Source organism: Antechinus flavipes, chromosome 2 (assembly GCF_016432865.1).
Source record: "Antechinus flavipes isolate AdamAnt ecotype Samford, QLD, Australia chromosome 2, AdamAnt_v2, whole genome shotgun sequence".
NCBI classification, from domain to species: Eukaryota; Metazoa; Chordata; class Mammalia; order Dasyuromorphia; family Dasyuridae; genus Antechinus; species Antechinus flavipes.
This window is the reverse complement of record NC_067399.1, coordinates 249,922,200-249,994,288: the sequence shown is the minus strand read 5'-3', so window position 1 is coordinate 249,994,288 and position 72,089 is coordinate 249,922,200.

The window sequence follows — 72,089 nt, the reverse complement described above, 5'->3', positions numbered from 1 at the left end:
GTGACTGAAGGTAAATCAATACTATGTTCACTTCCTTTTTCTGCTTTTTAAAATCTCTTCCATGGTTTTTCCCTTTTGCTCCAATTTTGCTCTCTCAACATAATTCATAAAGCAATGTGTATTAAAAATAAATAAACTTTTGACAATAAATAAATCTCTAAAAACAAAGGGGCAGGAAATAGGAAAAAAGTGGAATATAGAATGATGTATACTTTTATGGCAGTGGGAAAAAGTGTGTAGATTAATGGAAATGGGATAAAGAGAGATGGAAAGGGTAGGGGGGAGAAGATAAGGAATGAATCAATGAGTGGGGGAAATTAAGTAATAGGAAGGCAAGTTAAAAAGTAGAATTAAAGTAGAAGAGTTAGGGATAGGAAATAAGAGATATACATGCATGGATTAGGAGTAGAATTTTTTAGAAAAAAAGTAGGCATAATAATTATGATTATAAACAAAGTCAAAAAAAGATTCAATCAAGAGAGAAATCTACATTATATTTCAGTTGTATTAATATTATTTTAGAAACATGCCTACATATGTATAAGTGCACATGCGTATATATATGCATGTAGGTATATATGTGTATGTATACAGATATCTGTATGTGTGTGGGTATGTGTGTGACTATAACTATATATATAATATTATACAAATATGTGTGTATCTCTTTCTCTCTCTGTGTATCCTGCTTATCTTCAGGCTGCTTGAGGGAAGTGAAAGGGATGAAAGGGAGAAAAAGAATAAAGTAAAAAGTCCTTAGCCGACAGAAAAAAATAATAGCTTATAAGGAAGCAAAGAAAATATGGACAGTCATGAATATAATGTCTTCTTTATTATTTAGAATAACATATATTATTATTATATGTGTTTTCTTGAAATGGAAATTTATTGTTACTTATTTTGAATCCTCCCTAGTGTTCTGCTGGTCACATGATGATTTTTAAAAAATTCCTTTTCTGTCTGTCTTTATTCTCTATTTTCTTATTTTGTATTTGATTTAACATAAATATTTTAAAAAATGATTCGTCTGTTCTAAATTGTATACTTTCTTGGATCTCTTTTAGGACTTGTGACTTTCATGATATCTCTCATTTCCAGGGTCCTTTTTGGAGTGTACTAACAGCACGATGCAAATAGGATCAATTAGCTATATTGGATAATTAGTAATCTTTGCTGATGTTCAGCTTGGATTGTAGCAAGAAATATGGACTCTCCTATGCTAAGTCTTCAAATCAAAATTCTATTCAAGTGGTTTAGAAAACCATAGTGTATTCTACTAGTTTGAAAAGTTTGCATATTATATTTAAATGTGATTGATTAAAATGTACATGAAGAAACAAACAAACTCTTTTGCTACCAATTTCTTTGGATATCAAATCTATTTGTTCTATTATTTGCCTTCTGCTCTTTGGTTAAATTATGTCACAATCTAGTGATTTTGGCTTCAAAATCACATGATGATGAGAATTAACTTTGTGAACTTTGCCTCTGAAGTCTTTGTGCTGAATAAGGGAATCAGTTCAGAGATTAAGAACATGTTCTTAAAAAGGATATCTTTTCTGCCGTTGCTCAACTCATCAAACTTTTTGTTAATTCCACCTTATTACTCCTAGACAAAAACATTAAGTCCTAGAAAACAAGATAAAAATATATTGTACAGGAAGCATAGAGAAATGGACCTTTTTCTCATCATAGACTTAATATTCTTTTGATCCATATCAAAAGAATTTACATAACATTTCAAAAGTATTCTTGGGACAGCTAGGTGATATATGGATAGAATACCAGCCCTGAAGTCAGGAAGACCTGAGTTCAAATGTGCCCTCAGACACTTAATGCTTCCTAGCTGTGTGACCCTGGACAAGTCACTTAACCCCAATTGCCTCAGGGGGAAAAACTGTTCTTTAAATAACATAATTCCCTAAATTGTTGTTGTTTAGATTTAGCCTTAACTATGCAGTTAAAAGACTGCATTCTACAATTATTTAGTTATTTATTGTTGTTGAAACAATTTTGTGAAGTATTTTTAGTGCATTGTGAGGTCCACTCAGGCCTTATTTTGTCTTTTTTCTGCTCTTGTTTAACCCTTGACAGAGTGCCCTCATACCTCTTCCTCTCCTCTAACTCAAAGAGGAGCAGTACCTTGCACTTCTACCTTCCATTCTCCATCAAAATTGGGCTCCATGCATAACTGAACTCATGAAATATAAAAACTTGAAGGAACCTTACATTTCCAATCATTTTTAAAATGCTGAAATAGGTCCAAAGGTATAAAATGACAAATAATAACATTAAGCAAATATATTTTTTTAAATTATTAATTATTAAACATAATGTAAGACTGTACTCACTGCTGTGCACACTGCAACAAAAATTTAAAAAAATAGTACTGCCTTTAGTCAGTCAGTCATTAAGTATTTATTGAATGATAACTGTGTATAAGACACTCTGTTAAGAGCTGAGCATGTACAAAGACATCAGAAGTCTCCTCTTCAAGAAATTCACTTTCTAAATGGGAGACAAAATGAAAACAGATGAGTGAAAAGAAGATAACATGAAGAAGATGGGATATCAGGAAAGGCTTCCTGTAAGAGGTAGCAAATTTAGTCCTAAAAGAAGATACAGATTTGTGAGGTGGCACTAAGGAGAGATTGAATTCTAAGTCTGAGAATACTCTGTGCAAAGTATAGAATAAAGAGATAAGTATGATTTTGGACAACAGTAAATAGACCAATTTGATAAGAAATGAAAGTGTGAGAAGGGGAATACTGTGAAATTTCTGTGAATGCAAATAGAAGACAGATTATGAAGGGCTTTAAATGTCAAGCTGAGGAATTTATATTTAATCCTAGAGGCAAAAGGGAGCCCTTGAAGCTTCTTTTTTTCTAAAATATATAGTAAATCTAATATGTGTAAACATAATTATACAATTCTCTTGCACAACAAGGAAAGTAAATGAGTAAGAAAATAAGATGCAAGCAAATGACAACAAAAAGAGTAAGAATGTTATGTTGTGATCCACATTCAGTTCCCACAATCCTCTCTCTGGTTGTAGATGGCTCTCTTCATCACAAGATCATTGGAATTGGTGTCAGTCATCTCATTGTTGGAAGGAGTGACATTCATCAGAATTGATCATTATATAATATTTATGTTGTTATGTACAATGATCTTCTGTTTACTCATTTCACTTAGTATCACTTTATATAAGTCTGCAGACATTTCTAAAATCATTCTGCTGAGCGTTTCTTACAGAACAATAATATTCCATAACATTCATATACCATAATGTATTCAGCCGTTCTCCCATTAATGGGCATCCACTCAGTTTCCATTTTCCTGCCATTACAAAAAAGGGCTGCCACAAACATTTTTGCATACATGGGGCCCTTTCTTTCCTTTGATTTCTCTTTGGGATATAAATCCTATAGAAACACTGCTGGATCAAAGGGTATGCACAGTTTGATAACTTTTTGAGCATAGTTCCAAAATTGCTCTCCAAAATGGTTGGATCCGTTCACAGTTCCATAAAACAATGTATTAGTGACCTAGTTTTCCCACACTTCATTCAACATTCATCATTATCTTTTCTTCTCATCTTAGCCAATCTGAGAGGTGTGTAGTGGTATCTCATAGTTGTTTTAATTTGCATTTCTCTGATCAATAGTGATTTAAAGCACTTTTTCATATGATTAGAATTTGTTTTAACTTCTCTATCTGAAAATTGTCTTCATAGCATTTTACCATTTGGAGAATGGATTGAATTTTTATAAATTTGATTTATTATCAAATCAGAATTGAAACTGGAAACTGAGTGGATGCCCATTAATGGGAGAATGGCTGAATACATTATGGTATATGAATGTTATGGAATATTATTGTTCTGTAAGAAACGCTCAGCAGAATGATTTTAGAAATGTCTGCAGACTTATATAAAGTGATACTAAGTGAAATGAGTAAACAGAAGATCATTGTACATAGCAACATAAATACTATATAATGATCAATTCTGATATAAATTTTATAAATTTAATTATCTCTACATTTTTAGAATTGAGGCCTTTATCAGAACCCTCAAATGTAAAAATGTTTTCCCAATTTATTGCTTCCCTTCTGATATTGTCTGTATTTGTTTTATTTGTACAATTTTTTAACATAATATAATCAAAATTATCTTTTTGGTGTTCAATTATGAATTCCAGTTCTTCTTTGGATAAAACTCATTCCTTCTCCACAGATTTGAGATACCCCTAATTTTATTGAGAATGGTTCTAGTTTGTCCCCATTATATATGATGTTTGCTGATGATTTTAGATAAATGCTACTGATCATTTTAAGGAAAACTCCACTTACTCCTTTCCCCATTCCTTCCTTATAAATATTTTGTTTTTGAAGACAACCTCTTTCAAACAGCCCTCCCTCTTTAGAGTCCCTCCCACTTTCTTACACCATTCCTCTACTACTTTTGTTTTCCCCTTCTATTAGCCTTTTCCTTTCTTTTCCCCTTTCCTCCTCCCACTTTTCTATAAGGGGAGACAAGTTTCTCTGTGAAACCATGTATGTCTGATATTTTCTCTTTTAGCCAAATCTGATGAGAGTAAGATACACAAAATTCTAATCCCCCTCCTTTCTTTCCCTCAATTTTAAATGGCTGTCTTTGCCTCTTCTTGAGATGTAATTTCTCTTATTTTATATCCTTTTTCCTCTATTTCCAGGATGATCCTTTTTCCTTCTCTAGTTTCTTTTTCACATTATCTTAATAAAATCAAATTATACCTGCACTTTCTAAGTATACCCCACAACAGAAATATGCTTCTCAAGAATTATTTCATTTTTACTTTTTTATGCTTCTCTTGGGTTCTGTGTTTGGAGATCAAATTTTTTGTTCAATTCTGGTCTTTTCATTAGAAATAGATGAAATTTCCCCATATCACTGAATGTCCATTTTCTCTCAAAGATAATACTCTTTTTAGCTGGATAGCTTATTCTTGGCTGTAATCCAAGTTCTTTTACTTTTTTGGAATATCAGATTCCAGACCTTTAAAGTGAAAGCTGTTAGGTCCTGAGTAATCCTAATTGTGTCTCCTTGGTAATTATTTATTCATTTTTTTTTTCTTTCTGGCTGCTTGGAATATCTTTTCCTTGGTGCAATAGTTCTGAAATTTTGCCATGTTATCCCTTGGAGTTTTAATTTTGGGGTCTCTTTCAGGAGGTGATCAGTGATTTCTTTCAATGGCTAGTTCTGATTCTAAGTCATCTGGGAAGTTTTCCTTTATGATTTCCTGTAAGATAATGTATAGATTCTTTTTATTTTTTAATCATGATTTTCAGGAAGTCCAGTAATTCTTTAATGGTCTCTCCTACATCATTTTCCAGGACAGATGTTTTTCCTAGGAGGTATTTCATATTTTCTTCTTTTTTTTCTTTCATTTTTTGGTTTTGTTTGACTGCTTTTTGAAGTCTTATTGAGACATTCACTTCCATTTGTTCAATTCTAATTTTTAGTGTATTATTTTATTCAGTTTCCTTTTTAGCTCCATTTGTATTTGGCCAATTGAATTGTTTCATTCATTGCATTTTATTCATTTCAAAAAATTTGTTTTTCAAAGAAGTGGTATCTTTTTCATATCTATTTTGTAAGGGGTTAGATGCTTTTTGCATTTCATCAAATCTATTCTTTGGGGAGTTGTATGTTTTTCCTGTTCCTTCTTGTGAAGATCATAATACCTTTCCCCATTTTTCTTCTCTCTTTCAAGATGCTTTTTGCAATCTTCCAAGAACAAACCTTGGTGAAATGGGGACCAGCTCATATCTCCCTTTGGGGATTCATGTGGAGTTGCTTTGCCTTTAGGAATCTCAGGATTTGAGGTCTGTTCTTTCTCAACATAAAAATCCATTTATGGTAAGAGATCTTTTTGGGTTTTTTTTTTTTTTTTGGTCATTTGTTTAAGGTTTGGGGTCTGCTCTTGATGAAAAGGAGCAACAGCTGCTTTAGTTAGCCCTGGGACAGTTCTGCTGATTGACTTGCGTTGCTGGCTAATCCCCACTAGGTCCTGTGTTCTTCCAGGTCTTATGGTTTACAATTTGCCTTTTCTGGTAAATCTGCTAGATCACCCGTTTGCAATCAGGACAGAGTTGCCTAAAAGGCTCATAGAAGATTCCAAGGTGTATGGAAGCTGCAATGCTGTGACTCCCCACCCTAGGTCTTTGCCTCGTCTCCCAATGCTGCACTTTGAGCTCAGCAGACTGTCCCCCCATCCGTTTGAAACATATCTGTTTTGAAGTTCTTCAAAGATATCTTCTTCTGGGAATATGTTATACTCCAAATATTTGTGGATTCTTTGACTTCAAAACAAGTTTAGAGACTTAATCTACTATTACTTTGAGAGAAGGTTAGAGGAGGTCTCAGAAAATTGTGTCTATTCTCAGCCCCTCCCTCCTCTAGATTATTAAAGTTATTTGTCCTTTGAACCTAACCTATTCCATTGATCAACTAGTCTATTTCTTAGCCAATACCAAATGGTTTTTGTAACTGCTGCTTTATAATATAATTTTAGATCTGGTGCAGCTAGGCCACCTTCATTTGATTTTTTTTCATTAATTCCCTTGAAATTCTTTACTTTTTGTTTTTCCATATGAACTTTGTTGTTATTTTTTCAAGGTCATTAAAATAATTTTTGGGAGTCTGATTGGTATAGCGCTAGATAAATAGATTAGTTTAGGTAGCATTGTCATCTTTATTATATTTGCTCGCTCTATCCAAGAGCATTTAATATTTTTCCAAGTGGTTAGATCTGATTTTATTTGTGTGGAAAGTATTTTGTAGTTTTCCTCATATAGTTCCTGATTTTCCCTTGCCAGAGAGATTCCTAAATATTTTATACTATCAGTATATCATTTAAATGGGATTTCTCTTTGTAACTCTAACTGTTGGGTTTTGTTAGTGATATATAAAAAATGCTGATGACTTATGTGGGTTTATTTTGTATCCTGCAACTTTGCTAAAGAAGTGGATTAATTCTAATAGCTTTTTAGTAGAATCTCTGGGGTTCTCTAAGTATACTATCATATCATCAGCAAAAAGTGATAATTTGCTTTCCTCATTACCTACTCTAATTCCTTTAATCTCTTTCTTAACTCTTATTTCCAAAGCTAGCATTTCTAATACAATATTGAATCGTAATGGTGATAGTGGGCAACCTTTTTTCACTCCTGATCTTATTGGGAATGGTTCCAGTTTATCCCCATTACATAGGATGCTTACTGATGGTTTTAAATAGATGCTATTGATTATTTTAAGGAAAAATCCATTTATTCCTATACTGTCAAGTGCTTTTAATAGGAATGAATGTTGGATTTTATCAAATGCCTTTTCTGCATCTATTGAGATGATTATATGTTTTTTGTTAATTTGGTTATTAATATGGCCAATTATACAGATAGTTTTCCTAATATTGAGCCAGCCCTGCATTCCTGGTATAAATCCTACTTGTTCATGATGTATCATCCTAGGATAATTTTCTGTAGTTTTTTTTTTTTTTTCTAATATCTTATTTAAGATTTTAGCATCAATATTCATTAGGGAGAGTGGTATATAATTTTCTTTCTCTGTTTTCAACCTACCTGGTTTAGGTATCAGTACCATGGCTGTGTCATAAAAGGAATTTGGTAGGACTCTTTCATTCCCTATTTTTTCAAATAGTTTATATAGCCTTGTGGCTAATTGTTCTTTAAATGTTTGGTAGAATTCACATGTAAATCCATATGGTCCTGGGGATTTTTTCTTAGGGTGTTGATTACTAGCTTGTTCTATTTCTTTTTCTGAAATGGGACTATTTAAGCAATTTACTTCCTCCTCTGTTAATCTGGGAAGCCTATATTTTTGGAGGTAGTCATCCATTTCACTTAGGTTATCAAATTTATTGGCATAAAGTTGGGCAAAGTAACTCCTTATTATTGCTCTAATTTCCTCTTCATTGGTGGAAAGTTCTCCCTTTTCATTTTTAAGACTAACAATTTGATTTTCCTCTTTCCTTTTTCTAATCAGATTTACCAAAGGTTTATCTATTTTATTGTTTTTTTTTTTTCATAAAACCAATGAGTTGTATTTTAAATGGGGGCAATTTTGTGATATCTACAAGACACCTAGGTACCACAATGACAAAGCAGACCTTCTACATATTTCAGTTCACTGCTTTTCCAATTCTGCCCTACTGCCTTTTGAAATCCAATTTACAGGACTCCACCTTTTCCTAAGTAAATCAATCACCTCTATTTTTATTCTCTTCCAATAAGGACACTTCATATAATGTTGTGAAGGCCACTTCTTGGGAGATCTAGAAATTCTATTTGCATGCAGATTCATGAAGAACAGTTGAAAATGTCTTTAAGTTTGTGTGTAAAAAAAAATCCAGACACTGGGGCAGGAGCAATTAACATTTGGCCAGGATAATTGGACAGGAGGAACATGACATTTGCAGAAGACATATCTTCTCATAGGGGAGGTAGAGGAGGATGAGAAGAAAATTGAAAAGGTTCTTTTTATTTAACAGTACAGATAGTGAGCTATGTGGTATAATCAGATTGTTATGTTAAACATACACATTGAAAATTATTGGATAAATTTCCAGTCTCTAGTATAGGTAAGAAAGGGTAGCTTCCCAGACTTGCTCTTGATATAGCAACAATTACCAATTTCAGTAAAAAAAAATCATTCCTTAACAAAGTAGACCATGCATTCATTAGTCTCTGAGACATCCATCAAGGTGATTATATACTGATCTATGTACCTGATTAGTAGATTATACAAACAATTTTTAAAAAAAAAACATACTTTAGTATTACAGACTAACAGTAAGTTTGAACTGAGATAAGATTGTTACCAGGAAGCCTTAGGCAAGCCTTCCAAATTCTATTTTTTTTTCATTTAAATAAAGTTTCCCATTTCAAAAATATGTTGGCTTTGCACCTATAACTTCCCTAGCTGGTACTTATCTGACAGATAAAAGCTGGCACTCTTTAGGATGCTTCATTAACTTGGCAGAAAGGGGTTGTATTTGAAATCAACATACTGTAAAAAGCATATAAGTTCTACCAGCTGTGATTTTACACAGAGATTAATGGACATGCAAGCATGTGATAGCCATTGAGCTCATGGACCAGTGTGTAGCATGCTGCTGGATGGTTGCTTAATTACTTGGGACCCACTGATTCCCACCTACTCTGCTGTACTTTTGCAAGACCTGAAAATATCTTGATTCATGATGTGTATTCCTTCAGGAAAAGTAAATCATGTCTGAGAGATCAGTAGAGAGGCTCCTTTACATCTTCTGAAGCAGATGGTTACAGATCATTGGTTTGTAGTAATTTGTTATATGCACGAATGGCTCTTGGAAAAACAAAAATTAGAACATGTAAAACTGTAAAGCCAAGTTTTGTACTTCTACTCCCTGGAAATGGTCAGGGTTTCCAGATGCTTTTCCTAGGAAGCCTATCAAACACCTGGGGGGGGGGAGAATAGCAAATTATTGTGTAGCTGGCAGGAATCTATGCAAGAAGGTCTACATGGCAATCCAATACAGAAGCTTTCACTGGACTCTGCCTCGTAGCCCAGTATGAAATATTTCCTATGAAACTTTATAGCATATGAAAACATTAACAGAGAAGAATTAGTAGGCTGTGTAGTACAGTAGAAAGTGTCTTTGATTTTGGGTTTGTGGATGTTTTTTTTTGTTTTCCTTTCCCCAGCAGGCAGTAATCTTATTAATTTTATAATCCCTGATTTACTATCTTTTATAGATGAAAAAATGAGTCTTAGAGAGCTTCAGTGACTTAACATTAGAAGACCATATCATCATATTAGAGCTATTAAAAATTCATGTAGATCATCTCTCTCATTGTACAAATGAGGAATTTGAGGTCTCCATAGGTTAAGTGACTTACTCAAAGTCACATGGGTAGTAAGTGAAAAAAATAGGACTCAGCTAAGAATACAAAAATAATAAATAAGAGTCAGAATCTGTATTCCAGATTTTCTCACTCGAAATTCAGTACTCTTTCTGTCCTATATTCAACGTTCAGTTACTTATATGATATTAGAGATTTTATTTCTACCCTCTGCTTTTTAATTTCCTTATCTGAAAAATTAAGCAGTAGTTGAACTAAATGATATCTAAGGTATTTGCAAACCCTATACCTTAGGATCTTATGATAATAACATTATCCCAACATTAAGACCCCACAATTAAAATGGCAGAATTGGACAAATTTGTTCCACTGTGGATATATTCTAACTGTTATTTAATTGTAAGTCATTTTGGCTTGGAAAACATTGATAGAGACTCATTGTGGGAAACTTCTTTTTAGATTTATATCAACTCATTAATGAGTATGTTTCAAATGTGATAATTGAATCAGTTCTCAAAGCTCTGTAACTATCCTGTCATTGAATCTTCCTCTCTCCATCATGTCTGCAAGGTTAACACAAGAGCACGAGGACACTGTCAAATTCTTTGCTGAAACCTATGTATGCTTTATCTATCTAATGAGGTGTTAAATGATGACGTGTCAGTCTATTTGTCCTGCTAAGCTAGCAACAGCTATGATTATGTATGACTCATTCATGATGTAGCTTTTCTAGATTTTAGAGATTGATGCTTTCTTTTTACTGACCATCCCTTTCATAATTTTCCCTCTAAGAAATAAAAGTGAAATACTTTGAGAGGAAGTGTGAGTTAGTGGTAATCTTAGGCTGGATTTAGAATCAGAGGGCCTGCATTGAATCTCAGTGCTGCTACTTACTACCTACATGGCTTTGGGTAAGACTCAGTTTTTCAGTCTCAATTTCTTCTTCCATAAAATGAGGGAGCTGTACTAGATGACCTCAGAGGTGCCTTACAACTCTAAATCTGTGTACCTACAGTCCAATGATAGGCACTTCCTAATAGCAGTAGATACTGTAACATTGACTGATGTTCCTTGATTTGAGCATAAAACTGGTGCTTTGTCATTTCAACTGAGCACAATACACATTATAATGGGAACATAAGCCAAGATGATAAAAAACCAACTTCTAGCAGCAACTTTCAACTCTTTTCCTAGATATCTATTTTTAGGCATTAAAATCGCTATTGGTTCATAGAGCATTTTTAGGGGAAAGAACCTGACACATTAACAAATCACGGAAAGGTCTCATAGCTTGTCAAGCTCCTTGACTGTCAAAATTAGGTTGTTGGTATTCAAATGGATAGGAAGCTGAATGGTCTATTTACGATGTGAGAGGGAGATTAGAAGTTAAGTATTCAGAACATTCTGGGTGACAATGACAAGAGAAAGGGCTGTGTTGGGAAATATAATATATTCAGATCATGTCATTTGTCATCTTTTCCTGTCCAGGTTTTAAACATTGTTAATCCTCAAGGTAAAGGGATCCAACTACTGGCAGTTAAGTGAGAAAAATGTCAATAGATGATAATTATCTATTGAAGAAGACTCTGTGGTTAACATGACTTTAAAGTGAAGCTCAAAAGAGATGTCTTTTTTCCTGTACACAGCATTTGGCAAAATATGGGAAGAAAAAAGCTATTCAAAATATTATAGACTTCAATTATTAAAAAAAAAAAAAACCAACAGTACTGCTTCCAAAAATGAAGGTATAAAGTGAGGTTTTCATAGCACCTTTCAAAATGTATAAGCCAAATGTTATATTCTCTTGCCACTTTCCAATCAGAAAGCATACAAATAATAGAACATTATCATTCAGAAATATCTCTATGTAAAAAACTAATAAGGACTTTTCATACTTGTGTTTTGGGGAGAAGCTTTAAAAATGTAGTTCTACAGTATTCACTTTGCTCAAGGATGAGATGGAATACACCTGTCATTCCTGCTACCAGGGAAGGTAATGCTGGTAGATCACTTGAACTTGTTCTGAGTTAGAGTAAGGTTAAAGGTAATGCACTGTCTAGTATAAATTTGATGAGTGCCCAAAGAGGAGAGTATTAGGCTTCCAAAAAAGAGGAGAATCCCACAGAGAATGGGAATAATATAGCTAATAATATAGTGTTCTTCAAAATACCTATTGTGATAGATCTAAGAGAAAATTACACATTTTTGAATTATCAATTGTAGTTTGCTTTCTCTTTCAAATGCTGAAATTAAAGGATCTCTTTCCCCTCCTCTTGTCCTATTCATAAGACATTCCTTTTTCTCATCTCCCTGCTCCCTATTGCTGATGATTATTATTTCTCAGTGTTATTCAGTCTTGTTCAACTCTTTTGTGACCTTATTGAGAGTTTTCTTGGCAAAGGTACTGGAATGGTTTACCATGTTCCTCTTTGTATCATTTTACAGACAAATAAATAATAAAAGCATGATTAAATTACATTGTTGTTTCACGAGAACACCATATACATTATAATGGGAACATAAGCAAAGATGTTAAAACAAACAAACAAACAAAACTCCCCAAAATAAAACCAACTTCCAGCAGCAAACCTTACCAGGGTCATATAGTTAATAAGTGTCTGTAGCTAGATTTGAACTCAGAAAGATTCCTGGCCTGGCATTCTATCCATAGTAGCATTGTGCTGCCTTCTTTCTAAGATACAATTTACCATAATTATGTCTCACATATCAGTCCTGTGATATTAAATGACCTTTTCTTTTTCTCCTAACAGATCAATTTCCCCCTTCTCTTAATTCCTATGTCTCTATGTTCTCTATTCCCTAATTATCTATCTCACATTTTTTCTACTTTATTAAACCTTCATGTAACATACTTGTCACTAGAGAGTAAGACAAGGGCCAGTGGAAAGACAGTTTGTAGAGGTAGAGTTAGGTTTGATGAGAACAGTTCAAAAGCATAGTGGAGAAGCTGATCTCATCTCATTATGTCTCATCACATATATTGTTGTAGAGGGAATTCTTATATTATTTAAAGCATTGCCTGTGTCCAGATCTGTAATTAAACTACATAATTTTATAAACCCACATAAGTCATCAGCATTCTTATATATATCACTAACAAAACCCAACAGTTAGAGTTACAAAGAGACATTCCATAGTATAAAATATTTAGGAATCTATCTGCCAAAGAAAAATCAGAAACTTTATGAGCAAAACTACAAAACAGTTTCTACACAAATTAAGTCTGATCTAACCAACTGGAAAAAATATTAAATGCTCTTGGATAGGGTGAGCAAATGTAATAAAGATGACAATACTACCTAAACTAATCTATTTATTTAGTACTGTACCAATCAGACTCCCAAAAAATTATTTTGATGACCTAGAAAAAATAACAACAAAGTTCATATGGAAAAACAAAAGGTCAAGAATTTCAAGGGAATTAATGAAAAAAAAAATCAAATGAAGGTGGCCTAGCTGTACCAGATCTAAAATTATTTTATAAAGCAGCGGTTACTAAAACCATTTGATATTAGCTAAGAAATAGACTAGTTGATCAATGGAATAGGTTACATTCAAAGGACAAAACAGCCAATAACTTTAATAATCTAGTGTTTGACAAACTCAAAACCCCCAGTTTTTTGGGTAAGAATGCATTATTTGACAAAAATTGCTGGGAAAACTGGAAATTAGTATGGCAGAAACTAGGCATTGAACCACACTTAACACCGTACACAAAGATAAAATGGGTTCATGACCTAGGCATAAAGAATGAGATTATAAATAAATTGGAAGAGCATAGGATAGTTTACCTCTCAGACTTGTGGAAGAGGAAGGAATTTATGACCAAAGAAGAACTACAGATCACTATTGACTACAAAATAGAAAATTTTGATTATATCAAATTGAAAAGTTTTTGTACAAACAAAACTAATGCAGACAAGATTGGAAGGGAAACAATGAACTGGGAAAACATTTTTACAATCAAAGGTTCTGATAAAGGCCTCATTTCCAAAATATATAGAGAATTGACTTTAATTTTTAAGAAATCAAGCCATTCTCCAATTGATAAATGGTCAAAGGACATGAACAGACAATTCTCAGATGAAGAAATTAAAATTATTTATAGCCATATGAAAATATGCTCCAAATCATCATTAATCAGAGAAATGCAAATTAAGACAACTCTGAGATACCACTACACACCTGTCAGATTGGCTAGAATGACAGGGAAAGATAATGTGGAATGTTAGAGGGGATGTGAGAAAACAGGGACACTGATACATTGTTGGTGGAATTGTGAATACATCCAGCAATTCTGGAGAGCAATTTGGAACTATGCTCAAAAAGTTATCAAACTGTGCATACCCTTTGATCCAGCAGTGTTTCTATTGAGCTTATACCCCAAAGAGATACTAAAAAAGGGAAAGTGACCTGTATGTGCCAAAATGTTTGTGGAGGCCCTGTTTGTAGTGGCTAGAAGCTGGAAAATGAATGGATGCCCATCAATTGGAGAATGGTTGAATAAATTGTGGTATATGAATGTTATGGAATATTATTTTTCTGTAAGAAATGACCAACAGGATGAATATAGAGAGGCTTGGAGAGACTTACATGAACTGATACTAAGTGAAATGAGCAGAACCAGGAGGTCATTATATATTTCAACAATGATACTGTATGAGGATGTATTCTGATGGAAGTGGATTTCTTCAAAAAAGAGATCTAATTCAGTTTCAATTATCAAGGATGGACAGAAGCAGCTACATCCAAAGAAAGAACACGGGAAAATGAATGTTAACTACTTGCATTTTTGTTTTTCTTCCCAGGTTGTTTATTCCTTCTGAATCCAATTCTCCCTGTGCAACAAGAGAACTGTTCGGTTCTGCACACATATATTGTTAAGAGTTCAAATGTTGGAGTTTGTTCTTCTCAAAGCACAGCCGGTTTAGAGGCTTGGAGCCCTTCGGATGTCTCCAAATCCAAAGGTTCTGTCCTTCAGCCTCTGACTCTGCTTTCTTCTGCCTCCAACCAAGACAGAGATGGAAGGTCTCTCTTATCTCCTTCTGGGGAGCCCAGCCACCAACTTGCCACGGAGAGAGGGCTTCTGGCGTAGCTCCACTGAAATCCGTCAAAGTGTTCTCTGCAGCAGAGTCGTTCCTCTCGAGTCCAGCGTGATCAGCCAGCCAAGAGGAAAAAAGTGTATTCTGGAATGGATGTCTCGCCTTATATGTGAACCTTCTGAAAGAATGGGATTATGGGTTTTCTCCCATAGTGCTCTCTGGCCCAAAGAGCTTTAAGGTGTGGACTCTCTTGAAGTTAGAAAGTGTACTTTGTGAAGCTAGCATACTTATGGACTCCAATGAGTAAAGGTGGGAACACAAGCCTTGTCTTGATTAGTTCTACTTATTACCTTGTTTCAGGTTCTGGCCAAAACAACTTCTTGTAAGATTAGATCAACTCTAATTACTTAGCAGTTAGTAAGGATTCCAACATCTCCCCCTTTCTTTTGTTTTAAAACATAGGGGGTTTCTGAGGGGGTACACATAAATCCATCAATATGGGAGGCATTATACATAATTTACATGAGCACATAGCAATATAACACAGGCTAGTAGTAATGTAACAAATAACAAGAATCAATCTGAAAATTTACACATGTCCATAAGTCCTAGAAACAGTCCAATAGGATTCCATTGTCCATTAGTTCATGTGCCAGTAATCTAATAATTCTTGTGAGCACAATCAGCAACAGAACCACCCGATATTTCTTGGGTGTTCTCCTTTGTTTCAAGGGTCTGCTCCATCTTTCTGCTATGGACAAGGCGAATGCGGCTCGTAGGCACCCATCTGATTCCTTCTCCACCTGTAGAGATGCAAGCAAATCCTCTTCCCCAAGCAGTTAGCCTATCTGGTCCCTTCCATTCACCACTTTCTGGGTCTCTCCACATCACCTGGCGATTATCTAAGGATAGTGGAGCTGCTCGCACTGGACACTGCTCTTCTGGTGGGTTATAAAACCTGTCTGCTGGAGCCAGTGCATCTTTATCAAAGATTAAAAAATTAATGGTATAGAGAACTAAATTTAGAAGTTCTCTAGGGTTACCTGTGGCTCCCCCTTTCTTTTGTTTTTGGAGGAGTGTCTTAATGTCTCTGTTTCTTCTTTCTACTATTGCTTGACCTTGAGGATTGAAGGGTATGCCAGTAGTGTGTAGAATCTTATACTGTGCACAAAAGTGTTCAAAATGTTTGGAGGTATATGCCGGTCCATTATCTGTTTTTATTTCTTGTGGCACACTCATAATTGCGAATGCTTGAATGAGGAATTCAGTGACCACTCGGGCTGTCTCTTTTGCTGCTGGTATGGCAAAAGTGAATCCTGAAAAGGTGTCTACCACAACGTGGATAAAAGACAGACGACCAAAAGATTTATAATGAGTCACATCCATTTGCCAGATTTCATTGGGTCTCAAACCACGAGGGTTCTTCCCTGGAGGCAGTGTAGGAGCGTGGAAGGGAAGGCAAGCTGTACAGCTTTTCACTATGCTCCTAGCTTCTTCTCTTGTAATCCCAAACTGTAAACGCAAAGCTCGAGCAGCCTGATGGTATTTAGAATGGGATTCCTGGGCCTCCTGAAATAAAGGCGTACTGGCCAACATAGTTAAAAGGCTATCTGCCTTTGAATTTCCATCAAAAATAGGACCTGGAAGTCCACTATGTGAATGGACATGCAGGATATAAATCTTTCCTGGATGCTTTTTCACTTGCTCTTGAAGTTCCTTAAAGAGCTGATATATATTAGAAGCTGCAAATTTTATTTGGGCTGTGGCAATTCTTTGTACCACACCTACTGAATAGGCTGAATCAGATATTATATTTATGTCGCCTGGGTAATAATGATCGCATATAATTCGTTCTGCTGAGTGGACTGAAAAGGAGTTCTGACTACTCTTTTTACGGTTAGATCATGAGAGTATACAGCACAAATATTTTATTTGGCTGCGTCTGTAAAAATGGTTGGTCCTTCAAGAGGAACCTTAGAAACCTTCTCCTCAAAAATCCATTGCCAATTATGCAGTAGTCTGGTTATCTTTAATGGAGATCCATGTGCAAAATTTGGAGCCATGGCCAATAAAATCTGCCACTCTGGGATGGTTTCACAGCATACATTAATTTGTGCATTTGTATAGAAGGTATATATCTTGTCAGGTCTTGTCCCAGATAATTGTACTGCTCGCTTAATGGCCTTTAATAGAATTCTAGCCACAAGCACTGGGTAAGGCATAAGGCTTTGTTCTGGTTGTGCTGGGAGGTTCACCCACTCTATCACATTGTCTCCTTGATGAAGGACTGCTGTGGGTGCTTCTTTCGTAGCAAAAACCGATATTTCCAAGGGTTTTTGAGTTACTCTCTCAACTATATTGGATAAAGCCAGTTCAACTTCTCTCAAGGTCTCTTGAGCTTCTTTTGTAAGCCAGCGTGGTGAATTTAAAGCAGTGTCTCCCCTTAAAATGTCATATAGGGGTTGCAATTGATTGGTAGTTAAACCTAATACTGGACGCATCCATTGGATATCTCCTATTAATTTTTGGAAATCATTTAAGGTGTTCAACCTCTCTGTTCTTAAAGACAGTTTTTGTAGTGTAAGTGCCTTAGGATATATTTCATATCCTAAATATTGAAAAGGAGCATGTCTTTGAATTTTTTCTGTAGCAATATGAAGTTTGTAGTATCTTAGTGTTTCTATGGTTTTTTGTAGACATGCTTCTAGAATTTGTTCCTCCGGTGCACATCCCAATATATCATCCATATAATGTAATAGCATAACTTTTGGAAATGCTTTTCTTATTGGAGCAAGAGCAGCAGCAACATACATTTGACACATAGTGGGGCTGTTCTTCATTCCCTGTGGCAAAACCGTCCATTCATATCTTTTATAAGGCTCAGCTAAATTGACACTGGGCACCGAAAAGGCAAATCTCTTCATATCCTCCTTATCCAGAGGAATGGAATAGACACAATCCTTGATGTCTATAACCCAAAGAGGCCATTCTCTAGGAAGCTGAGTAGGAGATGGAAGTCCAGGCTGAAGAGTTTCCATAGTTTCCATCTGTTCGTTCACTTTTCTTAAATCAGTGAGCATCCTCCATTTTCCGGATTTCTTTTTTACAACGAACACTGGGGAATTCCAAGGACTTAGAGAAGGTTGTAAATGCCCTTGTTCAAGCTGCTCCTGTACTATATCTAATAAGGCCTGAATTTTATCGCTACTTAAGGGCCACTGTTCTATCCACACTGGTGTATCAGTTTTCCATTGGATAGGAATAGGTGAAAGTGTTGGCAGGCCTTCAACAGCAGCCCTGCTTAAAAAACGGAAGTACTCATTTTTAACCCCAATTGTTGTAAAACGTCTCTTCCCCACAGATTGATGGGGATTTTTTCAACTATAAAAGGAGTAAAAACTCCTGTTTTGCCTTCAAAAGTCCATCTCATAGGGGCAGCACTAACTTCAGTTGCTATTGATCCTCCTACTCCAGACATATAGGTATCTGCTTTAATCTTTGGCCAGTGACTGGGCCAACTGGCACCTCTAATAACTATACGATCCGCACCTGTGTCTACCAATCCTTCCAATGGTAGGCCATTTATATAGATAGTGAGCATAGGTCGGTCAGCCGTTACTGCTGCTGTCCAATATATTTCTGGTTTTTGTGGTCTGGAGTCAGAACCTGGGTGACTATCACGAGGCTGCTTATTAGGATTCTGTATGAGCAAACCTGATGCTACTACGTCTCCTGGGTGATAAGTCACACATTGACTACCTGTATTAGTGACTGGGATATTATCTACACATTCCCCAGTTTCCCACATCAGTGTGTGGATGGACACTGTTTTGTACATACAAGGAGGTGAAATGGTCAAGCCTACTGTGCCTGGAGGTAAGGGATCCATAGGCTGGAGAGGAACAGATTTCACCTCTCCAGGGGGTATCTCAGTTGTCCCAGCTGCATACACCTCTATTCTCCCCAATTGTAATTCCCTTCTGCCATCAGGTTGCTTCCTGGCTGGTTGACTGTATAATCCCCTTCTCCCATCATATGGCTTTCTGGCTGATTGGTCATGTCTGGGTACTGGACTTCTAGGCACTCTCTGGGTGCACCATTGGCTGCCATCATGCCCCAAGTGGCTGGGCCCCTCATCCCGTTTCCCTGAATCTGTCTGCATTCTGAAGCCCAATGGAAGCCTCTGTTGCATTTTGGACATGGGGTTTGGGGTCTTGTTCTCCCACCTTGTCTTCCCATTCTATTTCTATACCAACATTGAGCTTTCAGATGTCCTACTTTTCCACACTGAAAGCATCTACGAGTCTCTCTGGAAGTCCCTTGCCAAGAGGGACTCTGTCTTCTCATGTTTGGATTTTGGGAAGTCTGCATCATAGCCTGGCTATAAAAGGCACCTGTGCCCACTGTGGCACAGCATCTTATGAGTTCCTCTAAAGGAGCATCCTTGCGCAGTCCTAGTATAATTCTTCTGCAAACCTCATTAGCATTTTCCTTAGCAAGTTGCCTTATCAAGATGTCTGTTACTGCATTTTCTCCATTTGTTCTTATGATAGCTGTCTGCAAGCATCCCACAAAGTCAGCGAAGGGTTCATTTGGCCCTTGTGTTATTTTTGTGAAGGCCCCACCCTTGTCATCTTTATTGTGAAGAGAAGCCCACGCTTTGATAGCATTATCAGCAATTTGCTGATATGCTGCTACAGAATAACTAATTTGTGCTGTGACATCTGCATAAGGACCTGTACCTGTTAGTAGGTCACAGGTGATTGCATTATGAACTCCACTTTGAATATTTTGTTGGGCTTGTATCCTACAGAGCTCACTATATTCAGAAAGCCACAAGTAGTTCTGTCCAGGTTCTAGGCATATTTTTGCTATCGATTTCCAGTCATTAGGGGTCAAGATTTCAAAAGACAAATTTTGTAATAGCATCTTAACATAAGCTGATGTAGCCCCATAAAGAGTGCAAGCTTTTTTCAGGTCTTTGAGGATTTCTATATCAAAAAGTGAGTATCTTCTACTTTCTTGACCTGAAGAATTAAACTGTTGAATTACAGGAAAAATGTGGTGTTGAAATTCTGATACATTTTTCCCTTCTTCTCTGGCCTTAATTAGTCCCTTTTGCAATCTAGTCAAAGGAGCAGCTGGATGCTGGGGGGGAGGTGCTGGATGCCGGGGGGGAGGTGCTGGATGCTGGGGAGGAGGTGCTGGATACTGGGGGGAAGGTGCTAGATGCTGGGGGGGAGGTGCTGGTGCTGTCACTGCCCCCCCCACTACCCCTCCTCCCTCCATCCCGGAGGGTGGAGTTGATGAAGGAGAGTCAATTACCTGCTCCTCAGGTGGGGCTGAGGCTGCCTCAGATTCACCCCACCCTTGAGCCTCACTTAAGTCTCCCTGCCCTGTGGGGATATGCCCATTAATCTATTCTTTGTCTTCCTTCTTTATCTCAGGCTTCCCCCTTTGGCTATCCCGGTATTTTAAGGCCATCTGTATTGTATTAAATAGAACACTGCAATGGAAACTGAACGAGGACCGTTTTCATTGTTATATGCAGAGATCTGTTGACCAACCAATGCCCAGTTTTTTAGAGAGATTTGCTTTTCCTCTAAGAACCAAGGGGAGGTGCGTTTTAATGTAGCCAGAAGTCTAGCTGTCTGTCCCCAAGTTACAAGTAGCCCTTGATCTTCTATCAGCTTAAGCAGGCTTTCTATAGCACCACTCCTGGGTGGGTCTGGGGTTGGGGGGTTTGGGTGGGGGATGGAGAATCTTTACCTAGGATCTGTCCCATTTCAGCCAAAAAAGGTTGTACTCACTCAGTTCCTGGTCACTGGAGACTTCTTCAGTGAAAGTAGGGTCCTTGGTTCCCACGCTTGGGCGCCAAATGTTAAGAGTTCAAATGTTGGAGTTTGTTCTTCTCAAAGCACAGCCGGTTTAGAGGCTTGGAGCCCTTCGGATGTCTCCAAATCCAAAGGTTCTGTCCTTCAGCCTCTGACTCTGCTTTCTTCTGCCTCCAACCAAGACAGAGATGGAAGGTCTCTCTTATCTCCTTCTGGGGAGCCCAGCCACCAACTTGCCGCGGAGAGAGGGCTTCTGGCGTAGCTCCACTGAAATCCGTCAAAGTGTTCTCTGCAGCAGAGTCGTTCCTCTCGAGTCCAGCGCGATCAGCCAGCCAAGAGGAAAAAAGTGTATTCTGGAATAGATGTCTCGCCTTATATGTGAACCTTCTGAAAGAATGGGATTATGGGTTTTCTCCCATAGTGCTCTCTGGCCCAAAGAGCTTTAAGGTGTGGACTCTCTTGAAGTTAGAAAGTGTACTTTGTGAAGCTAGCATACTTATGGACTCCAATGAGTAAAGGTGGGAACACAAGCCTTGTCTTGATTAGTTCTACTTAGTACCTTGTTTCAGGTTCTGGCCAAAACAACTTCTTGTAAGATTAGATCAACTCTAATTACTTAGCAGTTAGTAAGGATTTCAACAATATATTATATCTAGATATAGTGTAATCTATTTAACATGTATAGGACTGGATGGAAGGAGGGAGGGAAAAAATCGGAACAGAAGTGAGTGCAAGAGATAATGCTATAAAAAATTACCCTGGCATGAGTTGTGTCAATAAAAAGTTATTTAAAAAAATAAAATAAACTACATAATTTTAGAGGTCACTTCCAACTCTGAGTTTTATTATATTGAACCATAATTGCCTGACCCACACTTATACCCTATGACTCTATGTAATGATAGATGGCTCCATGATGTTTTATCTTGCAGCAGCCAATGCCTTCTGGATGGCCTCCTGGATATCTCAGGAGTGTGTAACCCTCACTCTCTCCTGAGCAACATTCCTATCTTGTGGAGGGAAAAAAAAAAGAAAAAAGAAAAGATTCATTTCTTCATTTCCTTCCTGCCCTTTTAAAAATATTCATGGCATTTGAAGGAAGAAAAATATTCCAATTTCACATTTATCTTTTCCTACTACTTGTTTCCCTCCTGGAGACCAATCATGTAGCTCTTATGTGCTTCCTCTACCCGATAATTCAAAGTGAAGTCAACAGAGGTTCCTGTTGCTTAAGTAATGGGTTAGAGATGCAAAACTGGGCCCTTGAAGTCATAATCCTGTTTATGACATTGCTACTGGTTGCCATGGTGATGATTATGTTATCAGAGGATTATCATTTCAACTAAAGGATAGGCATCAGGAGCATACCAAACCTGAAGAAACAAAAGACCTTGTTCAGAAACAGTGAAAATAATTAAAATAAAAGAGAAAAAAAAACGTTATCAAAAAAATATGCAGTTACAGACTCCTTTATTGTAAAAAGAATGTTTTTTGTATTTTCCCCTCTAGTTGTTTTAGGAAAAAGAGGCTTTAAAAACAAAAGAAAAAAGGGCGGGGGATATTTAAATGTAAAACATGACAAGAGAAAAAGAGAGCAGAAGAAAGAGGAAAGTTGAAATGTAGCAGATAACAAAGCAGAAAAAAATATTAAATTACTTTTAATAAAAGGATTATATTCAACAAAATACAGCTGGGAGAGCAAAAAATATTTTAATTATTTTATTACAAGAAGAAAGAAGATTAGTTCTTCCCCATAAACAAAATTAAATCACATTATAGCTAATTCTAGGATGAAAGTTATAAAGTAATGAAATAGAAGGTATTTGTAGTACTGGAAACAAACGGGTGGAATTCTTACATTTACAAAGGATGCTTCAAAGAAAGGTACAGAAGACATATTCTTTAGGCCCTACATGTCAGGAGATAGTTGTGTGCATTGTGACCCAAATTATAGATTCAATTTTTTTAATGGTCTGCAGTATTTCTGAGTTTATGATTTCAAATTGATGCAAGTTTAGGTATGTGATATTCATCATAATAAAGTTTAAAATATGAAAAGAAATTAAAATTGAGTATTTGATTTAATTTAATGGTGATAGTGATATTTTATAATGTTAAGTGTTTTACAAACCTTAAATCTATATAAAAATGTCAGCTATTATTATTATCCATCCCATGGGGCAATAATATTACACTCTTTATTGCAGATTGTCTTCCTCATGTCCAAATTAAAAAGTTTCCCTTACACTCTAAATATCTATCCAAAGTTTGGGTTCCCAATAAGAAATTAAACGTTATACTTGCAAATTCCTTTCTACCCTAGACTAAAGATTTAGTTCCTGTTCCTGAGTCCTTTTTTGTATTCATGGCTGTTCATGATTGGTTAAAGCAGATGATACTCAAATTGATAGCTGTGAGTGCATGGTATTCAAGAAACAAATAGTCCAACTATTTCCCCTTTTCTGACCACCTTCCCTTCCTATTCCAATCCCAGCCATTTAACGAGTTTTATTTAAAAAATTCTGTAAAAATCCAACTACCACCTCTAAACTTATACTTTACATTTTTAGGTCTAGAGTTTCCTCATCTTTGAAGCAAAGAGGTATTTGAAATGATCTCAGAGGTCCTTTCTGTTGTCTATACTTTATTATCTATTCTGTTATTTGGCTGTTGCCCATAGTTGCATTGCCAGGGGTAGGGGTAGGGAAAATTTTGGCTAGATGAAAATGATAATGCTTCAGGCTAATTCCCTTTGTGAATAAAAATCATCATTAGTGGAATCCTTTGATGTTCCGACCTGATTGGAATAGATCCCCTTAGGCTTGCAACACCAGAACTCAGATCATGTATTCCTGATTTGTTCATTGCAACTATTATCTGGTATTGCTCTTTTCATCTCTTTTTGGTTTCTTCCTAATCTCTAAGTTAGGAAAACATAGATATGGGACTCCTATTCTCTTTATTTATAGTGGATTCTTGCCAACTTTGCCATGTACAGAGCCACGTGATTTTTTTCCTTTACAAATATGATTCTCTTTCGTATAATTTTTGTCTAAAGACAATCAATAGATTGTCTTATAACAATCAAAAGATACCTTACAGTTCAGTTGATATTTTACCTATGAAGAAACTGAGTCCAAGTGAGATAAAGCATTTTGACCAAGTGAAATGTTAGAGGCAGAATTTGTTTGCTTTTTAATTTAATTTTATTTTAGAGACAAGATATGAATACAGACTCTTTGATTTGAAATTGTTGTTCTTTTCATGCTTTCTCTCAAGTAAACTCCTAAAGAAATTAGGTGAGTCTCTTCCCCTTTTAATGTATCATAAATAATGTTCAATACCTCCTTGGATTATTTGAATTTATTGATAACACATGAAAGTCCTGAGTACTTGTGGATCTGTGTTCTGGCATTAAAGAAGTTAACAAGTACATGAAGCAGCAATGAATTGTCAATGTATTGATATCAGATTGTTGATGAAATGCCTGCACTTGACCTGACCTTTGAACTAAGTCTTCAAAATGAAACAGATGATTCACAAAGGATACAGTCAAATATAGGGCAAAGAAAAAAATAAAAACTATATAATACCATCAGTCCTAGAGAGAGGGCAGCAAATATAGCAGGGCCCTATTAAAAGTTGGGAGCAGAGACTTCTAGGAACCAAGATAATACAGTAAACAGTGAATCTCTAAGTCACCCAGATTCACCTTTGAGCAACCACAAAATAATGCCCCAAGACAAATCCCGAAGAGCAGAATCAGCAAGAAGGTAGGAAGACACAATCTTTTATCATAGGACCCTGGGAAATCAGTAGGAGGAGTCTGTCTCATTCAAATAAAAGGTGAGGGCATAGTCCTGGACAGGAAGCTTTTCAGCAAAGCTGGCAGCAAGCCTCTATTTAGTCAACCAGCAGGAGATCCTGAGCCCAGGGTGATGAAATGGATGAGGACCTATCCTAGGGACCCCTCTAGCCCCTCATATCTTTACATAGGTAGGTGAGCCTGTGGACTCTGACTCCAGGAACCACCACATACTTTGATGGTGCCCCAGGCAAATAGGAGTTATCCATCAGTCAGACCTCCATGAAGCACAGCTCCAGGCAAACAGGCATCCTTCTATAGTCAGACTTCCACATGCTTCAACACAATTCTGGTATATGTCAACCTTACTGATGGCTAAGGAAATAGGCAGCCCCCATCACAAGCATTGTGCATCAGTATAGCCTAGGGAAACACAAAGCCATCCCACCCAGCCTCTGCCTATACTAGACACCAGAACTAGGATTCTGCCACACTCATGCAGCCTTCGGCAGAACCAGACACCCTCATGGCACCTCGATGAAGCACCAGGTATAGCTAGAGTCTGCAGCCATTGGTGCAAGAAGTCTGAGACAGTACTACTTCTACCTGAGGAAATAGCTAAAATTAAAAAAAAAAAAAGTTAACACCAAAAGCCATCCTCTAGAATGAGCAAAAAACAACAATAAGAAAAGAATCTGACTACAGAACGTTATTATGGTGACAGGGAAGACCAAGACACAAACTCAGAATAGGACAATGTCAAAAGAACTCTGGACAAAACAAAATAGAAAAAGGGAAAAGCAGAAATAGTAAATGCTTCCTTTTCAGATCATGGTGCAAAAAAAATTACATTCAATAAAGGGTCAAGGAAAGATAGATGAAAAATCAATGGGAAATTAGATAATCTAATTCTAAAGAATAAGTGGATCAAAAACAAATCATAGAAACAATTAATAATTTTATCCAAAAGAAGGACAATGAAACAACATACTAAAATCTATAGGATATAGTCAGAGCAGTTCTTTTTTTTTTTTTTTTTTAATTTTAATAGCCTTTTATTTACAGGTTATATGTATGGGTAACTTTACAGCATTGACAATTGCCACACCTCTTGTTCCAATTTTTCTCCTCCTCTCCCCTATCCCCTCCCCCAGATGGCAGGATGACCAGTAGATGTTAAATATATTAAAATACAAATTAGATACACAATAAGTATACATGACCAAACCATTATTTTGCTGTACCAAAAGAATAGGACTCTGAAATTTGTACAATTAGCCTGTGAAGGAACTCAAAAATGCAGGTGTGCCAAAATATAGAGATTGGGAATTCAATGTAATGGTTCTTAGTCATCTCCCAGAGTTCTTTCGCTGGGCATAGCTGGTTCAGTTTCATTACTGCTCCATTGGAACTGATTTGGTTCATGTCATTGCTGAGGATGGCCAGGTCCATCAGAATTGCTCATCATATAGTGTTGTTGTTGAAGTATATAATCATCTCCTGGCCCTGCAGAGCAGTTCTTAGGGAAATGTAGATGTCTCTCTTCATCACAAGATCATTAGAAATGGCATCAATCATCTCATTGTTGGAAAGAGTCACATTCATCAGAGTTGATCATTATATAATATAGATGTTGCCATGTATAATAATGGCCTGGTTCTGCTCATTTCATTTAGCATCAGTTCATGTAAGTCTTTCCAGGTCTCTCTAGAATTATCTTCCTGATCATTTCTTACAGAACAATAATATTCCATAACATTCATATACCATAAATTGTTTAGCCATTCTCCAACTAATGGCCATCCACTCAGTTTCTACTTGCTTGTCACATCAAATAGGGCTGCCATAAACATTTTTGCATATGTGGGTCCCTTTCCCTCCTTTAAGAACCCTTTGGGATATAAGCCCAGTAGAAAAACTGCTGGATCAAAGGAGATGCACAGTTTGATAACTTTTTGAACATAGTTCCAAATCGTTATACAGAATGGTTAGATCAGTTCACAATTCCACCAACAATGTATTAGTGTCCCAGTTTCTCTATATCCCCTCCAAAATTCATCATTATCTTTTTCGTTGATGCAAACATTTTAAACAAAATATCAGCAAAGAAATTACAATAACTTATCAGCAAGATAATACACTATAAGCAAGTAGGATTTATACCAGGAAGGCAGGGCTGGTTCAGTACCAGGAAAATTACTGCCATAATTGACCATATCAACAACAACCCTAACAGAAATAATATGGTATGATCAATAGATCCAGAAAAAAATTTTGACAAAGTAGAACACTGATTCCTCTTAAAACCTTAGGCAACATAGGAATTAATGGAGTTTTCCTTAAAATGTTAAGCAACATCTATCTAAAACCACCAGCAAGCATTATTTGTAATGGGAAGAAACTAGAGATTTTCCTAGTGATATCAGGGTGAAACAAAGATGCCTACTATCACCACAATTATTCAATATTGTGCTCGAAATGTTGGCTTTAGAAAAACGACTTAAAGGAATTAGAGTAGGCAATGAGGAGATAAAACTATAACTTTGCAGATGATATGATGGCATACTTAGAGAGTCCTAGAGAATCATTCAAAAATCTGCTTGAAACAATGAATTGCCTTAGCAAAGTTGCAGGATATAAGTAAACTCATGCAAATCATCAGCATTTCTATATATTACTAATGAAGCCTAGCAGCAAGAGATAGAAAGATAAATTCCATTAAAAATAACTCTAGACAAAATAAAATATTTGTACATCTGCCTGTCAAGACCAACCCAGGAACTACATGAACACAACTACAAAACATTTTTCACACAAATAAAATCAGATCCAAACAACTGGAAAATTATCAATTGTTCTTGGGCAGGCTGAGCCAATATGATAAAAATGACAGTTCTATCTAAATTAGTCTATTTGGTCAGTTCATATAAATCAAACTATCAAACTATTTTATAGAGTTAGAAAAAATAATTACAAAATCCATCTGGAAGAACAAAAAGTCAAGAATATCAAGGGAGTTAATGAACTAAAATGCAAAGGATCATGGCGTAGCAATACTAGACCTCAAGCTATTATAAAACAGTAGTCATGAAAACCATTTGGTATTGGCTAAGAAACAGAGTGGTAGATCAATGTAATAGGTTAGATAACACATGACACACTAATCGATGATTATAGTAATTCAGTATTTTAAAAAATCCCAAACCCCAACTTCTGGGATAATAACAAATTTCACAAAAATTTCTGGAAAAACTGGAAAATAATATGTTGGGAACTTGGCATAGACCTGCATTTTACACCCTATACCAAAATAAGATAAAAATGAGTACTTGATTTGGGCATAAAAGGTGAGCCTATAAGTTAATTAAGAGAGCAAGGGAAAGTTTATCTATCAGATTTTTGGTGAAGGGAGGAATTTATGGTCAAAGAAGAACTAGAGAACATTATGAAATACAAATTGGACAACTTTGATTACATTAAAGTTTTTGCTTAAACAAAACCAAGTCAGCCAAGATTAGAAGGGAAACAGAAAGCAGGGTGGGGTGGGGTGGGGATTTTGCAGACAGTATTTCTGATAAAGGTCTTATTTCTAAAATACATAAAGAACTGAGTCAAACTTGTGAGAATACAATTCATTCCTTAATAGATACATAGTCAAAAGACATGAACAGACACTTTTCAGATGAAGATATTAAAACCATTTATAGTCATGAAAAATGATCTAAATCTATTGATTAGAAAAATTCAAATTAAAACAACTCTGAGGTACCATCTCACACCTCTCAGATTGGCTATGACAGGAAAAGATAATGATAAATGTTGAGGGGTTGTGGGAAAACTGGGCCACTAATGCCTTGTTGGTGGATTTGTGAAATGATCCAATCATTCTGGAGAACAATTTGGGATTATACCCAAAAAATAATAAAACTGTCCAGCAATGTCACTACTGGAGCTGTATAGCAAATAGTGAAAAGGAGCTACAAAACATTTGTAGCAGCTTTTTTTCACAGTGGAAAGATATTGAAAAATGAGTAGATGCCTATCAATTAAGTGATGGTTGAAATAAGACATGATGTATAAAAGTAATGGAATATTATTGTTCTATTAAAATGATGGACAGGCTGGTTTTAGAAAGTCCTGGAAACATTTACATGAAAAATGGAAAATAATCTCAACCCTAGGAAGAACTCATAAGAGAACTGAAAAATGACATAAGGAAGGTTGGGAAAAAATGAAAAAAGAAAGTGACGGAAGATAATTGTGGAAAAATGTCAATCTCTTGGAAAATTGCTTAGAAAGAATAATTGGTTAAATGGAAAAAAAAAAAACAGGATACAAAAATCTATTGAAGAAAACAACTCCTTAACAAGTACAATTGTCCAAACAGAGAAGAACGCATAAAAGCCAAGTGAGGAAAAAAACACTTTAAAAGTTAGAATTGGACAAGTAGAAGCTAATGACTCTATGAGATATCAAGGATCAATAAAACTATTTCAAAAAAATGAAAAAAATGGGAGAAAATACAAAATAGTTCATGGAAAAACAACTCATCTGGAAAATAGATCCAAGAGAGAGAAATTATAATTACAGATTATACTTGGAATTATACTTGGAAGCCACAATCAAAAGAAAAACCTGTAAAGCAGGTATTTCAAGAAATTATAAAGGAAAATTTTCCTGATATCCTGGAACCAGATGGCAAAATAGACATTAAAAATATTTGCCAATCACCTCATCAAAAAGTTCCTAAAATAAAGTTTCAAGAAACATTAAAGTCAAATTTCAGAACTAACAGATCAAGTTAAAAAAAATTATAAGTTTCCAGAAACAAATAATTCAAATCTCAGGAGTCACAGTCAGGATTACATAGGAACTGACAGCTGCAACATTAAAGAACCAAGAGATCATAGAACTTGATATGCTTGAAGGTAAAGGAGCTAGTTCTATGACTAAGGATTACCTGACTATTAAAATTAAGCATAAACTTCTGAGGGAAAAAAAAAAGATCATTTAATGGAAGAGGAATGTTTCAGGCTTTTATAAGGAGGCTAGAACTAAACCAAAACTATGACCTCCAATATCAACATCTAAGAGAAGTGTAAATGGTAAAAAGAGAAAATAAGGTATTCAGTGGAGCTAAACTGTTTATACCCACATACATAAAGATAATATTTGTACTTCTTAAAATTTGTATCACTAATACTACAACTAGAAGCAGTATACATAGATGGGGGTACAGACATAATAGGAATTTTATGGAATGAAATAAAAATAATTAAGGGATGAGATAGAAGAGAAAGCAGAGGTAGAATGGTTAAATTATTTCACATGAAGAGATGTGAAAGACCTATTACAGTGGAGGAGCTGCTGAGAGAGTGGGCAATGATCATTGCTTGAACTTTACTTTCATCATTATTGACTCAAAGAGATAATGATATATGCAAATAGTTTAATATAGAAATCTATCTTACCATACAGGGAAATAGGAGGGGAGATGATTAAGTAAAATGGCGGAGGGGGAAATGTGTGCTAACAGAGAGGAGGAAAGATAAGGGAAGTTGGTAGAAGTAAAACACTGGTGAGGAGGAAAAAAGTGAAAGAAAAGAGAGAGAGAGAGCACAAACAGGAGTAAGACTAAGACAGAGGAGAAAACACAGAATAAGATGGAGGTAAAAACACAGTAATAACTGTGACTATGCAAATTAAAAGTGAAATAAATAATTAACCTGTCATATCTATGGGAAAGGGAAGAATTCCTGACTAAAGAAGAGATAGAGAGTATTACAAAATTGATTATATTAAATAGAAAATTTATTTGCATACAAAATCAATGCAACCAAGATTAGAAGAAAAGCAGAAAGCTGGGAAACAATCTTTACAGCAAATATGTCTGATAAATGCCTCATTTTTTCAAATATATAGAAAACTCAGCTAAATTTACAAGAATACAAGTTATTTTCTCAATTGATAAATGGTCAAAAGATATATAAAGGTGGTTTTCATATGAAGAAAAAATCAAAGCTATCTAAAAGCATATGAAGAAGTACTCTAAGTACTAAGTAAATCAAAACAAATCTGAGATCCTGGCATACCCTTTTCAGATTATTAGTATGATGGAAAAAGAAAGTGATGAAAATTGGCAAAGACGTAAGGAAATTGGCACACTAATGCAGTCTGGTGGAGATGTGAACTGATTCAACTATTCTGGACAAGAATTTGGAATTTTGCCCAACGGTCAATGGAACTATGTACATCCTTTGATCTAGCAATACCACTGCTAGACATATATTCCATAGAAAGCATAAAAAGGAAAAGAAATATATGTATGAAGATATTTAGAACAATTATTCTTGTGGTGGCAAAATACTGGCAATGAGAGGACACCCATCAGTTGGGGAATGGTTTATTAAGCTGTGGTATATGAATGTAATGGAATACTATTGTGCAAGAAGAAATGATGGAGAGGCAGATTTCTTCCATAAAGTTTGGAAGACTTGTACAAACTGATTCATAGTGAAATGAGGAGAACCAGGAAAACAGTGTACACCTTCAGCAACATCTTGTGATGATCAAACATGAATGATAGCTCGTCTCACCACACAATGATTCAAGATAAGTTCAAAAGACTCAAAAAGGAAAATACGATCCAGATCCTGAAAAAGAAATAATAGTTTCTGAAGGCAGATTATATCATATTTTTTCACTTCATTTTTCTTATGCTTTTTTCTGTTTGATCTGCTTCTTCTTTCACAGCTGTGTTAATATGAAAATATGTTTTATATGATAATACATATATAAATTATATCAAACTGCCTATCATCTCTGGAAGGGAGAAGATGGGAGAGGGAGGATGGGGTAAAAATTTGAAATTCAATATGTTATTAAATGAATGCAAAAAATTCTTTACATGTAACTAGGGAAAAATAAAATAGTATTAAAAAAAAGTAGGGATTGGAGAAGGCAAACCAAAGCACCTAGAATAAAGATAGAGTCAGAATAGACTGAATTCTGTGGAAAGAAGTACTACATTTATACTTATTTCCTCTTTCCTATTCACGTTGGTATGCAAAAGATGAAATGAGTGGTATTCTTTCATTTGTTACCTTTCCTCTTTTCTTCCCCTTCCTCAAGAAATAACCTGGATTAATCTCTTTCCTGATAATGTGAATAACAAGGACTGTGGAAATAACATGGGGAAGATAGGATATACTTGTCTTGATATCTTTTATAGTCATGCTTCTTTGGCTCAGGTACATTTGTTAAGTCAAAACTTCCATTGAATTTTATTTGAGACACTCAGAATATTATCCTTAATAATTTCAGTAATGGAGTTTTTCTATTGAAACTTAAAAAAAAAACACTCTGTTCATAGACTTGTTTGAGGTCAGTTACTCTTTGCTTCCATTTACACTTATCTTAGTCTCCAAAAGAGAAGTGGTTTTAAAACAAGCATTTAAGCTTTACCTAAAGTATTTCCCATTCAAAGAAGGTTTGTGAGAGCAATTCTGTTGCATTGTAACTGAGAAAGGGCTTCCAAGAATAGGGAGGAAAGGAGAGCCTAATAAGAATTGGGATAGGAAAATCAGTACATATGAAGTGAAATTTTGAGTGACTTTCTAATGATTTGTACACAACTATATTTAAGTTTTAAAAAAAATTACCTCCCCCAATTCTTTTGGATTATCTGCTATTTTGAGTTATCCATGCCTCTTTTCCCTTGAATTAGCATAATAATTGAGAATTGAAAGTCTTTTATTCTCTCAGCTATACAAAGAGTCAGAAATAAAGATGAATAATAATCTAGTCTTTATAGTTAAGAAAAAAACAATTGAATCCAACCATCTGTCTCTCTATCACTCCATTATTCTCTGCCCTCTCTTCCCAACTTTTTTTTGTTATAACTTTTTATTGACAGAACCCATGCCAGGGTAATTTTTTACAACATTATCCCTTGCACTCACTTCTGTTCAGAATTTTCCCTTCCCTCTCTCCACCCCCTCCCCTAGATGGCAAGCAGTCTTTTACATGTTAAATATGTTATAGTATATCCTAGATACAATATATGTGTGCAGAACCGAACAGTTCTGTTGTTGCACAGGGAGGACTGATGTTATAGTATATCCTAGATACAATATATGTATGCAGAACCGAACAATTCTCTTGTTGCACAGGGAGGACTGGATTCAGAAGATAAAAATAACCTGTGAAGAAAAACAAAAATGCAAACAGTTTACACTCATTTCCCAGTGTTCCTTCTCTGGATGTAGCTGCTTCTGTCCATCATTGATCAATTGGAACTGAGTTAGATCTTCTCTTTGTCAAAGATATCCACTTCCATCAGAATACATCCTCATACAGTATCATTGTTGAAGTATATAATGATCTCTTGGTCCTGCTCATTTCACTTAGTATCAATTCATATAAGTCTCTCCAAGCCTCTCTGTATTCATCCTGCTGGTCATTTCTTACAGAACAATAATATTCCATAACATTCATATACCACAATTTACCCAACCATTTTCCAATTGATAGGCATTCATTCATTTTCCAATTTCTAACCACTACAAAAAAGGCTGTCACAAACATTTTGGCACATACAGGTCCCTTTCCCTTCCTTAGTATCTCTGGGGATAAGCCCAGTAATAGCACTGCTGGATCAAAGGGTATGCACAGTTTGATAACTTTTTGAGCATAGTTCCAAATTGCTCTCCAGAATGGTTGGATTTGTTCACAACTCCATCAACAATTCTGCCCAACTTTTGAAAGACAGAAAGAAATCAGTGCTTTGTAACTAGTTGGCTATGAAATAAAATGGCAATAGTCTTATACTAGTGATTATTTTAATGTTAATGTAAAGCCCCTTGTGGTTCATTGGGTAGCATTGAGACCTTTACCATGGAGTTCCTATTATTTTGTATTTAAAACTTTCTATAAGCAAATTCCTTCCCAGATAAGTATCTCATGAGAAATGGTGTGCTCATAATCTAATTGACTGTAATTAAGTGAGAAAAAAATCTTCAAAGAAATGATGAAGAAACATTTGGGAAAAAAGTAATAGACTGCTACACTGAATTCCAGAAGGAGGAAAAGAAAGTATTAGATTTCCTTTTTTAAAATAACTTTAGTTAATATGCATTGATCAATCATTTCATAGCCTTTCACATTTTACCAGCTTATCAATAGTCTGAGGTTTAATGTTGAAGCTTCTGACACTCCTCAATATGTACCACAAAGAGAATGGGAGAAAATTCATCTTTAAATGTCGGTGAACAACAGAGCAGATCAATAGTTGTCAGAATGGTAAGTACATTCTAGAAACCCAAACCTGATGTTGATCATTAAGCCCTGGAATTGACACAGATAAAGGCTCATACTTTCATCCAAATACATACTTCATTGGTCAATCATATGTATTTTGAATGTTAATAAGTTATGTGTAGTCAAAAAAGTTTAACTGATGTACACAGGTGAAGTATAATCTTTAAAAAAAATAGTGATATCTTTTTTTTTAAATTTTTTCTCTCTATTATCTTTCATTTACCTTTCTCTGCCCTGTTCCCACTAGAGACTTGTAATAAATATTCACAGTTTAGAAAAAACAAAGTGGAATCATATTTGTAATAATCCACCACTTATCTGTCAAGATGTGGGAGATATTTCTTTTCTTTTATTGATGCCTTTTGTTTCCTAGATCACATTAATTTCTGAATCTCTTACACAGAAAGTCTTCCTTTATAAGAAAGCTTTTTTAAAGAGGTAAAACAATTCAGCAAAACCAATAAACATTTAACTATGTATGATAATGTATGAAATAAATCATAGTCAGTCCCCAGTGAAAAAGATAAATTTTCTCTACTCTTCTTCTGGGATTGGATTGGTCATTATAATTGCACAAAAATTCATTTTAAATTTACATTGTTATAGCTGTTGCCTAGATTGTTTTCTTGGTTTTGCTTATTTCATTGTTCATCAGTTTGCAAATTTTTCTATACTTTTCTGAACTTTTCATGTTATTTTTATAGCCCAGTAATACTCCATTATATTCAAGTAACATTAACAACTTTTTAATGAATATACATCTACTTTATGCTTGTAAAATGTATTGTAAAATATTTGACTTTTTAGGCATAATTCCAACAGGTGTATCTCTGGATGAGAAGATATAGACATTTTAAGTTACTTTTTAAATATAATTGAATGTTTCTTTAAGGAAAATTTGGGGAAATTCACCAGCAATGCAAATATGTGTTAGTATGCTTGTTTTCTCACAGCTTTTCATTTCCCATTCCAGCATTGAATATTTTCATCTTTTGTCACATTTGTGAATTTGCTGGAAATTAGGAAAAAACCCTAAAATTTGTTTTGATATGTATTTCTCTTATGATTAATGATTGTTAACAATTTCCAATTAATTCAAGAATTGTTTATTCGTATCCTTGGAAATTTATCAATTTAGGAAAAAATCTTAATATTTATATTAATTTGTTGTATGGTAATGAACACATACACATACAAATACATATTGTAAATAATTATTCTAATAAATTAATTACATACATTGCACTGATCTAAGTGTCTTTCCTCTACATTATTATGCCCTTTTATCCACTTTCCTTATCTCACATTACCTGGGTCTTTTCTTCCATCATTTCATCCTTTATATAACTCATATAACCAAGAAGTGTTTTTCCTTATGCTTTATGCACATAATAAGTGTTTAGTTATTGTAATTAACTAACAAACTGAGTCATTGTACATATTTTCTCTCGATTTTTCAAATAATAACAATCCTTCTTAATTTTCCTGTCTGCCTTCCTTTTGTTGTTTCTTGTGATGCAATGGTATGCTAATGCATCTCTCTGCTGAAATGAAACTATTCCATTTCCAGTAGACTTCCTCTTTTCATTCTCATTCTTTTACTTCAGTCTTTCTCTGTCCAATGGCTTCTTATTTATTAGAAACATGCCCATGTCCCTCTTATTTTTAAAAAAAACCTCACTTGATTCATGTGTTCCTGCTAACTACTATTTCTACCTCTCCTTTTGTGGCTAAATTTGAGAAGGCTGTTTACAATTCACTTTCTTTCCTTTCACTCTTTTTTTATTTTTATTTTTTTTTTATGATGTAAAATCTGTCATTCAACCAGAACTTTTCTCTCCAAAGCTACCAATGAAGTTAAATTCAAATGTAGTGGTCCTTTCTTTATCTTTCTCCTGTTTTCTCTCTTTGTAGCCTTGACACCATTAATCACTTTCTTCTCATTGATATCTTCTCTCTTTTTGTTCCTTTCTTCCCCTCTTCCCTCCATCTTGATTTTTATGACTTTTCCTCTGTATTCCCTCCTACCTATCTTACTCTTCAGTATTTTTTGCTAAATAGTCATCCAGGTAATATCCACAAACTGTAATTTAGAGCCCACAGGGTTCTCTCTCAGTAACTTTTTTCTTCTCCTACATTTTCATTTGGTGATTCCATTAGCTCCTATGTATTCAAATATCATCTTTTTATTATGATTCTCCAATTTACCTATCTATTCCTAAAAAGCCCTTTATGCTGAGTTCTAGTCTTGTGTCTCTAACAGCCTAGTGGATAATTCAAATATAAACTATGTACAAAAATGACCTTACCCTCTAAAACCTTATTTTCTCACATCATTCGATTGCTGTTGATACTGGGAGTATCACCATCATCCTAACTATTTAGGCTTATAATATAATTACCACCTTCAATTCCTAATTCTTTATCATCTCCCATATCCAATCTTTTGCCAAGATCTGTTTCACATATGCCCCTTCTGTGCTTAGAAACAACCATTTCCTTGGTATGGGCCCTCATCACTTCATGATCACACCATTATAATATAGCCTACTGGTTGATCACTTTGCAACAAGCCTCTCCCCACTTTTGTCTATTTAAGTTGTCACAATGATCTTTCTGAAGTGTAATGGGCTGAGGCTTGACTTGATGCACTGAGGTCCCAAGCACATGAGGCTAAATAGTAATTGGACCATACTCTATTAATATATAAGCTTGGAGAAAGAATGGCCCCTGCCCACTCTTTGTGCAAGTCCTGATGTGTTGTATAGGAAATGACAATTTTGGTGGGTGGAGGCAAGGGAGTGGAAAAGGAAGGGGAAGGAGAGACTGCTTTCATTGCCATTGTGATGGCCTTTCAGCTCAGATCCCCCTCTGTTAGCTGGCTTCCTGTCGCAGCGCCCACATTGCTATCACAATCTTTCTTGCCCATATTGCTATCGCAATCCTTATTCACCTCTTCACTTCAATAAAGATTGAAGATTTTTCCCTTAACCTGAATTCCTGACTCAGGCTGATTTTAAATATGTGGTCATTACACTGAAGCTTGCATCTGACCATGCTACTCCCCTACTCAATAAACTCCATTTATCCTTATCATCTCTTGGTTCAAATGTTAATTCTGTTATTTAAAATCCATTATGATGTGCCCTCCACATCTTTCTACACTTCTTATACTTTACATAACCCATGCCATCACTATACTAAGCATTCTGTGATCCAGTAGTACTTAACCTCTTTGCTTATTCTTCAGATAAAACACCATTGTATAACTGGTTATTTTCACAACCTAGAAAATGTTCTCCTTTAACTCCATCTTCTGATTGTCTTAACTTACTTAAATCCTAGTTTAAATCCAATATTTTATAAGAAATATTTTTCTTAATTCTAGTACCTTTGATCTGTTGATTATCTCAGATTTATTCTATATGTAGCTTGATTGTGCTGAATTTTCTATATGTTATCTCCTCTACTAGACAACGAGATCCTTGAAAGCAGGGACTGTGTTTTGTCTTTCTTCAAATCTAGTGCTTGATTATTGTTATTAGCTAACAGAATGGTTCACTGTACAAAATTTCTATTGATTAAAAAAAAAATACAAATCTTTTTAATTTTCCTGGATGCCTTCTGTTTATTTCTTTTGATGCAATTATATCCCATTGCTTTTGTATATGCCAGTTTGTTTAGTCATTCTCTTGTAGATATCTGTTTTTTCTAGTTCTTTCAATTAAATAAAAGAATGGTGCTACCAAAATTTAGTTATATGAGAGATATTTTCCCTTTATCTGTGATGATCTTGGAGAAAGGCATGGAAACAAGAAAGACTCAGTAAGAAGTTGCCATGAGGAGGGACTTATTTGACCATTCAGCATTGGATAATCATGAAAAATGACATACTATATTGTTCAAGAAAGAAATTAATTAATACATCAAATATATTTGAACTTGATGGAAGGAGAACCACCATTGGTTTGATAGTCACTATTTTATGTTTGACTTCTTTCTCCCAAGGGACTGGAACAATAGAGAGGGATGAAGTTCCAGTTCCATCAGTGGCATACTTGATCATGATTCTGGAAGACCATTGATGAAGCAAGCTATCCCATTTTTATAGGCTCAAGCTGCAGAATAAAAGCTACATTTTTGGAATTTGAATTTTGAATTTTGTTTGCTCAAGTGTGCATATTTCTTACAAGAGTATTGTTTTTCTTACTTTTTCGAGGTGTGATGGGATGGGAGGCCATTGTTTAAAGGAAAGAAAAAGTCAGTACACTTTTAAAAATGCATAAAAATGAATAGAAGAAAATGGAAAAGTAGGATGGTTTTGAAAGTTATGTGAAAAGCTATTTTATTTCCTTAAAAAGAGCATGATATTTTGAGTGATCTTCACATTCTTACATGTAATTCTCTTTCTCTGTTCTACTTCATATATGAAAATGCTCAGTTTGTTTATTAATTTTGAAATAAAAAACACAAGAGTCTTTGTGTGTATGCAGATATAGATATAGATGAAAGCTATAATCAGCTATAAAGAAAGCTATAATCAGAAAAAAAACTGGAAGAATTAATACATGATCCAATATTGTGCTACAATCAATCACTAAGCTAACAATCTATAGCATTATTTAGTGGAAAGAAAAGGATGATGGAATAATAGATTTAGAGAAAGAAGCAACAATAGTGCTTCTTTGTCATAGTCTCCATAGATGAACAGAATTACACTGGAAAGTCTGAAGGGCTTTTTTTTCTACCTCTTTTCATATTTTCTTCATGGAAATGAGTTAATTGGGCTATCTTTTGTGTTTTGCTCTTATCAAATTTCTGACCTTTGTTCTTTTAAAATCACATGTTATCTTAAAGATATTTCTTATACTACTTCTTATATATAGATCATCTTTGGAAATATGCCACTTGAACTCATGGTGTCTCTTCTGTGGCTTTTAAATTATCTGTAACATTGAATCTTTGGATAAACCCCCAAATTAAGACTATATTGCCCCAAGATTTACAGGTTTATAATTGTGAGAACTTGAAAAAAATTGTTTATTTGAATCAAAGAACAGCTTGAAATCATTGAAAATCAGTATATAATTTGCAAAATAAAACCTATTCCACTATTTTCTTAAGGATCTGTTTAGTTTGTGTCCAACTAAAGTCCATATGTAGCACTAATCTCAATTACGTGTACTGAATCAATTGAATTTTCATCCATTGCATTTCTTGGTTAGGACAATATGACCATTATTTTTGAATAATTATGATCTCATTAAAAAGGCCCTCTGATCACCTGAGGAATTGAAACAATCAGTGTATATAGATTCACCATTAGGATTCATCATCTATAAGGATTTATTTTCTTTCATTTGGACCTATGGGAGAACATTTTCTATGATAGTGGGGTTTTTTCTCTGATAGGTTTTTCTTGATGTTAATAATCAGGTCACTGAATAGAGTTATCCCTGAGATCCATTTATTAAGAAATTGTGTGTATCTATCCTTCACATAGTTGTAATGTTAATATTACTAAAACATAGATATGATCACACCCTTCTCTTACACAGGATAAAATAGACAATCTTTAGCCTTACATTTAAAACTTTTCCAAATGTAGCCTCTCCCTATCTTTCCAGTCTTCTTTCATATTAATTTCTTTCACTTATTCACTATTTTAATCTATCTCTATTTTAATTCATCTGGAATGTTATCTATTACCCAGACATGTCACTTCCCAGATATGCACAGATATTCTCCTAAGTCTGGAATGTACTCCTACCTCCATCCTTTCTTGTGGAATTCTTAGCTTTTTTCAAGGGACAGTTCAAATCATCTCTTTCAATAGGCCTATTCTCAACCTTTCAGTTGTTCAGGAATTGTTTTATACAGAGTAATTGTATGGGTTACCCTCAGTAGAATATAAACTCTTTCACACATGAGATTATTTTATCTTTTTTTATTCCCTATTCTAGTACTGTGCCTTCCACATTGTAAATGTTCAATAAATACTTGTTTAATTAAATTTAAACTTGAAATATGTCTGAGAGATCCTTATTTTAGTATGACCTTGGAAAATTGTATTTTGCTTCACTAAGCTAAATTCCTTTTTTGAATTATAAAAGAATTAACATAACAAGGTATTACAGCATTTATAATTTTTGATCAACTCTATGAATGTAAATATATAGTTAGGTATAGAGAATCATTTGGTAAAACATTAACATTCCTTTCTAATAGACAATTCTTCATAATGAGTAGAAGGTGAATAGAAGGGTTGGTAGTTATAGATATTCTTGCAAGTGCCTTTTTTTTTTTTTGAAAAATAAAATTTAACATTGTTTTGGTTCTTTTGGTAACTTAATTTTCTTGAAATGGAATATATGGATACATGGAAAAGTATCATTTAGGAAGACATCTTCTTTCTTTGAAATCTGGTCTCAAATACTGACTAGATGTGTGACCCTGGGGACTTCCCAGGGCAGAGTCAAGATGGTGGATACAACACACATTTCTTTCCAATCTTCTACAACCCTCAGACTAATTAACAAAGGCAGCCTCTGAATTAGCTCTGGACAGGCAGAAACCACAAATATTGGGAGTGCAACAAATTACCAGCAGAAAATAATTTTGAAGATCAAGTCTGTTTCAACTGGAAATGGGAGGGAGGTGGTATAGAATCAATGGGCAGGAAACAGGAAAAGATCTGTTTCAATCCGAAACAGAGGGAGGCCATAAAGCCCAAGCTGCTTAACACAAATGCCAGTACAGACAACACAGAGTCCCTGGGTGGTACAGACTTCACAGGCAGGGCAAACTCCATGGGGCAGTGCAGACTCCACATGTGAGAGAATCTATGGGAAGGAATCTACAGCAGTGTTGGCTATTCTGCCCTACTTGCAAGCTAGTATATCAGCAGAGAAATTATAAAACATCCAACACAAACACTAAAGGTAAATAATGAACCCCAAAACACCAGAGTCTCATGGGACCTGGCCATGCCCACCCAGCACAGGTATTGAATCAGCATTGACCCAGCACAGCCACTACCACTCTGCTGGTGTTTGTAGAGGAAACTTGGAAAAGCTCCCCCTCCCTTAAAACAGACCTTATTTTTTTTTAATTGAGTAAAGAAGTAAAAGAACTCTGACAATAGACAGCTTCTATGGTAAAAGAGAAGAAAAGATATTCAACCCTGAGAAGTCTAAAGGCAGAATGTCTCCAGATGAAGCTACAAAGTGGGGTATAACCTGATCTCCATCACACAAGGCTCCCCTAGAACAAATTTTAAAAAGATCTTAAAAGAGAGCTAGAAGAAAAATGGGTAAAGGAAATGAAAACTTTACAAAAGGGTTGGAAAAGACATATAACTACTTAAAAGATAGATTTAATAAAATGGAAAAAGAAAAAACAACTCCCAGAAAAAAACAGAATTTGTGAAATGGAAAAAGAAAATAACTCCTTCAAAAATAGAATTTGTGAAATGGAAAAAATTCCATACAACAAAACAACTCATTTAAAAATTGAATTGGAGAAATACAAAAAGAAGTTTAAAAAAGCAAATGAAGAAAATAATTCACTAAGATTCAGAAGTGAACAAATGGAAATGGATGATTCAGAGACAAGCAAAACCAAAAGAAAAAGAAAAAGAAAAAAAATGTAAAATACCTAATTGAGAAAACAACTGTCCTGGAAAATAGATCTAGGAGGGACAATCTAAGGATTATTGAACTCTCTGAAATCCATGATTAAAAAACAGGAAATCAACAGAGAACTACTGGAACTTCATAGAATAAGAAGGTAAAATGACCATTGAAAGAATTCATCAAACACCTCCTAAAAGAGAACCCGAAATTAAAACCCCAATGAATATCTTGGCTAAATTTCAGAACTATTGGACCAAGGGAAAAATATTACAAGTTGCCAGAAAGAAACAATTCAAATACTGAGGAACTGCACTAAGAATTATTCCAGAACTAGCAGTTTCTACTTTAAAGAATCAAAGGGCCTGGAATGTGATATTTTGAAAGGCAAAGGAACTTCAAGTGCAGCCAAGAATAAAGTATCCTGTTAAACTAGGCATTTACTTTCAGGGAAGTAGATGGACATTCAATGAAACTGGTGAATTCCATTTATTTTTTGATGAAAAGACCAGAAGTAAACAAAAAAAAATGACTTCCAAATATAGAATTCAAGAGAAAAATAAAAATTTAAGAACCAAATAAAACCAAAACCAAAACCAAATCAAAACAAAACAAAAAACACCCTTGAGAACAATTTCTATTGTGGATATACATAGAGAATATATGTATAATCTGATTTTTGTTATACTATAAAAAAGAAACAAGAGGTGGAAAAGGGATTGTAACAGAAAACAAAAGAGGAAAGTGGAGGTAAAATGAGGGAAATTACATCTCAGGAAAAAAATGAGATAAAGAAGGAGGGTGATGAATATTGTGTGAATCTTATTCTCATCAGTTTGGGCTAAAAAAAGAATATTAGATGTATCTCCCCGCTTCAGGTGTGTTTCCTGTAAACAACATATTGTAGGATTCTGGCTTTTAATCCATTCTGCTAACCGCTTCCTCTTTATGGGGGAGTTTACCCCGTTCACGTTTATGGTTAGAATGACCAATTCTGTATTACTTGCCATCTTGTTAACCCCGGTTTATGCTTTCCTCCCTTCTTTCCCCTTTCCCCCCTTCCAAGTATTAAGCTTGTGAGCACCCCTTGCTTCTCACAGCCCTCCCTTTTTAGTGTCCCTCCCCCTGCCTTAGAGTTCTTCCCCCATCTTACCCCTTTCCCTCCCAGTTCCCGTATTCCCTTCTGCTTAGCTTATTCCTTCCCTTTCCACTTTTCCCTTCTCACTTTTCAATGAGATGGGAGAAGTTTCACCATAGATTGAATATGTCTTAAGATTTTTCACTTAAAGCCAATTCTGAAGGCAGTAAGATACCCACTATATTCATCCCCCTCCATTCTTTCTCTCAGATATAATAGGTTTCCTATGCCTCTTCATGAGATGTACTACCCCCACTTTACCCTTTTTCTGGTACAATGTCCTTTCCACATCAATTTCTAGAACAAGGTATACATATATTCTTTATACATCTATATAGTCAAAATATAGTTCCCAAGATTAATCTTTACCTTTTTAGTTTTCTCTTGAGTTCTATATTTGTAGATCAAACTTTTTGTTAAGTTCTGGTTTTTTCATCAGAAATAGATGAAATTCGCTTACTTCGTTGAATGTCCATCTTCTTCCCTGGAAAAAGATGCTCATTCTCGCTGGGTAAGTTATTTTTGGTTGCATACCAAGTTCCTTAGCCTTTCGGAATATCATATTCCAGGCCCTTCGATCTTTTAATGTGGATGCTGCCAGATCCTGGGTGATCCTTATTGTGGCTCCTTGATACTTGAATTGGGTTTTTCTAGCCGCTTGCAATATTTTTTCTTTCATCTGAGGGTTCTGGCATTTGGCCACTATATTCCTTGGTGTTTTGATTTTAGGATCCCTTTCAGTGGGTGATCGATGAATCCTTTCAATGTTTATTTTGTCCTCTGTTCCTATGACTTCTGGGCAGTTCTCTTTGATAATTTCCTGGAAGACAGTGTCCAGGCTCTTTTTTTCATCATGTTTTTCTGGGAGTCCAATGATTCTCAGATTGTCTCTCCTGGATCTGTTTTCCAGGTCTGTTGTCTTCCCCAGAAGGTATTTCACATTTTTCTCCATTGTTTGATTTTTTTGGATTTGCTTGACTGATTCTTCTTGTCTCCTCGAGTCATTCAATTCCACTTGTTCAATTCTGATTTTCAGTGAAGTATTCTCTTCACTCACTTTTTTAAAATCTTTCTCTAATTGTCCATTGAGTTCTTTTGTTCTGTGGAATTTTTTTCCATTTTGCCAATTTTGTTTTTTAGAGAGCTGTTTTCTGTTTCCAGTTCACAAATCCTATTTTTCAAGGATTTTACTTCTTTATCCACTCTCTCTTTAACTTTCTCCAGGCTCTTTTGCCAAGCCTCCCTCTCCTTTTCCCAAGCCTCACTCTGCTTTCCCCATTTTTCTTCTAGCTCCCTTGTGAGAGCCTTTTTAATCAGTTCTATGAGGTTCATCTGTGCTGAGGAACAGACAATCTCCTCCTTTGGGGAATCACCTGGGGAGGGAGGGGGAAAAAAATCGGAACAGAAACGAGTGTCAATATAATGTAATTATTAAATAAAAAATTTAAAAAAAAAATGAATGGGTGAAACAGCAAATCATAGACACAATCAATAATTTTATCCAAGAGAATGGCAATAGTGAGACAACATACCAAAATTTGTGGGATACAGCCAAAATGGTAATATGGGAAGATTTTATATCTTCAGATGCTTACGTGCATAAAATAGAGAAAGACAAGATCAATGAATTGGGCTTGCAACTAAAAAAAGGAAGAAAAAGAATAAATTTTAAAAAGCCCAATCAAATACCAAACTTGAAATTCTAAAATTAAAAGGAGAATCAATAAAAGTGTAACTAAAAAGAAAACTATTGAATTAATAAATAAAGCTGAGTAGATTTTATGAAAAAGCTATCAAAATAGAAAAACCTTTAGTTAATTTAATTTGAAAAAGGAAGAAAGAAAATCAAATTCTTTGTCTCAAAAATGAAAGAGGAGAATTATCCACTAATGAAAAGTAAATTAGAGCAATTATTAGGAGTTACTATGCCCAACTTAATGCCAATAAATTTGACAACCTAAGTGAAATAGAGGAATACCTACAAAAATATAGATTGTCCAGATTAACAGAAGAAGGAAAAAATGCTTAAATATTCCCTTTTCAGAAAAAGAAATAGAACAATTTATTAATCAACTCCCTAAGAAAAAATCCCTAGGACCAGATGGATTTATATATGAATTCTACCAAACATTTAAAGAACAATTAATTCCAATACTATATAAACTATTTGAAAAAATGGGAAATGAAGGACTCCTACCAAATTCCTTTTATGACACAGACATGATACTGCTACCTAAACCAGATAGGATAAAAATAGAGAAAGAAAATTATAGACCAATCTCTCTAATGAAAATTGATGCAAAAATCTTGAATAAAATATTCCAAAGAGCTTACAGAAAATCATCCCCAGCATAATACACCATGACCAAGTATGATTTATACTTAGAATGCAGGGCTGGTTCAATATTTAAAAAAAAAAAAACTATTAGCATAAGTGACTATATCAATAACCAAATTAACAAAAACCATATGATCATCTCAATATATGCAGAAAGTGCATTTGATAAAATCCAACATCCATTCCTAAGAACACTAGAGAGTAAAGAAATAAATGGACTTTTCCTTAAAACAGTCAGTAGCATCTATTTAAAACTATCAGCAAGCATCATATGTAATGGGGATAATCTAAAACTATTCTCAATAAGATCAGTGGTGAAATAAGGTTGCCCACTATCACCATTACGATTCAATATTGTATTAGAAATGCTAGCTTTGGCAATGAGTTAAGAAAGAGAATAAAAGAATTAGAGTAGGTAATGAGGAAAGCAAATTATCACTCTTTCCTGATGATATGATAGTACACTTAGAGAACACCAGAGATTCTACTAAAAAGTTATTAGAAATAATCCACACCTTTAGCAAAGTTGCAGGATACAAAATAAACTCATATAAGTCATCAGCATTCTTATATATCACTAATAAAATCCAACAGAGTTACAAAGAGAAATTCCATTTAAACTAACTACTTATAGTATAAAATATTTAGGATCTATCTGGCAAGGGAAAATCAGGAACTATATGAGGAAAACTACAAAACACTTTCCACACAAATAAAATCAGATCTAAGCACTTGGAAAAATATTAGATGCTCTTGGATAGAGTGAGCAAATATAATAAAGATGACAATACTACCTAAACTAATCTATTTATTTAGTGCTATACCAATCAAGCTCCCAAGAAACTAATTTTACTGACCTAAAAAAAATAGCAACAAAATTCATCTGGAAGACCAAAAAGTCAAGAATTTCAAAGGAATTAATGAAGAGAAAAGCAAATGAAAATGGCCTAGCTATACCAGATTTAAAACTATAGCATAAGGCAGCAGTCATCAAAAACATTTGGTAATGGCTAAGAAATAGGGTAGTTGATCAGTGGAATAGGTTAGGTTCACAGAACAAAATAGTCAATAACTATAGCAATCTAGTATTACACAAACCTAAAGGCCTCAGCTTTTGGCAGAAGAGTTTACTATTTGACAAAAACTACTGGGAAAATTGGAAACTAGTATAGCAGAAAGTAGGCATAGACCCACAAAGAACATAGGATAATTTACCTCTCAGATTTGTGCAGGAGAAAGGAACTTGTGACCAAAGAAGAACTAGAGATCATTAATCACAAAATAGATAATTTGATTATATCAAGTTAAAAAGTTTTTATACAAACAAAAGTAATGCAGACAAAATGAGAAGAGAACCAGTAAACTCCAAAAACATTTTTATATCCAAAGGATTTGATAAAGGCCTCATTTCTAAAATATATAGAGAATTGACTCAAATTTATAATAGTTCAAGCCATTCTCCAATTGATAAATGTTCAAATGATATGAACAGTTTTCAGATGAAGAAATTGAAAGTATTTGTAGTTATATGAAAATGTGTTCCAAATCACTATTGAGCAAAGAAATGCAAATTAAGACATCTTTGAGATACCAACACACACCTGTCAGATTGACTAAGATGATAGGAAATGACAAATGTTGGAGGGGATGTGGGAAAACTGGGACACTGATATATTGTTGGTTTAACTGTGAATGCATCCAATCATTCTGGAGAGCAGTTTGAAGCTCTGCTCTCAAAAAGTTATCAAACTGTGCATATCCTTTGCTCCAGCAGTGTTTCTACTGGGCTTGAATTGCAAAGAGATCTTAAAGGAGGGATAGGAATCCATATGTGCAAAAATGTTTGTGGCAGCTCTCTTTGTAGTGGCAAGAAACTGGAAACTGAGTGAATGCCCATCAATTGGAGAATGGGTGAATAAATAATGGTATATGAATACTATGGAATACTATTGGTCTGTAAGAAAGACTAGCAGGATGATTTCAGAAAGGATTGGTGAGACCTACATGAACTGATGCTAATTGAAATGAGCAGAACCTGGAGATCATTGTACATGGCAACAGCAATATTATATCATGGTCAACTCTGATGGACATGGTTCTCTTCAACAATGAGAGGATTCAAACCAGTTCCACTTGTTCATTACTGAATGATGCAGAGTCTTTTACACCCAGTGAAAGCACACTGGGCAATGAGTGTGGACCACAGCATAGGGGTTGCACTATTTCTGTTGTTGTTTCCTTGCTTTTTTGTTTTTCATCTCAGGTTATTTTTACCTTCTTTCTAAATCCCATTTTTCTTCTGCAACAAGATAACTGTATATATTGGATTTAATTTAACATGAATTTCAATATATTTAACATGTTTTAGACTACCTGTCAGCTAGGGGAGAGGTGAGGGGAATAAGGGGAAAATTTGGACAAAAGCTTTTGCAAGGTTCAATGTTGGAAAAATTACACATGCGTATGCTTTGTAAATAAAAATAAATTAATAAATACATTAATAAGTTCTAAGATAAAAAAAAAGTTATGTGATGCTGAGCAAATCACTTAACTCTGCTTCAGTTTCCTCATCCATAAATGAGCTGGAGAAGGAAATGGTACAGCACTCCAGTATCTCTGCCAGAAAAAAACAAAAAACAAAAAACAAAGCCAAATGGGGTTACAAAGACTCAGACAAGACTGAAAAATAATAACAATTTCCTTATTCCCTGACATATGTGAAACTCCCCCAAACACTTCAAGATTATATACTTTCCATATGGATTTCTTCTTTCCAATTTTATCATCTTAAATTTTTTTGAGTTTTCTTATATCCTATACTGGGGGCTGAGATACAATGGCCCCAATATGTTATTCATTATAAAAATATAAATATAAAAATATTGGTGATTTTTTCCATATACTTACTGATTATAATACTGATCATTTTATCTGTGAATATTCTCAGGTGTATAAGTTTCTTAAGTAGAGTTTTTGTGGGACTTACTTAACTTCTAGTCCACGAGGCAACTAAGTGTTCTAATGAATAGAATGCAAGACTAAAAGTCAAAAATATTTGAATATGAATCCTGCTGCCCATAAATGCTAGCTGAATTAATCATTATTATACATTATCATACATATGTTTATTACTTATTATAGATGTCTTAATCAACTACATAATTAACCTTTCTCAAGCTCACCCTATATCTTTTGTAAAATGAATATAATATTGATATTTACCTCATAGGCTCTTCAAAAAAAATTAACACCTCTTCAGTCTTTTCATCAAGTGTATCATGACCTTTTCTTCCCTAGGCAGAATCTTTGACCTATATTTCTTAGCTACACCTTCCTTTTGTTTTCTGGTATTATTTATAAATATATTTTATTTCTTTCAATGACATGTATCTTCTGTAGTCATTGGACAATTATTTCACATTTAAAGTATCTACACTTAGCTAATATTTATAAGTTGTTTAAGGACTGTGTCATTCCCAGGATTGCCTTCCACTTTTTCTCTTGCTCCCTTACTGCCATCATGAAAGCAGAAGGAGAGCCAGGAGTAAGGATAAGCGTTTTGTTCTATTGCTGGCCATGACCAAAAAAAAATCCATTATTTACAGTAGTATTTAAACAAATGTTATTCATTCTGAAGACTGTTTTCCTCTTTTTCTCCTGCTCTTTTACTGACATTGTGAAAGCAGATTCATGGATGGCCATGACCAAAGAGTTCATTATTTACGGTAGTATTTAACTCACTGTTGGTAAGCCCCTTTACAATTAGTCCTTGGATAACAGATTCATTCTGTTGCTGGGGTTATAATAGAAACCTTTCCAGCTTCACAAAATCTGTTAGCATATGTATCATGTTGACAAAACCTTGGGGAACTTTAGAGTCCCCTTGTCCCATGATGATGTGTAAGTATTAGATTTTGTAAAAGTCCTATTATCGAGTAGAATTCTCACTTTAAAAAAAGAAAAAAAACTTTAGAACACTAAAAAAGAGGTCTGTCTGTGGCTACTTTTTCCTCTTCTCTGACTCTTGTTTCCCATACATTTAACAAGGCAATAACCAAGGTTGGCATAAAGAAGGAAAGACCTTTGTCTGGACCACACACCCATGAATAGGTTTGGTTAAGAGGAAATCCACATTTTTATCTCCCACTCGCAATTTCTGTCCAAAGCAACTATTGCCACGTCAGGCAGCAGAGACATTTTTTTATCTTTACCTTTTGGACAAAATATGCTAGTGCTGTTCACTCAACAAGGCTCTACAGAAGGCTGCATTTGGCCTAGTTGAAGGCAGGAGGGAGCAAGCAGAGTTGCTCGTCGCAATCCAGTCCATCTCGTCAGAGATAATGGAAGAATGAGTCCAAATGCTGTCACTGCCTGCATTGCTTATCAGGGGGTTTGCAGCTGGTGTTTCTTTGAAATTTCACTTCCCTTTGTTTCTGAGTTTCTAATCACAGAAATTTCTCTGCTTCTATGCCCAGGCACCTTCCCTCCTCCTGCTCCCCACTGTCTCCCTACCACATAATCTTGACAACCCTCAGTATATGATTTAATCCCTTACAGATTCACCAGTTTCCTGAGGATTGAAATGTGCTGAGACTTGGCATCTATCCTCTTGGGAAATTTAAAATTGCATTCTTGTCTTCCAATATTAGAAGTATGTACTCTTTACATATCTCATTTGCTCAGAGCTATCTGGTCATCTAACTGAGATTTATTTTCAAAATCTCTCTAGGAAAGATTATGAAGATTATTTTTGGAGGAAATAGAACAAATTATGATGTGAAAGTATTTTTCTCCAAAGAACTGCCTCTTTTTTATTTAGTTTTACTTCCTCAACCTTTTCTCCAACAAACAAAAAACCTAAACAAACAAATTGATGTATCCAGAATCATTTCTGACATTTCTTGCATCAATTAAGTTTCCTATAGTGATAATAGAGACATTGGTTTAGCATATGTCATAAGTGATGATAAATATCACTATGATAGCAGATTGCTAGGAAGAAAGATGCCATTTCCTTTGTATAAAAATGAAATATTTCAGTATTCAAGATGCCCTTGGCACAACCACTGTTAGGCCAGATAATCATTAATAGATGTAATACAGAATAGAACCTGACCTCAAGTACAAATCCAAGATCTCATCAACACTCTCCCTCTCAATTTCTAGTACTCATTGTCTCTACAGATCTCTGACAATTTATGTCATAGTGATATGGTGTCTGTGATATTTGTTATGATAAGTTGTTGTTTAATTTCTCATGAATCATGTATTTTGACTTTGTGCCACTAAGTAAATTATAAGCTCCCTGAGGGCAGATAATGTGTTTTTTAGTCATTAATTTATTCTAGAAATATTCAAGTGTCTAGAAATTATAAATAAGAGTCATTCTTTGCATCTATGAGAGTCAGTTTGATGTAGTTGGGCAGAGATCCTACCAGGAAAATTTATGTTCAAGTCTTCCCCATGATACATATGCATGTGACTGTGTGACTCTCTTAGTATTGCAGCTGACTTTCCATTATTATATGTTGTAAAGGATGTGTTGACTTGTGTTGGTAGAAGAACTTCCTTTATCTGGGACTTCCTTGCAACAATGTAATCTCCGATCTGTTCCTTAAATATTATAATTAAATATCAAATAATCAAATTCCTTAAATCTTATAATAAAAAAAAAACTCTATTGGATAGGAATATCAACTGGATATGTAATTTCAGGGAAAATAAGGCATGTGAATAATAACTACAATAACAATGACAATGGCTTACAGTTGTATAACATCAAATATTTTAAAAAATGCTTTTCAGGCATTACCTTATTGATCCTGACAATAACCTGTAATATGCTATTTTATTGTATAAGTTACTTGCCCAGTAGATAGTAAGTATCCAATCTTCCTGATTTTAAGTCTAATACTTTATGAATATGTTTTGTCTACATAACAATTGTCATTTAGTACTTTAATAGTTTCAAAATGCTTTGCATATATTATCTCATTTGTGCCTTAAAGTACCCTGTAAGATAGGTACTACAGTTATATTTTTCCCTCTTTTATGGCAAGGAAACTAGAGAAATTAAATGATTTGTCCATGTTCACACGTCATATAAGTGTAAAAGTAAGAAGTTGAACTCAGGCTTTCCTGACTCCAAGTATGTCACTCTATTCACTACATGAAAATGAAATATGATGACTATCATGAAGGTAATATAAATAAAATATTATGGGAATTCAGAAGAAGAGGTCACTTCTGACCAGTAAGTCAATTCACTTCTCTGCACTATAATTTTCTTACATATAAAATGAAAAGTTGGACTATATAACTCCTCAAGTCCCTTCTAATCATAGATCTATGACTTTATAACCTCATGAAACCAGGAAGGGTCCATAATGAGGTACTATGTGAGCTGAACCTTATTCTTCCTAACAAATAATTTCTGAGTAATAGGAAAAAGATAAAGGTTACGTAATTGAGTAGAGAGCAATGATGAGCCACCCTCATCAAAAGTAGGGTTGGTAGAGTTAGTATCTTGGCTTTTGTGACTAAGGTAAAGACATGCAAAATTCTAAATCATAAATTCCAAGTCCCAAGATTCTTCTTTTGTGTAAGCAAAAAAGTAATATATGTAGTCTCTTTGGGAATTCTGAGGTCACCAAGACATTTTTCAATGAGTCCTTAATTCAATATCCTAAATAATGTTTTATTATCTAAGACTTGTATTTATAATCCTGGAATAGGGTATGACTCTTTCTGAGTTGTCACATAAAACCTTCAAACACTTGAATCTTCTATTTTGGGTTTAATTAAAAACACCAAGGTCATTTCCTGAATATCTCAGCTAATACTGAGGCCTCTTCAGTTTTTATGGAATCACATTAAATCTCACTGCAGGTATGTTAAAAACTTTTCAAAGTTAAAAAAAAAAAAGTTTTGAATTACTTTATGTGACATTTGACTAATGTGTCAAGGGTATTTCTAGAACCCACTTCTTTATGGAAAGCTAAAATCAGAACTAAAAACAATTCATTGAGGCAATGTTATATCACTAGTGTCCGTTATAATGATGTCTTAATCCTTTGACAATCATTGTCATATTGTTCAATTAGCATGCCATTATACACAATATAGGTGGCTGTACAACACAATATAGCATCTTGTCAGTATTAGAAAATGATTCTATTTATATATCTGACGTTCTCTAATTAGTTCATCTGTATACTCTTGTTTCTCTGAAGAGATTTCAATCTCTGTATGGTAAGGACCATCTTTTATTTTTTTTTCCCTCTGAACTTCATAATCTAATACAGAAGTAAATATATCCAGTCATTCACTAAATAAAGGTCATAGGATATAAGACTAGATGATACTTACAAAATCCATTATTTTGTAAGCTCCTTGAGAGCAGGGACTACATTTCTGCATTTTTAAAATCCCCAGCACTTAGCAGAGTACCTCACATATAGGAGGCATTTAACAAATATTTATTAATTGATAAGATCACCTACTTCATTTTTTTTTATATAAGAAAAGTGAGTTCCCCAAAGATAAGTGACTTGCCCAGATCACACTGTTAATGAGGAGCAGATTTAGGATGCAAACCTATTATTTCTACTTCTGAACTGTATCCTTTCCACTTACTTAACAGATATTTCTTGCTCATTTTACAAGTTTCTTCAGCAGAGCTCACGAACAAAGATAAAAACAAAATAGCTCCCATTCTCAAGGCACAAATATACTATAGCTTTATGCTATTGTATGCCATGCTAGTTAATTCTTATATGTTTCGTAGGTGTGGAGGATGGGGGGGCTGATGTGCATACATGCAGCTCCTTTCATTTTCTGGGATGGTAAGAGGGATAAATGTAAAATCATTTTTCCTATAAATTAGTGTGAAATGGCTCATTTAAACTTTTCCTAGTGCTTTGAATGTTCATAGGTTATGTACCTCAATAGAAAACCTTACTTATGTTATTGAGAACATTGCCTGTTGAATAAATGACTCAGTGAAGAGCCTAGCTTTGAATGAGTTGACTTATTTTAAAAATCAGCCATGTTAGTGATTTAAACTTACCTTCATTTGCTAAATCATGAAACTGATCACCTTTCCCTCAAAGACCCTCTTGCTTTAGCAAAACAGTTGTCAATTTGTCAGAATGTTCTTGGAAGTGATAAATGCCCCATTTGAATTGCTTGTCGCATCTTTACTGAAGATCAGATAGGGTTCCATTGTATTAATATGGATTCAGCAGGAATTAGATTGGGAGAAATCACTATCTCTCCCATGCTGCATATTCCCAATCTATAAAATTGCATAGCTGTGTGCACACTAATGAATGAATGGCCCAGAAACCTATGGGGAAAGGAAGATGTGCAGCCTGCTTAACATTTACATTCAGCTCCATTAACTGCAAATGTCTCGTAGTATTTGACTTGCCAACATAACCAAAAGGGTGTAAAGAGATAGAAATGGTACATGTTGGTCTGAAATACTATGTCCAATTGTCCTCTCCAGGGCTATATACAAAGATATGGTAGAATTTCAGGGATACAATTAACTTTCTACATTCCCATAAAATATAAAGGAAATAAGTAAAGTGGAATAGGAAGAGGATGAGATTCATATGCAGGGAATTTACTTACTCCTTGTATCTCCAGAAAATCACTTAGTTTCTCTGAGCCTCAGTGTCCTCATATGTCAAATGAAGGATTTGTACTACATGACCTTTAAGGTGATGTCTAGCTCTAAATATATGATCTTATGACTTTTTTTTCCCACAAGCTGGTGCTACTTTATTTTTTCTGATTTGTATGATAATGCTCCCCTCCATCTTACTTTTACTCTAGCCAAACTGGACTATTTGTTGTCTCCAACCATACCCCTTCCTTTTTTCATTCACATTGTTTCCTAAGTTTGGAAAGTATAGCTTTATTCTAGAAATCCTACCATAATTTTAAACATAATTCCCAGCTCCCGCATCATTTAAATAATGTTCTCAACATAGGAATGCATTTTTTTCAAATCTCTAACACACTTTGGTAATATTACAAATTATAGTTGCCTGCAATTATTTATTTTATCTAAAGTAATATATGCTTCATGAGACCAGGAATCTGTGTTTTACTTAAATTGGTAAACATCAGAATGTGTACATGTGATCCAAGTATATTCCAAGTGACAAGGAGAAACTGAAACTAATAGCAGAGAGTCAAAAAATAGCCCCCAAGTGTGCTGCTAAGATGAATACAAACATTTATATATATTAAATAAGGACTTAAATACAAACTGAGGTGGTAATATTGATGACTACTAACTTCTCTTCATCCCTAAAATAATGACTCCATTAACTGAAAACTGTTTTCATGGAGGTACTATGAGCATTATTATCCTGATTTTATCATTTTACCAATAAGGAAATAAGGACATTAAGAAATTACTTCCTCATGGTTATTCCTCTAGTAGGAAATTAAAAGGAGATTTTGACCTAGATCTGCTACTACCAAGACCAAGATTTTTTCTACTTTTATGAACTGCCTTTCAAAGACATACTACTGGTCCTATTCAAGAAACTCAGAGCTTCCCTATAATCTCTAGGATTAACATAAACTTGGTGTCTAAAGTGCTTCATAATTTAGCACCCTTCCCTGGCTCCCTATCTTTTTTACTCTTCATTGCAGTGACATTAACCTCTTGGTTGTTCCATGAACAAGATTCCCCAGCTCTTAGTTCTAGAAATTTTCTCTGACTGTCTCTAAAGCCAGAAATGCATTCCTTCCTCAGCACTTTCTATTGGCTTCCTTTGATTCCTTTAGTCTTAACTAAAATTCCATTATCTATAGGAAACCTTTCAAAACATTTATAATTCCAGTACTACATGTTGCTTATTTATACATATCTATTTGCTAGTTGTCTACCCTATTTGAATGTGATCTCTTTGAAGGCAGGGAATATTTTTTGTTGTTTTTTTGTTTGTTTGTTTGTTTGTTTGTTTCCCCAGCACTTAGCACAGTATCTAGCACAGAGTAGGCAGTTAATAAATCCTTACTGACTAACAATTGATAAATCTGTGATAGATAAGAGTAAATGGAATGGATAAGAGTTTTGGAATGAAAGCATAGATCATAGTCAGAAAACAAAACAAAACAAAAACAAATAAACAAACAAAAATGAATTGGAGTTAAAAGAAGTAAGAAGAGATAATAGATAAGAATAGAGGGAATAAAAATGGAACTGAAACATGAAGAGGCAAGAAATTTACTTAATATCTTGGGAAGTAGCGTTTTTGGTCTCTTCCAGTAAACCTTTTCGAATCCAAAACCAATTCACATATCTCTTTAAGGCTTTGCATATAGCCTTTTGAACATTATTATCCTTTTCTGAGTTTGTGTTTTGAGCTTCTGTCACCATAGTAACTTGCTATGGTCAGATAATTTTAGTTATTTTTCTTTTTTTTTATTGCTTAGTTATTTTTAGCCTATTTTTTGAGCTTCTACTTTTGTTAAAGTTGGGCTTTATTCCTGGGGTTGAACGTATTTGAAGATTCAGAGTTTTTGTTTGTTTGTTTGTTTGTTATTATGTTCTCTTGTTTCTAGGAATAATTCCCAGCTTCTGTAAGTTTTAAGCTCTTTTGAGGTAGGTATGATCACTTTAAGATCACTGATCTTTTGGCCTGTCTTCTGATTTGTGAATGAACACAAGGCCTTTTTTTTCCCTACCCTGAATTGGGACCAAGGTCCCTGCTTAACTGAGATAAACATTTCCTAGCAAACTTCTAAGTTATCTTAATCTGGAATATTGCTTAACTTTTTTCATTTCATTGATTTTGCTTCTCTGAAATCCATTTTGAGGCATTATTTTAAAGTTGTTTGGAGGAGAATTTGAGAGAAGTTGTAAGTTTCTGTCATCATGAATCTGCCAAATAGTCCTATTCTTTAAAATGTGAATTACAATGTATTCTAATTAAGAGTTTCTCTACTGTTTAACAATTCTCTCTGCACACAAGCAACACTTAATTTGAACTTGTTGATCTAATTTCAAAAAAAAAAATCCCTAATAAACTAAAAGCAACAGCTCCTAGAACTCAAGAAGTAAGATTTTATAAAAATACCCTACAATAGGCATCAAGAATAGCCTTCCTACACCCATTGAACTTAAAGTTATCATTCACAGTTAAGACAGGAGTTCAGTGAGAGTGAGAATATGAAATATGGGTAGTCCCTTTGCTCAATAGTAGAATGTATCTGTATGGCATATTTTTGGACTGAAAAAAAATGTTCTAAGAATCTCAATGAATACCTGTTATTGTAAAATATTGTGTAACAATTTAATATCAAAATCTATCTTGTATGAGCCCCCTCTAAAGTTTTGAGAAATGTAATACTTGATACAAAAATTCTTGGCGCAATTAGTCATACTCAGCATGTACACTATGTCTCTGCTTGCCCAACCTCTCACATTTTAACCTATTTCCAACATGTGCTATCATATTTTCTTTAAAAATAATTTGATAAAAAAGGGAATGAATAAAGCTTACTATAGAAGCAATTCCCTTGTTTATTGATTTGCCCTGTCAGATTTCCTGATGTGGATGTGCAATTTATAATAAATTAATGTAAATATTACATAATGCCTTTTAAGTGTGTCTACATTTATGTGAGTTCAAAGCTTTACCTCTGTATGTTCCACACTTGCCTTTTTTTATTCAAAGTCATCAAGTGCTATTGGGAAAGCAACCAGTTGAAAATTGCAATCCAGTAATAATTGTCAATTAAATTCAATATTGTGTTGTTTTCACTATGCTTTTATGAGGCAATTGAAATTCCTTCACGATTTTTGATCTCCTATGATTCTTCCATCATTCTCAGCCTGAGAATTATGTTGATTCAATAGAACATTCATAATGTGAATGCAGGTGTTTATAACTGGAGCTTCTTCTGTTCTAATGATTAGTTTTAAGGTTCTTGGAGTTACGGGGGATGAAAAAGTCATTTTAATATATTCTGAAGCAAAGAAAGAAATCTGTATATTGAGTTTTTTGGCCTGGATAAGGAAAGAAAGAGAAAATTTTTAATCAAAGACTTGGCTTTATCCTTTAGTTAAAGCAATGGTTATGGCCCTTCACTGCTGTCTAAATAATTCTAATACTTTGATTGTAGAAACAAATTACCAACATGTAGAGATTATCAAGTTTCTGAACATTGATTTAATAACTTATAGTCATTCTGAGTCAGGTTGATATTATCATTAATCAGGGAAGATGGATGCTAGAAGTTAGTACAGGAATATTAATTAAGGGGTTGAAGCCAAGATGATGGAGAGTAGACAGGTCTTTGTCTGAAGTCTTCCTGGCTTCCCTCAGATCAACACTAGATCAAGCCTCTGAACTGGTTTTGGAGAACACACAGATATTTGGAATGTAACAAATTTCCAGCAGAAGATATTCTGGACAAACTTCAAAAAATATCTGTTTTAATAGGGTGAAGGAGACGAGGTAGGGAGGCAGCTAAGCAAAAGGGCAGTACAGGGACCCAAGACAGTGTGGCACTAAGCACTGATAGAATCTGCTGGGATACTTTTAGCCAAACTACAATAGTGTTGGATGCTCTGACCTGATTCAGTAGCCAGAGGATCAGCATACTAGTTGTATGATATTCAATGCAACCACAAAAGGCAAATAGTGAGTACCTAAACCCCCAAAAAGGTAGACTTAGCCATACCAACACAGAAAAGAATTCAGTAACATTGGCCCCAGGGCAGCATGAAAGTATTGCCTCCTGTACTGGAAACTTGAGACAATCTCCTTTGCCCTAAACCTTTAAAAATGAGCAAAAAGCAAAAATAACTTTGACCACAGATAGTATTAATGGAAACTGGGGAAACAGACCTCAAATTCTGTGGACACTAAAGGCAAATTGTTTCCAGATGAAGCCCCAATGGATGATTTGAAATGGTTTTTATCTCACAAGGCTCTTTTTGAAGAATTCAAAAAAAAATCCTAAAAGTGAGTTAGAAGAAAAATGGAGAAAGAAAATAAGAATATTGCAGGAGAGTTTGGAAAAGGAAACAAAGAAATTATCTGAAAAAAGCTCCTTAAAAACAGATTTAGAGAAATGGAAAAAGCATATAACTCTTTATAAAATAGATTTGATGAAATGGAAAAAGAAACCAACTCATTGAAAACCAGAATTTAGGAAATGGGGAAAAAATCCCAATCAACAAAACAATTTATTTAAAAGTTCAATTGGAAAAATGCAAAAGGAGATAATAAAGCTAAGTGTATAAAATAATTAACAAAAATTATAATTGCACAAATGGAATGGAATAATTCAATGAAACATCAAGAATCAGTAAAACAAAACAAAAATGTAGAAAAAAAAAAGAAAATGTAAAATACTTCAATGGAAAACCAACTTACCTGGAAAATAGATCTCGGAGAGACAATCTAAGAATTATTGGACTTCCTGCAAACCACAATGGGAAAAAAAAAGCCTAGGCAATAACTTTCAGAAACTCATCAAGCAAAACTGCTTTATTGTCCTAGAATTAGAAAGTAAAATAGCCATTGAAAGAATTCACCGATTACCACTCGCATGAAAGAGTGTTCCAAATCACTATTGATCAGAGAAATGCAAATTAAGACAACTCTGAGATATCACTACACACCTGTCAGATTGGCTAAGATGACAGGAAAAAATAATGATGAATGTTGGAGGGGATGCGGGAAAACGGGGACACTGATGCATTGTTGGTGGAGTTGTGAATGAATCCAGCCATTCTGGAGAGTAATCTGGAATTATGCCCAAAAAGTTATCAAACTGTGCATACCCTTTGATCCAGCAGTGTTTCTATTGGGCTTATACCCCAAAGAGATACTAAAAAAGGGAAAGGGACCTGTATGTGCCAAAATGTTTGTAGCCGCTCTGTTCGTAGTGGCTAGAAACTGGAAAATGAATGGATGCCCATCAATTGGAGAATGGCTGGGTAAATTGTGGTATATGAATGTTATGGAATATTATTGCTCTGTAAGGAATGACCAGCAGGATGAATACAGAGAGGCTTGGAGAGACCTACATGGACTGATGCTAAGTGAGATGAGCAGAACCAGGAGATCATTATACACTTCGACAAAGATATTGTATGAGGATGTATTCTGATGGAAGTGGATTTCTATGACAAAGAGACTTAACTGAGTTTCAATGGATAAATGATGGACAGAAACAGCTACACCCAAAGAAGGAATACTGGGAAATGAATGTGAACTATTTGCATTTTTGATTTTCTTCCCGAGTTATTTTTACCTTCTGAATCCAATTCTCCCTGTGCAGTGGGAGAATTGTTCGGTTCTGCAAATATGTATTGTATCTAGGTTATACTGCAACATATTTAACATATATAGGACTGCTTGCCATCTTGGGGGGGGTGGAGGGAGGGAGGGGAAAAAACGAAACATAAGTGAGTGCAAGGGATAATGTTGTAAAAAATTTATCCTGGCATGGATTCTGTCAATACAAAGTTATTATTAAATAAAATAAAATTTAAATTATAAAAATAAATTGAGCAAACTATTAATCAGCTTCCTAAGAAAAAATCTCCAGAGTCAGATTTACATGTGAATTCTACCAAACATTTAAAGAACTCTTAATTCCAATACTATGCAAACTATTTAGAACAATAAAGAAAGAAGGAGTTCTACCAAATTTTTAATGACACATATATGGTTCTGATACCTAAACCAGAGAAAGAAAATTATCTACCAATTTTCTTTAATAATATTGATGCAAAAATATTTTTATTAAAGATTTTCAAAACATATGCAAGGGTAATTTTCCAACATTGATTCTTGCCAAATTTTGTGTTCCAATTTTGCCCTTCCCAAGATGGCAAGTAATGCAATCCATGTTAAACATGGTAAACAATTTGTAGATCGAATATATTCATATATATAAAATTATCTTGCTGCATAAGAAAAATCTGATCAAAAAGGAAGAAAAATGATCAAGAAAATAAAAGTCAAGCAAACAACAACAAAAGAAGTGAAAATACTATATTGTGACCCACTTAGGTCCCACAGTCTTCTCTCTGGATGTAATTGGCTCTTATCATCACAAGATCATTGGAGCTTGACTGAATCATGTCATTGTTGATCATTGTTTAATCTTGCTGTTGCTATGTATGGTGATCTCCTGATTCTCCTCATTTCACTTAGCATCAGCTCTTGTAAATCTCTGCAGGCCTCTCTGACATCATTCTGCTGTTTTTTCTTATAGAACAATAATATTCTATAACATTCATATACTATAATTTATTCAGCCATTCTCCAATTGATGGGCATCCATTCAGTTTCAAGTTTCTTGCCATTACTAAAAGGACTGTCACAAACATTTTTGCACATATGGGTCCCTTTCCCTCTTTTAAAATTTCTTTGCAATATAAGCCCTGTAGGAACATTCTGTATCAAAGGGTATGTATAGTTTGATGGTTGTTTGAACATAGTTCCAAACTGCTCTCCAGAATGGTTGGATCAGTTCACAATTCCACCAACAACGCATTAGTGTCCTGATTTTCTCACATTCCCTCCAACATTCCTCATGATCTTTTCCTGTCATCTTAGCCAATCTTAGAGGTGTATAGTGGTCCTCATTAAGACAACCTCAGAGTTGTCTTAATTAGCATTTCTCTAATCAATAATAATTTAGAGTACCTTATTATATGACTAAAGATGGTTTCAATTTCTTCATCTGAAAATTGTCTGTTCATATACTTTGACCATATACCAATCAGGGAATGATTTGTATTCTTATAAATTTGACACAGTTCTCTATATATAGAAGTGAATCCTTTATCAGAAACACTGGCTGTAAAGATTTTTTTTTCCAGCTTTGTACTTCCCTTTAATCTTGTTTGTATTAGTTGTGTTTGTAAAAAAAAAAAAAGAAAGAATTCACCGATTATCTCCTGACAGAGACCTTGAAAACTTCAAGGAATGCTGTAGCTAGATTGTGAAATTATCAGATCAAGGAGAAAATATTGTAAGCAGCCAGAAAGAAACAATTCAAATATTTAGGAACCACAATCAGGATCACCAGGACCTAGCAGCTTCTACTTTAAAGGATCAAAAGATCCTGGAATATGATATTCCAAAGATCAAAGAAACTTGGATTGTAGCCAAGATATATCCAGAAAAAATAAGCATTAACTAAAAAAAAAACAAAGCTAAGAGCTGATTTTATGAAAAAAATAACAAAACAGATAAACCTTTAGTTAATGTGATTAGAAAAAGAAAAGAAGAAAATCAAATTGTTAATTTCAAAAATGAAAAGGGTGAACTTTCCACCAATGAAGAGAAAGTTAGAGCAACAATTAGGAGCAAATTTGTCTAACTATAAGACAATAAATCTGATAATCTGAGAAAAAGGATGAATATTTATAAAAATATAGATTGATCAGGTTAATAGAAGAGGAAATAAATTAGTCTCATTTTATAAAAATAAATTGAGCAAACTATTAATCAGCTTCCTAAGAAAAAATCTCCAGAGTCAGATTTACATGTGAATTCTACCAAACATTTAAAGAACTCTTAATTCCAATACTATGCAAACTATTTAGAACAATAAAGAAAGAAGGAGTTCTACCAAATTTTTAATGACACATATATGGTTCTGATACCTAAACCAGAGAAAGAAAATTATCTACCAATTTTCTTTAATAATATTGATGCAAAAATATTTTTATTAAAGATTTTCAAAACATATGCAAGGGTAATTTTCCAACATTGATTCTTGCCAAATTTTGTGTTCCAATTTTGCCCTTCCCAAGATGGCAAGTAATGCAATCCATGTTAAACATGGTAAACAATTTGTAGATCGAATATATTCATATATATAAAATTATCTTGCTGCATAAGAAAAATCTGATCAAAAAGGAAGAAAAATGATCAAGAAAATAAAAGTCAAGCAAACAACAACAAAAGAAGTGAAAATACTATATTGTGACCCACTTAGGTCCCACAGTCTTCTCTCTGGATGTAATTGGCTCTTATCATCACAAGATCATTGGAGCTTGACTGAATCATGTCATTGTTGATCATTGTTTAATCTTGCTGTTGCTATGTATGGTGATCTCCTGATTCTCCTCATTTCACTTAGCATCAGCTCTTGTAAATCTCTGCAGGCCTCTCTGACATCATTCTGCTGTTTTTTCTTATAGAACAATAATATTCTATAACATTCATATACTATAATTTATTCAGCCATTCTCCAATTGATGGGCATCCATTCAGTTTCAAGTTTCTTGCCATTACTAAAAGGACTGTCACAAACATTTTTGCACATATGGGTCCCTTTCCCTCTTTTAAAATTTCTTTGCAATATAAGCCCTGTAGGAACATTCTGTATCAAAGGGTATGTATAGTTTGATGGTTGTTTGAACATAGTTCCAAACTGCTCTCCAGAATGGTTGGATCAGTTCACAATTCCACCAACAATGCATTAGTGTCCTGATTTTCTCACATTCCCTCCAACATTCCTCATGATCTTTTCCTGTCATCTTAGCCAATCTTAGAGGTGTATAGTGGTCCTCATTAAGACAACCTCAGAGTTGTCTTAATTAGCATTTCTCTAATCAATAATAATTTAGAGTACCTTATTATATGACTAAAGATGGTTTCAATTTCTTCATCTGAAAATTGTCTGTTCATATACTTTGACCATATACCAATCAGGGAATGATTTGTATTCTTATAAATTTGACACAGTTCTCTATATATAGAAGTGAATCCTTTATCAGAAACACTGGCTGTAAAGATTTTTTTTCCAGCTTTGTACTTCCCTTTAATCTTGTTTGTATTAGTTGTGTTTGTAAAAAAAAAAAAAAAAAGTAACTTAATATAATCAAAATTATCTATTTTCTTTTAAATGTAGAGGAGACAATTTTTAGCATCTAGTACCATAGAACTTACATCTTGTAAAGACCTGAAAAGCTCTCTAATCCAGTTGCCTCATTTTACAAATCAATCTTTTTTTTTTTTTTTTTTGGTACTTTTAAGTGCTAATCAATCAAACATATATTGTCCACTATATTAGTTACTATACTGAGCACTGGATATATACAATGAAGGAACAAATCCATACTCAAAAAGACCTTACATTCTTCTAGGGGATGCAAGAATAAATAAATAAGCAAGTATATATTATATAAATCTGTGTGATTGTATATGCCTGCCTGCATGTATGAATGGATGGATTTTTGTGAAGGGAGTTGTCATAATCCCCTTTATTTATCCGTGTTACTTCTATCAGATGAGAACATATCTAGATTGAATAAATCTATCAAAAGTCTGAACTGATTGAAGAAAAAAAGCCTGGAAACCTCTGGCATTTCATCTAAATATAACAGAAAGTTATTTGTTTTGGATGTAAGATTTGGTCACATTTTAGTTTATAATTGAAGATTAGTTTGTTTGATGGCAAAAGGGAGAAAGAAAATAATTCCTTAATAAAGGAATTATTTGGGGTGGGAAGTTGGAGATGAAATTTTGCCATAGTATTATTTTCCTTTTGTTACCCACTTGAGTAAAGAAGGACTCATGAACTTCAGAAGATTTGAAATATTTCATTAGCATCTTAATAACATACTTGGGCCATCAGTGGTTTATATCATTGCTTGCCTTGTGAACTGGTTCTGTAAGAAGTCTAACCAAATAGCTAACACCTCACTGAAAGGAAACATCTTGAAGACTTTGGCACAAGATTTTCTTTCTTTTTTTTTTCTTTTAAAAATATGCTTTTTATTTCATTGTAGTCACTTTCTTTCTTTTTTTTTTAAATAACTTTTTTATTGACAGAACCCATGCCAGGGTAATTTTTTACAACATTATCCCTTGCACTCATTTCTGTTCTGATTTTTCTCCTCCCTCCCTCTACCCCCAACCCCAGATGGTAAGCAGTCCTATACATGTTAAATAGGTTACAGTATATCCTAGATACAATATATGTGTGCAGAACCGAACAGTTCTTTTGTTGCACAGGGAGAATTGGATTCAAAAGGTAGAAATAACCAGGGAAGAAAAACAAAAATGCAAACAGTTTACATTCATTTCCCAGTGTTCTTTCTTTGGGTATAGCTGCTTCTGTCCATCATTGATCAATTGAAACTGAGTTAGATACCTTTGTCAAAGAAATCTACTTCCATCAGAATACATCTTCATATAGTATCATTGTTGAAGTATATAATGATCTCCTGGTTCTGCTCATTTCACTTAGAATCAGTTCATGTAATTCTCTCCAAAGCTCTCTCTATTCATCCTGCTGGTCATTTCTTACAGAACAATAATATTCCATAACATTCATATACCACAATTTACCCAACCAGTCTTCAATTGATGAGCATCCATTCATTTTCCAGTTTCTAGCCACTACAAACAGGCTGGCACATACAGGTCCCTTTCCCTTCTTTAGTATTTCTTTGGGATATAAGCCCAGAAGTAATACTGCTGGATCAAAGGGTATGCACAGTTTGGTAACTTTTTGGGCATAATGCCAGATTGCTCTCCAGAAAGGTTGGATTCGTTCACAACTCCACCAACAATGCATCAGTGTCCCAATTTTCCCGCATCCCTTCCAACATTCATCATTATTTTTTCCTGTCATCTTAGCCAATCTGACAGGTGTGTAGTGGTATCTCAGAGTTGTTTTAATTTGCATTTTTCTGATCAATAGTGATTTGAAACACTTTCACATTGAGTGGAAATAGTTTCAATTTCATCATCTGAAAATTGTCTGTTCCTATCCTTTGACCATTTATCAATTGGAGAACAGCTTGATTTCTTATAGAGTCAATTCTCTATATATTTTGGAAATGAGAACTTTATCAGAACCTTTAACTGTGAAGATGTTTTCCCAGTTTATTGCTTCCCTTCTAATCTTATTTGCATTAGTTTTGTTTGTACAAAGGCTTTTTAATTTAATGTAATCAAAATTTTCTATTTTGTGATCAGTAATGGTCTCTAGTTCATCTTTGGTCACAAATTTCTTCCTCCTCCACAAGTCTGAGAGATAAACTATCCTATGTTCCTGTACTTTATTTATAATCTCGTTCTTTATGCCTAAATCATGGACCTGTTTTGATCTTATCTTGGTATATAGTGTCAAGTGTGGTTTCATGCCTAATTTCTGCCATACTAATTTCCAGTTATCCCAGCACTTTTTGTCAAAAAATGAATTCTTATCCCAAAAGTTAGGATGTTTGGGTTTGTCAAACGCTAGATTGCTATAATTGACGATTTTGTCTTGTGAACCTAAGCCATTCCACTGATCAACTTATCTATTTCTTAGCTACTACCAAATGATTTTGGTGACTGATGCTTTATAATATAGTTTTAGATCAGGTACAACTAGGCCACCTTCATTTGTTGTTGTTGTTGTTTTTTTTTTTTTTTTCATTAATTCCCTTGAGATTCTCGAGCTTTTGTTCTTCCATATGAATTTTGTTATTTTTTCTAGATCATTAAAATATTTTCTTGGAAGTCTGATTGGTATAGCACTAAGTAAATAGATACATTTAGGGAGTATTGCCATCTTTATTATATTCACTTGGCCTATCCAAGAGCACTTAATATTTTTTCAATTATTTAAGTCTGACTTTATTTGTGTGGAAAGCTTTTTGTAATTTTGCTCTTTTAATTCCTGACTTTCTTTTGGTAGATAGATTCCCAAATATTTTATGCTGTCAACAGTTATTTTGAATGGAATTTCTCTTTATATCTCTTGCTGTTGGATTTTGTTGGTGATGTATAAAAATACTGAGGATTTATGGGATTTATTTTTTATCCTGTAACTTTGCTAAAGTTATGAATTATTTCTAATATCTTTTTAGTAGAATCTCTGGGGTTCTCTAAGTATGCCATCATATCATCTGCAAAGAGAAATAGTTTGGTTTCCTCATTGCCTACTCTAATTCCTTTAATCTCTTTCTCGACTCTTATTGCCAAGGCTAACATTTCTAATACAATATTGAATAATAATGGTGATAGTGGGCAACTTTGCTTCACTCCAGATCTTACTGGGAAAGATTCCAATTTTCCCCCATTGCATATGATGCTTATTCATGGTTTTGAATATATACTCCTGACTATTTTAAGGAAAAGTCCATTTATTCCTATCCTCTCAAGTGTTTTTATAAGGAATGGATGTTGGATTTTATCAAATACTTTTTCTGCATCTGTTGAGGTGATCATATGGTTTTTGTTAGTTTGATTATTGATATAGTCAATTATGCTAATAGTTTTCTTAATATTGAACCAGCCCTGCATTCCTGATATAAATCCTACTTGGTCATAGTGTATTATCCTAGGGCTCATCTTTTTGCTAATATTTATTTAAGATTTTAGCATCAATTTGGAACTATGCTCAAAAAGTTATCAAACTGTGCATACCCTTTCATCCAGCAGTGTTTCTACTGGGCTTATATCCCAAAGAGATACTAAAGAAAAGAAAGGGACCTGTATGTGCCAAAATGTTTGTGGCAGTCCTGTTTGTAGTGGCTAGAAGCTGGAAAATGAATGGATGTCCATCAATTGAAGAATGGTTGGGTAAATTGTGGTATATGAACATTATGGAATATTATTGTTCTGTAAGAAATGACCAGCAGGATGAATACAGAGAGGACTGGTGAGACTTACGTGAAATGATGTTAAGTGAAATGAGCAGAACCAGGAGATCATTATATATCACAACAATGCTACTGTATGAGGATGTATTCTGATAGAAGTGGATCTCTTCGATAAAGAGAGCTAATTCAGTTTCAATTGATCAAGGATGGACAGAAGCAGCTACACCCAAAGAAAGAACACTGGGAAATGAATATAAACTGCTTGCATTTTTGTTTTTCTTCCCTGGTTATTTTTACCTTCTGAATCCAATTGTCCCTGTGCAACAAGAGAACTGTTCAGTTCTGCACACATATATTGTATCTAGGATATACTGTAACCTATTTAACATGTATAGGACTGCTTGCCACCTGGGGTTGGGGGTGGAGGGAGGGAGGAGAAAAATCAGAACAGAAGTGAGTCCAAGGAATAATGTAAAAAATTACCCTGGCATGGGTTCTGTCAATAAAAAGTTATTTTAAAAAAAGAAAGTGAGACAAATTAAAAATTTATAAGTGCAAAAAAAAAATAAGATTTTAGCATCAATACTCATTAGGGAGATTGGTCTATAATTTTCTTTCTCTGTTTTCAACCTACCTGGTTTAGGTATCAGTACCATGTCTGTGTCATAAAAGGAGTTTGATAGGATTCCTTCAATCCCTATTTTTTCAAATAGTTTATATAGCATTGGAATTAAGTGTTCTTTAAATGTTTGGTAGAATTCACATGTAAATCCATCTGGTCCTGGGGCTTTTTTCTTAGGAAGTTGGTTAATGGCTTGTTTTATTTCTTTTTCTAAAATAGGACTGTTTAGGATATTTACTTCTTCCTCTGTTAATCTGGGCAAGATATATTTCTGAAGGTATTCTTCCATTTCATTTAAGTTGTCGAATTTATTGGCATGAAGTTGGGCAAAGGAACTCTTAATTATTGCTCTAATTTCCTCTTCATTAGTGGCAAGTTCTCCCTTTTCATTTTTAAGACTAACAATTTGATTTTCCTCTTTCCTTTTTTAAATCAGATTTATCAAGGGTTTGTCTATTTTGTTGGTTTTTTCATAGAACGAACTCTTAGTTTTACTAATTAATTCAATAGTTTTTTACCTTCAGTCTTATTGTTCTCTCCTTTTATTTTTAGAATTTCAAGTTTAGTGTTTGACTGGGGGGTTTTAATTTGTTCCTTTTCTAGCATTTTTAGTTGCAAGCCCAATTCATTGACCTTCTCTTTCTCTATTTTATGCAAGTAGGCCTCGAGAGATATGAAATTTCCCCTTATTACCACTTTGGCTACATCCCATACATTTTGGTATGACATCTCATTTTTGGGTGAAGTTATTAATTATGTCTATGATTTGCTGTTTCACCCAATCATTCTTTAGTATGAGATTATTTAGTTTCCAATTATTTTTTGGTCTACTTTCCCCTGGCTTTTTTGTTGAATGTAATTTTCATTGCATCGTGGTCTGAAAAGGATGCATTTACTATTTCTGCCTTACTGCATTTGAGTTTGAGGTTTTTATGTCCTAATATATGGTCAATTTTTGTATGGGTTCCATGAACTGCTGAGAAGAAAGTGTATTCCTTTCTATCTCCATTTAGTTTTATCCAGAGATCTATCATATCTAACTTTTCTAATATTCTATTTACCTCTTTGACTTCTTTCTTATTTATTTTGTGGTTTGATTTATCTAATTCTGAGAATGCAAGGTTGAGATCTCCCACTATTATAGTTTTGCTGTCTATTTCTTCTTGCAGCTCTCTTAGTTTCTTTTTTTTAAGAATTTAGATGCTACACCACTTGGTGCATGTATGTTTAATACTGATATTGCTTCATTATTTATGCTACCCTTTAGCAAGATATAGTGCCCTTTCTTATCTCTTTTAATTTGATCAATTTTTGCTTTTGCTTGATCTGAGATCAGGATGACTACCTCTGCTTTTTGGACTTCACCTGAAGCATAGTAGATTCTGCTCCAACTTTTTCTCTTTACTCTGTATGTATCTCCCTGCTTCAGGTGTGTTTCCTGTAAACAACATATTGTAGGATTCTGGCTTTTAATCCAGTCTGCTAACTGCTTCCTCTTTATGGAGGAGTTTACCCCATTCACATTTATGGTTAAAAAGACCACTTTTATATTACTTGCCATCTGGTTAACCCATGTTTATGCTTTTTTCTCTTCTTTCCCCCTTACCCCCTCCTCAGTATTAAATTTGTGAGCACCACCTTGCTTCTCACAGCTCTCCCTTTTTAGTATCCCTCCCCCTGCCTTAGAATTCCTTTCCCTCTCTTACTCCTTTTCCTCACAGTGTCTGTATTCCCTTCCTCTTAGCTTATTCTTTCCCTTTTCACTTTTCCCTTCCCACTTCTCAATGAGGTGGGAGAAGTTTCACCATAAGTTGAATATGTCTAAAATTTTTCTCTTAAAGCCAATTCTGATGGCAGTAAGGTACCCACTATATTCATCCCCCTCTGTTCTTTCTCTCAGATATAATAGGTTTCTTTTGCCTCTTCATGAGATGTAGTTCCCCCCACTTTATCCTTTTTCTGGTACAATGTCCTTTCCACCTCTAGTTTCTAGAACAAGGTATACATGTTTTCAAAGTCTACTTTACCCTCTGTTTCTATGACTTCTGGGCAGTTCTCTTTGAAAATTTCCTGGATAATAGTGTCCAGGCTCTTTTTTTTCATCACATTTTTCTAGGAGTCCAATAATTCTCAGATTGTCTCTCCTAGATCTATTTTCTAGGTCTGTTGTTTTCCCAAGAAGGTATTTCACATTTTTTTCCATTGTTTCATTTTTTTTTTTTTTTTTTGTATTTGCTTGACTGATTCTTCTTGTCTCCTCGAGTCATTCAATTCCATTCGTTCGAACCTAATTTTCAATGAAGTATTTTCTTCACTCACTTTTAAAAAATCTTTTTCTAATTGTCCAATTGAGTTCTTTTGTTCTATGGAATTTTTTTTCCATTTGGCCAATTTTGTTTTTTAGGGAGCTATTTTCCTTTCCCAGTTCACTAATCCTATTTTTCAAGGATTTTATTTCTTTATCCACTCTGTCTTTAAATGAGTGGGATGACTTCTTCAGTCTCTTTTGCCAAGCCTCCCTCTCCTTTTCCCATTTTTCTTCTAGCTCCCTTGTGAGAGCCTTTTTTTAAAAAAAATATTTTATTTTATTTAATTTATAATAACTTTATATTGACAGAATCCATGCCAGGGTAATTTTTTTTTTTACAACATTATCCCTTGCACTCGTTTGTGTTCTGATTTTTCCCCTCCCTCCCTCCATCCTCTCACCTAGATGGCAAGCAGTCCTATATATGTTAGATATGTTGCAGTATATCCTAGATACAATATATGTTTGCAGAACCGAACAGTTCTTTTGTTGCACAGGGAGAATTGGATTCAGACGGTAAAAATAACCCGGGAAGAAAAACAAAAATGCAGATAGTTTACATTCGTTTCCCAGTGTTCTTTCTTTGGGTGTAGCTGCTTCTGTCCATCATTTATCAATTGAAACTCAGTTAGGTCTCTTTGTCAAAGAAATCCACTTCCATCAGAATACATCCTCATACAATATCATTGTTGAAGTGTATAATGATCTCCTGGTTCTGCTCATTTCACTTAGCATCAGTTCATTTAAGTGTGAGAGCCCTTTTGATTTCTTCTATGAGGTTCATCTGTGCTGAGGAACAGATCATCTCCTCCTTTGGGGATTCACCTGGAGACAGTCTGTTTTTAGTCTCCTCAGAATTTAGAGTCTGCTCTCTATCCATATAGAAGCTGTCAATGATTAAGTTCCATTTCAATTTTTTGCTCATTTTGTCAGAGAAGAATGAAAGACAAGCTAGCAAAGAAAAAAAAAAAAAACCCAAAGGAATCTTATTTCTTTTTTGGGCTGGGTGGTGTTACCGAGCTTTCTCTATAGACTGCAGAGGCAGTAGCGAGACCCTAACAGGACAGTAATGGCTGTGCTGCACCTGTGCTCTGAGACTCTGAGAGCATTCTGAGACACTGTGGGGGAGGGATGGCCAGGTCTCGAGAGACTTCAGCTATTTGGGGTTATAGTCTTTATCCCCTGTGTTTTTAGTTTCTCTGCTTGTCTGCTGGCTTGCTGCCAGAGCAAAGTATTCAATCCTGTAGCAAAGCTCTCCCCGCAGAGATGACTGAGATCACACCCCAACCCACTCTGGTCTGCTAGGCTGTGAACTACCTGCCAGGCTCTCATTCCCACTGCCTGCACTCAGCCTGCACCTGATCTAAAACCATTCCGCCCTCAAGAAAAAACAGACCTTTCCTGGCGAATTTCAAGTATGTCTTTTCTTGGTAACTACTTTTGAGTTTTTTTCATTCAAGCATTAATTCAGAGGCTTGTAATGAAATGAATTCTGAGAGAAAACATGGAGCTTATGCAGCTGTGTGCCTCTTCTCCGCCAACTTGGCTGGAAGTCGAATTGGCGCAAGATTTTCAAGAATACTTTGGACATATATGCTCTCTAATCTGGAGCCTAGTTTCCCATGAATTCTACATACTGGAGGCAGAGCATATCACAGAACTTATGAGAGATAGGAGTTGTTTTGTTCCAATTGTTCTTATGATACTACATTGATATATACTCCTTACTAATAAGTAATTAAGTCAAGCTGAATAATTGATATAAATTATTAGTTTTAGGTGGAAATAACATTTAGGGGAGCTAATGAAGCTCTCACCTCCCCATAGATACTCAGGAATATCCATCAAACATAAAAGGGAAATGTAGCACCCAGACTTCAGAATCTTTATGTGTCACTATGGGTTGAGGGAATAAATAAGAACCAGTGTTAAATACATATATTTTTATACTCATGTATATATAAATATTTAGACTTATGTGCACATATACATAAACACAGAGAATTAAAATATAAATAACAAATTGAATATGATTAAGATAAATCAAATATAGTTGATGATAAGGTAGTTAGGGAGAGATGGAACAAACAGTTGCAAAAAGAAAGATCTGAACATAGTCTAACCAAGTTTAGAGAATGTTGTAGTTAAAAATTTGGCAAATGGGTTATAAGATTTTCAAAAATGGAAGCTCTCACATGATAATTCTTACCTTGAGACTACAAAATCTAGGATTTTTCAAGTTGGGAAGTATAATATCTAGAATTTTTTGTGTATGTAATTTTGTCTTAATATGTGCTAAAATATGTTATTAGAACCGTATTATATAAATGAAAAAGAGAGTGTTGTTTACCTCCTCATTATAAGGTTGTTTTTTTTTTTTTAAATTTTTTATTTAATAATTACATTATATTGACACTCGTTTCTGTTCCGATTTTTTTTTTCCCCCTCCCTCCCTCCACCCCCTCCCCTAGATGGCAAGCAGTCCTTTATATGTTGGATATGTTGCAGTATATCCTAGATACAAT